General features: G+C 41.5%; 1 protein-coding gene and 1 long non-coding RNA gene across 2 annotated transcripts; one reads left to right on the top strand and one right to left on the bottom strand.

Moving 5' to 3' along the window:
- Positions 1–11566: 11566 nt before the first annotated feature.
- LOC128635646 (uncharacterized) lies at positions 11567–41358 on the bottom strand. Its single transcript, XR_008398556.1, has 3 exons — positions 41276–41358; positions 12659–12786; positions 11567–11663 (listed from the first exon to the last, which is right to left on the bottom strand). It is a non-coding gene; the product is annotated as an uncharacterized LOC128635646 (long non-coding RNA).
- A 349-nt stretch (positions 41359–41707) lies between these two features.
- On the top strand, positions 41708–65591 carry LOC128635643 (zinc finger protein OZF-like). Its single transcript, XM_053688728.1, has 2 exons — positions 41708–41776; positions 64205–65591. Exon 2 carries the CDS (start codon positions 64237–64239, stop codon positions 65539–65541), a length of 1305 nt encoding a protein of 434 aa, XP_053544703.1. The 5' UTR covers positions 41708–41776; positions 64205–64236; the 3' UTR covers positions 65542–65591.
- The last annotated feature ends 6498 nt before the right edge of the window (positions 65592–72089 follow it).

Raw genomic sequence — 72089 nt, 5'->3', positions numbered from 1 at the left:
AACTCAAAAATGTTTATTATGTATAAAGAAGAAATGAGTACTTTCAAAATATTTTTGTAAAAACATAAATTATGCTTACCTGATAATTTCATTTCCTTCTGTATAAGGAGAGTCCACTGCATCATTCCTTACTGTTGGGAAATACTGAACATGGCCACCAGGAGGCAAAGACACCCTAGCCAAAGGCTTAAATACTCCCCCCCTACTTTCCTCATATCCCAGTCATTCTGCCAAGGGAACAAGGAACAGTAGGAGAAACATCAGGGTATAAATGGTGCCAGAAGAAAAAACTAAATTTTGGTCCGCCCATCGGACTCTACGGGCGAGGGCCGTGGACTCTCCTCATACAGAAGGAAATTAAATTATCAGGTAAGCATAATTTATGTTTTTCTTCTTAATATGAGGAGAGACCACGGCATCATTCCTTACTGTTGGGAAAACTATATCCAAGCTCTAGAGGACACTGAATGATAACGGGAGGGGTAAAAGAAAAGGCGGACCCTAATATGAGGGCACTACAGCCTGCAAAACCTTTCTCCCAAAAGCTGATTCAGCCGAAGCAAAAACATCAAATTTGTAGAATTTTGAAAAAGTATGTAAGGAGGACCAGGTAGCCGCCTTACAAATCTGATCCATAGATGCCTCGTTGTTAAAGGCCCAAGAGGAAGCCACCGCTCTAGTGGAATGAGTCGTAATCCTTTGAGGAGGTCTAAGTCCCGCTGACTCGTAAGCTAAGCGTATAACACTCCTCAACCAAAAAGATTAGGAAGTTGAAGAGGCCTTCAGACCCTTACGCCTCCCAGAGTAGATAACAAACAAGGAAGAAGATTGTCCAAAATCCTTAGTAGCTTGAAGATAAAACTTCAAAGCTCGAACAACATCCAGATTATGAAGTAAACGTTCCTTCGAAGGATTAGGACACAAGGAAGGAACCACAATCTCCTGATTGATGTAACGATCAGACACCACCTTAGGAAGAAAGCCCAAGCAGGTACGTAGGACAGCCTTATCAGTGTGGAACACTATATAGGGAGGCTCACATTGCAAGGCAGCCATTACAGAAACTCGGCGTGCCGACTCAATAGCCAATAGAAAAAGAACCTTCCAGGACAACACTTTAATGTCAATCGAATGCATAGGCTCACACGGAGCCCGTTGCAAAAACTTAAAAACAAGATTCAAACTCCAAGGTGGAGCATTAGATCTAAACACAGGTCTGATCCTGATTAGAGCCTTAATGAAGGATTGCACGTCAGGAAGCTCTGCAAGCCGCTTGTGCAGTAAAACAGAAAGGGACGAAATCTGTCCCCTCAGGGAACTGGCAGAAAGGCCCTTCTCCAGACCCTCCTGGAGAAAGCAAAGAATCCTGGCAGCCTTGACCTTATGCCAGGCGAAACTACGCTCTTCACACCAGTACAAGTAGGCTTTCCACACCTTATGATGGATGCGACGAGTAACAGGCTTATGAGCCTGAATGAGAGTGTCAATAACCCTCTTAGAGAAACCTCTCTTGGCTAAGAATAAGCGTTCTATCTCCACACAGTCAGCCTCAGAGAATCTAGATTTTGATAAACAAAGGGACCCTGTTCCAGCAGATCCCTGTGACAAGGTAACCTCCATGGAGGAGATCAGTACATCCCCACCAGGTCCGTGAACCACATCCTTCACAGCCAAGATGGATCAATCAGTATCACTGATGCTAGCTCCTGCTTGATGTGGGCCACTACACGAGGGAGAAGCGGTAACGGTGGAAAAATGTAAATTAGATTGAACCTCCAAGGCACTGCTAATGCATCTATTAGCTCCGTCTGAGGATCCCTGGACCGTGACCCATATCTGGGCAGCTTGGAATTGAGCCGGGATGCCATGAGATCTATTCCAGTGTCCCCCATTTGTTGCAAAGCTCTGCAAACACCTCGGGATGGAGAGACCATTCCCCCGGATGAAAGGATTATCTGCTGAGGAAATCCGCTTCCCAGTTGTCAACACCCGGAATGTTGTCCACACTCCGCCCATTCCAGAATCCAAGATACTTCCCTCATTGCTAGGGAGCTCCTTATTCCCCCCCATGATGGTTGATGTAAGCCACCGAGGTTATGTTGTCCAATTGGAATCTGATAAACTGGGACGAACCCAAAAGAGGCCAAGCCTTCAGAGCATTGAAGATCACTTGAAGTTCCAAAATGTTGATCGGGAGGAGAGATTCCTCTCGAGTCCACAGGCCCTGTGCCTTCCTGGCACCCCAAACAGCTCCCCATTCTGATAGACTTGCGTCTGTAGTCTCAATCTCCCAGGATGGTCTCAAGAAGGATGTTCCTTGGGACAGGTTATCTGGACAGAGCCACCAAGAGAGCGAGTTTTTGTCGACCGGTTGTCCAGAGAAATCTATTGAGACAGATCCGAATGATCGCCGTTCCACTGTCTCAGCATGCATAGCTGAAGTGGTCTGATATGAAATCTGGCAAAAGGAATAAATGTCTATGCTGGACACCATGAGACCAATCACCTCTATACACTGAGCTACAGAGGGCCTTATGGAGGTTAGGAGGGCAAGACAAGCGGAAGTTAGCTTGTAATGTCTCTAGTCTGTAAGGAATATTATAATATAATATTATTATATATAATATTATAGTACCCAGGAATTCCACCCTGGTACTGGGAATAAGAACTCTTTTCAAAGTTTATCTTCCATCCATGAGATCGAAGAAATAGATCTTTTGAATGGTCTTCTGCCAGACGACAGGATGGTGCATGAACCAGAATACTGTCCAAGTATGGCGCTACTGCTATACCTCTGGTTCTGGCCACTGCAAGCAGAGCCCATATAACCTTCATAAAAACTCTTGGAGCAGTAGCTAGACCAAACGGAAGTGCAATAAACTTGAAGTGCAATAAACTGGAAGTGCTGGTCCAGAAACGCAAACCTTAGGAGCTTGAAGTGTTCCTTGTGTATAGGAATGTGAAGATAAGCATCCTTCAGATCTATCATGGTCATGAACTGTCCTTCCATAACTAAGGGAAGGATGGACCTTATTCTCTCCATCTTGAACGAGGGGACAGATAGGAATTTGTTTAAGCACTTTTGGTCCAGAATCAGGCGGAAAGTTCCTTCCTTCTATACTTAGGACCACAAAAAGGTTTGAGTAGTATCCCAGACCTCTTTCTGCAAGAGGTACCGGTACAATGACTCCCAGGGAGGAGAGATCCCTCACGCACCCTAGAAAGGCTTCCCTCTTTTCTGGCCTTGAAGACAGGTTTGACAAGAGGAATCTGTCCCTGGGTGGATTATACTTTAAACCTATCCTGTATCCTTGAGCGTTGACCTCCAGGACCCACGGGTCTTGCACATCCCCAAACCAAGCGTCCGAAAAGAGCGACAGTCTGCCCCTACAAAATCCAAAGTCGGTTCGGGGGGCCGCCCCTTCATGCCGACTTTGTCTCGGTGGGCTTCTTGTTTTGCTTGGTTTTATTTCAGGACTGAGCCAGCTTCCAAGTCCCCTTGGATTGCTCGAGCTTTGCGGAGGGCTGCCGACATTGGGATTTATCCGAACGAAAATTAGGACCTTGTCCTTTAGGTTTGTTGTTCTTATCCTGCGGTAAAAAGGCACCTTTGCTCCAGTAACCGTGAAGATAATTGAGTCTAGGCCTGGACCAAATAGAATATTTCCCTTAAATGGGACTTTGACTTCAAAGTCATGTCTGCAGACAAGAACTTCAGCTATAGAGTGCCCTACGGGCTTGAACAGAAAAACCTGAAGCCTCAGCATTCAGGCAAATAATTTGCATATTTGCATCACAAATAAAAGAATTAGCCACCCTTAAGGCCTTAATTCTTTCCTAGATCACATTGAGGGGACCCTCCACCTCGATCAACTCAGATAAGGAGTAGCACCAGTAGGTAGCTGCTCCAGCAACTGCAGCAACAGCCGCTGCCGGTTGAAACAAATATCCCGTATGTTGAAACATCTTTCTTAACAGAGTTTCTATCTTCTTATCCACAGGCTCTTTAAACGACGAACTATCCTCAAGCGGGATAGTAGTGCGCTTAGCAAGCGTGGAGATAGTGCCATCCACCTTGGGGATGGAACCCCACAACTCCAATTGAGAGTCCGGAACCGGGAATAATTTTTTAAAAGGAAGAAGGGGAAAATGAAGAACCAATTCTTTCCCATTCATTCATAATAATGTTAGCCATCTTTACGGGAACCGGGAAAGTCTGGCACAACCCTGTCCTTGTAGACCTTATCTAATTTAGGAATCAAATGTTCCTCAGGCAATTTAGGCTCTGGAACCTCTAAAGTAGCCAAAACTTCTATTAGCAGAAAGCGTAAATGTTCAATCCTAAATCTAAAGTCTGGTTCCTCTGCACCTGGAGGCTTAGAGGCAGCAGATTCCGACCGAGAAAGAGCATCCTCTGAAGTATCAGAGGCGTCTTCATCAACAGATAATCTTGTATCAGATAAATCCAATAAGCTAGTAGATAACCCCTGGGAAGGATAGCATTGACCTTAAGCTTGCTCTTAGCAGGGCGAGGTAAAGCACGAAAGGCTGCAGACACTGCCATTTGTAACTGCTCAGTAAAGTCTGGTGGTAAAAGGGCCCCCTCCAGATGGAGGATTAGGAGTGCTACGGGAAGCTGCATGTGTATCGGGAGATGACTGTAGAGTGCACACCTCATGGGACATAATTGAGCAGACGGGTATACCACGGCCTCCTCACAATATAGACAGGTATTAGACTTAGGTAAAGAGGAAGTACCCTCTAACGCATCAGAATCCTCCATAGCTTGCGCTTATAAAGCAGACTATTGAATAATAAGAAAAAACAGCACCTTTGGTACTCACCACCTCTTATGATCCAGGCCAAACAGAGAAACCACTTCTTCTCCGGTAAACTACACGGTCAGGAAAGAGGAAATCAATGTGACCACACCCGGTCATGTGGTGCAGGATCACCCCTGCTATAGGAAAAAGTGCGCCAAGCCTTTCAGGCTGCGCAGCTTACAAAAACGAAAGTAAAACCTGTACGTTCCAACATCTGCCTGAGCCTCATCTCACACATGTCTCAGCATAATCATAAAAAAATAAAATTATGTGATTAATCCCCCCCTGTTTAATAATCCCCCTCCGGAGATATTAACTCTTGATTCCATATAGATAAAAGGAGCCACACTGTGACCCTGTCTTCTTGCGTTATCATATGTGTATAAAAAAAATAAAACGATCTTACCGGAATCTATGCCGTGGAACAGAAACACAGCCTCTCAAGTATGACAGTCTTGTAGCATCGCTCCTGACATGGACTTGAGTGAAGGAAGCAGGCAGTGAAACTCGTCAACACTGATTGCTTAGGAGCTATAATAAGAGTCTGGATGTACTCGCAGAAAGACTCTCCCTGCATCTCCAGACTCTAACATTCGTCAATGCTCTCACTGAGAGGCTGACAAGACTACTTAAAACTCCAGTCCCATTTCGAAAGGTAGATACCCTTCCTAAGAAACTACTCTGTATCTTCTGACGCTTCTTTGCCAACCTCCTGTGACGAAAGGCAAAGAATGACTGGGATATGAGGGAAAAAGGGGGAGTATTTAAGCCTTTGGCTGGGGTGTCTTTGCCTCCTCCTGGTGGCCAGGTTCAGTATTTCCCAACAGTAAGGAATGATGCCGTGGACTCTCCTCATATTAAGGAAAGGAGAGAATAATGCAATATTGTTGAAAACAGTGTATTTCAATGTTCTCCCAAGACCTTATTTCATGGGCAAACAACTCAACTGATTTTACTGACAACCCAGCTAAAATGTAAAGCTTTAAAACATGTTGAGATCTGTGCATATCCTAAAAGGGCTAATTAAGTAAAAAAATAGTTTGCATAAAAAAAATGTTTAAAAATTGCTGGCAAGTATTTTAAAATAATTTCAAAAATAAGCAAAATCGGTTACATAGCCATGCTGTCTGGAGCAGTCTGATCCACCTCCTTTTATCAGTGTTCAGCATCAGAAATAAAGGCATTGTATTTCAACTGAGTTCACAGTAGCTTATTTGCTTCTAGGCTCCAGCAGATGAGTGTTAAAGTATTAAATTCAACCAAAACAAAGGTGGATATAGGTACAGCCATAAAAGGAAATGTGTAGGGGGAGTTAGAGCTCTACAATTTGGAAACTTAAAAGAAAGGGTTAATGGCGAGGCACTGCAGTATAAATTTGCAGGTAAAGTAATTAAAGTCCATCTTATTATATTTTGTCTCTATCCCAACTTGTTTTATGAACCTAACTTAGCTACTATTAATGTTTTTTCAACGACTGTCAAACAAATTATCGTTAAATCAATTAATGTTAAATTATGCAATTAATTTGTGTTTTGGATAGCTTAATTAACATTGTAATATTATAACATTTTCTTTTATTTATCAAAGTGTTACACAGCCTCAACTGGCTACTTTATAATCCCAACTGCTGGCAAACGTTTCAGTGGAAAACAGTTACGTATTCATAAATCCCATGTGACTCGCTCATTTCATCTATTTTATTCATTTGGTATCTTCCTCAATAAAACAAAATGCGAGTAGCCCGGTTAAAAAAAAAAAATCTCCAGATTATTATTATCCAGATTATTTACAGATACATGAAAACCAAAATTAAACTTTAACAATTCAGATATAGCAGAGTTCCGTTATAAAATGTACCTCTTTCTCTATGTATCCTTTGTTGAAAAGAATACACCTATCTAGGAGCTGACTTTCACTATGTAGTTAACCCTTGCACTGCTAAGCCTTTTTCACACCCTTGTGCTAATTTTAAGCTTTTATTTTTTTGCTACTTACATTTAAACCCTATTGTAAGTGAAATATCAGTAAAGTGACCCCTAAACATTATATACTGTTATTTTCAGCAGGACGAGCAGATTCACAATATACCATTATTATATTTATATTTCATGGCATGTAAGATAGCTGGTACAAAAGATAAACATTTTTATAATGTATATGTTTGTTAAGATTTTAGTAAATAATATTAAAAACAACCAGGTGATGACTAAATTGTCACCATAGGGCCACATGTGATATAGGGGGTCCATATGAACCTCTGGTGGTTATAATATAAACTGTAGTACAAAATAAATGCAGGTGATCACCTGGCTATATAGACATAATTCATGTTGTTTTTGTTTAAGAGAGGGACTAGTCTACTATCAAATAAACTTTATTAGGGGTCTCTAGACATAACATATTTTTTTTACAATGCCTATAATGTCCCTTTCAAAACAAAAACTACATTCAACTTTTTTTTTTTTTTTTTTTAAAGATCTGTTTTTTTTCTGGCTTTCCAAAACCACCACTGTGACGGATACCCCGGCTACCCCGACTGGGTAGCTCCGCCAAAAGGGTCCTGCTTCCAGTGTTTGAAAGCTCTCAATCCCCAGATGCCACAGTCCAAAAAGCGCCGTGATCCGTTACTGGGTACCGGAGTTACAGCCGGTAAAGATAGGAGGGTAGGGGTGTCCAAAACCCCCGGTTCCCAAAGGAGCTCCCCTCCGGTAATTTCCCCACCTCTTGTACTCCCTAGGGGTTACTGATCCCCAAAAGAGCGGAGCTCTGGAGCAAAGGGCCGCTGGAGCGACCAGGGTTAAAGCTAGCGGGTGTTTGGCCTTGATACGGCATTTCTAGGAGCTCGGCCAGCCTAGGAGGGTTTTCCCGGTGAGAGATCAGCTCTTCTGAAAAGATACAACACAGCTAGAGTCAGTGAGATCTTGTAAGCCATGAAATGGCCAAATAAGGTGTAAAAGGGAGTTAGCCAGGTAGGGGGGTGGGGGAAAGCCTGGGTGGTCTGGTATCCGTGATATCTTCCCCCTTCCAGTTTGGCAGACCTGGCTAGACCCTTAATTGGTCGGCCTGGGGCCGTCTGACGGAGGCCCTCCACTTGTAGGTTGCGGGGAGAGGTCATCCCATCCCTCTTGGACTTGGGGCATCAATGGTGTTTCCCGCTGGCCTTCATCCCCTGCGGCCGGGGTGCAGGGATAGTCACCCAATGCAAAGTCCCAAACAGGTTTTCCAAGGCAGGCTCCAAAACAGCAGCTCTCCCACAAGTCCCAGTGTCTTTAAGTCCCATGGCCACACTGCCTCCCTCTGTGACACCTGGCCGAGTACCTGCCAACCCACCCACAAACAAAGCCATTGCCAGTTTCCCGGCTGTAGGTTGAAGTTGCTCCTTGGTGGGGCAGGCAAAGCTTGGGTGCCCAAACTTGTGGCACCAACTGCATGAGCGGGTATCCCCCCTGCCCAAAGCGACGCCTGTCCCCTGTGAGAAATCCTCCAGGGCGGGTATATGGTAGGGATCCTGCCAAGCTGCTGGGGAGAGAGATCTGTTGTCTTTTCTCCCGGGAAGGGTATCTGCCACTGGGGAGGGAGGTTGGCTACCTCCGCTCCCTGGGAAACTGTTCTGCTGCTGGGTAGGGAGACCGAGTGTCTCCTCTCCCAGGTAGGGGTTCTGTGGAAGGGGAGGGAGGCCAACTACCTCCGCTCCTGGGGGACGGTTCTGCTGCTGGGGAGTGAAGCCAAGTGCCGTCTCACCCTGCACCTGGTTCTGCCACTGGGGAGAGAGACCGACTGTCTCTTCTCCCAGGAAGGGGTTCTGTTGATGAGGAGGGAGGACGACTACCTCTGCTTCCATTGGATGGCTCTGCTGCTGGGGAGAGAAACTGACTGCCGTCTCTGCCGCTGGGAGAGACACCTACTGTCTCCTCTCCCAGGAAGGGGTTCTGTTGAAGGGGAGGGAGGACGACTACCTCCGCTCCCGGGGGATAGCTCTGCTGCTGGGGAGAGAAACTGATTGCCGTCTCTTCCGGTACCTGGCTCTGCCGCTGGTGAGAGAGACCGACTGTCTCCTCTCCCAGGAAGGGGTTCTGTGAAAGGGGAGGAAGGACGACTACCTCCGCTCCTGGGGGATGGCTCTGCCGCTGGAGAGAGAAACCGACTGCCACCTTTCCCTGTGCTTGGCCCTGCCGCAGGGGAAAGAGACCGCCTGTCTCCTCTCCCGGGAAGGGGTTCTGATCATGGGGAGAGATGTCGGCGACCTACGCTCCCTGGTTTCCCAGAGCTGCTGCAGGTGCTGGGCAGAGGCCAGTGGCTCTCTGCCCTCTTGCCAGCGCTTCTGCTGGGGTGGCTCCCTGGTCCAAGACCATAAGCTCGGGCCAGGCTGCTGATCTGTATCTAGCAGCTCTTCATCCCTTTTTCCTTGTTGCCACTCCTCAGAGGCCAACCTCCATGAATTCCAGACTGCTGCACCACAGCTCCGTGCAGAATCCGTGGCATGCTGCTGAACGAGGTCTAGCAGCCTCTTGTATTCTTTTTCCAGTGCCCATTCCTGGTCACATATATAATCCATATCGGCTTGCAGCCAGGGTACCCCCGAGAGATCCAGCTGTCTCGCTCTGTACTCGCAAATTTCTGCCAGTCTTTGGTCCGCCTCACTCCCAAAGTCTGGGTCTTTTAGCATCTTTTCATATAGTAATCCAGGGCCGCTGAAGCTAAAGCCCTCAATCGGGGTGCCATCCTCCAGCCATAGCCGTGCTTGCATAGCGTGCCAATGGAGGGCTCGGTAGCCGTCTTCCAGCACCCACTCATCCTGGAATATTCTATCCAATTCGGACAGCCATTCTTCCCTGGGCTGCTCTCCAATGAAAGGCACTTGTAAGTCCCACTGGAGGTCATACTCTTCCTCCCAAATGGGGAGGGTCGATATCCGATAGCCCTGCTTGTTGGAGAACCTCCCTCTAGAGTTGCCGGCGGAAAAAATCCCTTTCTGCCAGCAGGTCCCAATACGAACTAGGACCGTCCTGCTGGGCCAGCACCTCCCGTACTCTCCTTAGGAGCTCGGCTTCCATAGTTCCCGGCTACTGTGGCACTTCTCCTCAGTCAGCAGGAACTGTGTGAAGGAAGCAGATCCCACCGCTGCCAACCAATGTGACGGATAGCCCGGCTACCCCGACTGGGTAGCTCTGCCGAAGGGATCCTACTTCCTTCCTGCCGACTGCAGCGGTGAAGCCGCCAAGTGAGTACAGCCAGTAGCCCACCCTGATACCAGACAGCACCAGTATTCAGGATCCCACCCTGTGACAGACTCCGGCTACCCCGACTGGGTAGCTCTGCCAGAGGGTCCTTCCTATCCTTGACAACAGGCTGCTATGTAGCAGAGAAAGTGATTATAGCAGGAGCCCAACCAAAGAACTAGACAGACTAGCATTCAGGTGAAACAAGAACTGATTTTATTGTGAAACACACTCGCATTTTACACACACACACAAAAAGGGTCTTATCCGACTCCCAAATCTCCTGGCATTCCCGCCCCTCCAGACAGGCTGGCGCCTGCCATAGCAGTTACAGTCCCACAGAGTCCCAGGACGCAAAGGTAGTGGTTTCCGGGGGAGCGGTGGCACTTCCAGGGTGTCGTTTGAAAGCTCTCGGTCCCCAGATGCCAGAGTCCAAAAAGCGGCGTGATCCGTTAGTGGGAAACGCTGTTAAAGCCCAGTAAAGATAGGGGGGGGTAGGGGTGTCCAAAACCCCCAGTTCCCAAAGGAGCTCCCCTCCGGTAATTTCCCTACTTCTTGTACTCCCTAGGGGCTACTGATCCCCAAAAGAGTGGAGCTCTGGGGCAAAGGGCCGCTGGAGCGACCAGGGTTAAAGCTAGCGGGTGTTTGGCCTTGATGCGTCCGACCGGCAGTTCCAAGAGCCCGGCCAGTCTAGGAGGGTTTTCCTGGTCAGAGATCAGCTCTTCTCTGACAAGATACAACACAGCAAAACAACACACAGCAAGAGTCAGTGAGATCTTATAAGCCATGAAATAGCCAAATCCGGTGTAAAAGGGAGTTAGCCAGGTAGTAGGGTGTGGGGGAAAGCCTGGGTGGTCTGGTAGCTGTGACAGCCACTATTTGAAAGAGCAGCAAATTCTCCTCCAAATGAGGGGTCTTGGCCCATCTAGGTTGTAAGTTCCCAAGGGAATAAGGCCCTTAATTCCCCCTGTATTTGTTTGTTAAAATTTGTCCGGTGTATTGTATTACCGCTGTACTTTTATCTTTGTATCCATGGACAGCACTGCTGAATCTGTTGGTGCTTTATAAAGTATAATAATAATCTGTGGGTAGTAAGAGAGCGGAGATTGAGGGGTTTGAACAGTCCCCCCCCCCCATCTAGCTCCCTAACATTACTGTTATATTGTGGTCCTGCAGCCGTGTAATAATATAATGTGATAACACAGCATATTCTTTTACACTTTTATATTTCTTTAAGACTTGACCCCCACATTGTGACATGGTGTCCCCTCAGGAATATATCTACGGAAATGGGTAAACGTTAGACAAAATGGTCTATAGAGAAAAACAACTTCACTCTTCCAGCTACTTGTCAGTTTGATGGAACGCTCTGCCATGTTTTTTTATTAAAACTTTATTTAAATTACAGGGGTGTAGCTCTATAAAGTCTATATACTGAAACTGCTTATGTAGCATTTTATTGTATACATCAATGTGGTTGTAAAAAGGTTCTTACCTAGACATCTGATATCCTGGTCATTTTCTTTTTCTTTTTTACATCTTCAGAACATGCTCTCTTTTTTTTTTCTTTAATACAATGTCCCTCAAATTTATAGTTCACGCCAGCAATATCAGATCTCTCCTAAAAAAAAACAACAAACTCAGATCTCTGGCAATCTGGGTGACCTCACAAATAAAGGACATTTGATAGAAACCAGCAACATGAATATACATCAGAAAGAAGAAGGTTTTAGTCTTCTCATTATATTACCAAATAGGTTCTGTGATATAATGCTATTCGTCTAAGCTCCTTTAGTTAAAAAATATGTTGTTATCTCAAAGCAAAAAAAGAAGCAGATTATTAAAAAAAAAAAAAAAAAAATTACACTACTTATTACTTTCCTTGAGAATTTCTCAGTGGTAAAGAAAATATTAACTGGCACTGTGTGGGTTAATTTGGAAAAAAGGATTGGGATTAATCTGAGAATAACCTGTAGCTGTATTTATAAAGTTTAATTAGCTGTTTAAATAGTCACAAAATAAGTGTAAACTTTGTGTCTATAAAACAATGGGAGCTGCCATGTTATAACTTAGGTTACCTTCTCTGCTGTGGCCAATTAGGGACAGTTATAAATAGGTCACTAGAGTGTGTAGCCAATGGCTGTGTGGAATATAACAGTGTTCTGCACTTCCGTTTCTAACATGAACTGAAAAGCTCACAATGTCAGAACGGAATTACAGGAAAAGGGGACAAAATAAATAATGAAGGTTTATTGCAGACTAAATATATATAAACAATCTATCATTTTATAGTACGATCTCAAAGTGTTTAATGTCCCTTCAAGGGTAACTATTGAAAAATAATTCTGATAAATTCAACCAAAAACAGTGCCTTATCTAATATGGGTCAACAACCTAGTCTCAGAAGACTTTGCTTTCACAGCCACAGCACAGGATTAACACATAAAATTCCTTGTTCTGTCACAGAGACGCCCCAAGTATTCACAGGAAATTTGCTGGAACCTCGGTATCTGTTAGAGGGGGGGGGGGGTGAATGAGGCTAATCAACACTTGTGCTTCTATAAAAAGGTACCAGTGTAAGAGATAGAACATAATATTAAAATGAACGAGTCTCACCTGCTAGTAAGATACATTAATGCTTTCTTTGGCGTAAGATAAAGTCACTTGGGTCTTCTCTTTATCCATCGCCTGTGATACAGTCAGATTCTGCTACAAAGGATCACACAACTTTCAGAAGCTTTTTTCTGTCAACAAAATGGTCATATATGGCAGACAGTGGGTACAGACAGATAAGCCAATAACCTCTAGGAGGTATTAAGGGGACGCTTTACAAATACATTTTAAAATGTCACAATAAAAATGAAGAGTTTGCCTTTGTGCCCAAACATGAGACATGTGACCAGATACTCGCTCTAACAACACATCATGCCAAATATGTGCCCCATCAGACATTAGATAACCTAGCATTACATAACAGCAGTTATATGCCCAAAGTATAGATCAGGCCTGATATATGCCTCATTATATCATCTGTATACTCACATCAGACTAGATACATTACCCAACAGCCCACCCACTTCAGACCAGGTATGTGCCCCAGCAACCCACTGTACCAGCTGAATACCCACTTCAGACCATATATGTGCCTCAGCAACCCACTGTACCAGCTGAATACCCACATCAGACCAAATATGTGCCCCAGCAACCCACTGTACCAGCTGAATACCCACTTCAGACCATATATGTGCCCCAGCAACCCACTGTACCAGCTGAATACCCACATCAGACCAAATATGTGCCCCAGCAACCCACTGTACCAGCTGAATACCCACATCAGACCAGATATGTGCCCCAGCAACCCACTTTACCAGCTGAATACCCACATCAGACCACATATGTGCCCAGTAACCCACTGTACCAGCTGAATAACCACATCAGACCAGATATGTGCCCAGCAACCCACTGTACTAGCTCAATACCCATGTCACCGATACCGGGCTGCAAGGGTTAAACTCCCACCCCCCTACAACCTCACCCCTGCTGTCTCTTGGCGGTTTTGGGCTCCTCAGAGCAACCGCGATTTCCCAGCCCTTCTGCTCCCCTTGTTTTGTGTGTTGAATGTCGTCTTGGAAGAACTGATCGCTGACCGCCACTTTCCCCTTCGGCCGGCCGGACCCCTGGAACTACCGGTTGGCTGCATCTCCAGGATTGCCTGTACCCTTTAACCCAGGTCGCTCCAGTGGCCCTTTGTCCCAGAGCTCTGCTCTTCTGGGGTTTGCTGCCTCTTAGGGTGGCCCAGAGGTGGGGTGATTGCCAGAAGGGAGCTCCCTTGGGAACCAGGGGTTCCGGTTCCCTCTATAACCCCTATTCTCCCTGGACTTCCAGGTGGACATTTAAACCAGCATAACTCCGGTCCCCAGCCACGGATCACGTCGCTTTTTGGACTGTAGATTCTGGGGATCACCCCGAAAACCGCCACCCTTGGGTACTGGGAATCTGTAGGACCATGGTTACTATGGCCGGCGCCAGCCTGTCTGGCGGGGCGGGAATGGCAGGAAAACTGTGGCATTGTCTCCTGTTTTATAAAGATGAGTTGTATGTATAAAAGATGTGTGTTTGTCCCAATAAAGTCAGTCTTATTTCACCTGAATGCTAGTCTGTCTAGTCATTTAGGTGGGCCCCTGCTAGAATCATTTTCTTGGGCTACATAGCTGGAGTCACCAGGGAGGAAGAAGGACCCATTTGGCGGAGCTACCCAGTCGGGGTAGCCGGGGTATCTGTCACATTGGCTGGCAGCAGTGGGATGCTTCCAACTTCCTGGGACATTCAAACCAACAGCTAGAAGTATTATTGAATGCGGGTACCAGGAGCAGAACTACCCCCACCAGAGAAATGCTGGGGGAGGATCAGGCGGCCGGTGGGTCGGATGATGACCAGGGCAATGAGCCATCCGTTACAGCGCCAAGTTCAGCACCAAGTACAGTATCCACCCCGGGGACATCCACGTCTGATATACAGTGGGAAGTGCAGTGGCAGTTGGCGTTGTATGACACCCGGCCACCAGAGGAGGTCATCACCAAGATAGTCTCGGATGTTACCCAGCTCAAGTTAGCAGAAATCCACCAGTCCATAGGAGGGGCTCCATCCACCCATGGAATCCAGGCTCCCGACCGCCCAAGCTACCCCATGGGGCCTTCCGAGCCTACAAGGAAGAGAAGGGTGATATTGAATGTTATCTTTAGGTCTTTGAGACCCAATGTCAACTGTCAGGGCGGGCTTTGACAGCTTTACACACTACCCCTTCTGAGGACCAAAAGGATTATAACAAAGTGAAAGACCGTATCCTTGCCCGATATGGGCTCACGCCGGAGGCCCACCAGCAGAAATTCCGGGCACTAAGGAAGCAGGACGGACAGCCTTTCACAGAATGGACCCACCAATTCACCCGGTTGATGACTTCCTGGCTAGTCGGCTGCAAGGCCACTACCGGGGCTGAAGTGGCAAAGCTTTTCCTACTAGAGCATTTCTATAACCATGTTCCAGTCGAAATTAAAGAATGGGTCCATGACCGTCGGCCCACCACAGCAGACCAGGCGGCCGTCCTGGCAGATCAATATGCAGACGCCCGCCGCCATGTTCGCTCTGCCCCGCAATCGACTCCCTGCCCAGCTTCAGTTGTAGTCTGACCCCCAGCAGATACCACTAAGCCCCCGGGACGCCCAGCCATTGTCCCTCCGGCCGGAGTCAGGGACTCACGGGGATGTTTCTCCTGCGGGCCCCCCCGGCCACTTCAGGCGGGAATGCCCACATCAGGCCTGACAGCAGCCGGCAGCCCAGCCAAGACACCCCCAGCCAACAGCTTGGATAAGCCCCGACCTACTCAGCCGCTGCCCACTACGCTTATGCACCGGCATCGGCTGACTACCCTGAATGGGCTGAAGAGGAGGTTGGCACTCTACAAGAAGCCCACCTTGTGTCCACAGACAACCGTCAGCACCACTGCCAGACCGTTTGGGTCAATGGAAAGGCGGCCCAGGGATTACAGGACACCGGATCCACCATCACCCTGATCCAGCCTCATCAGGCCTCTGCTTCTACGGCTACTGGAAGAACTCTTGCTGTTCAAGTGGCCGGAGGTGCCACTGTACGAATCCATATTGCCTGTGTCCATAAGGTTTGGGGCGCTGGAGCCCATACTGTGGACTTGGGCATTATGCAAGATCTTCCCGCAGAGGTTCTACTAGGAAACTACCTCGGCCTACTTGTCTCCACCTTTTTGGGGGATACTTCCCTGGACACCTGCCCAGTGACCACCCACAGTCTAGCTCAGCGTCAAGCCAACACACCGCAGCTGGGGACCCAGGTAAGACCCCCCACCCCGACTCCTTCCCCAACAACCTACCCTCACCCCCCCAACGCCCAACCCCGGGTCCCTGCCCTCCTTCCCGACCAACTATCCTGGGACTCCCCCTCTGAATTTGCCCAAGAGACCCTGAGCGACCCGACCCTTGCCCCCTTCCGAGACCGAGTAGTGACGGATCCCCAGGGCCCCTGGAGGAACAGTTCCAATGGAAAAAACGGACTGTTGTATCGGGTCTCCCGGAGAAAGGGCCAGTGCCCAAACGCCAGCTGGTGGTACCGAAACAATATCGGTCCGACCTGCTGCGAATAGGGCACAATATCCCCTTGGCCGGGCATTTAGGCAACTCCCGAACACACCACCGCCTTACTCAGGTCTTTTTCTGGCCCAGAATCACAAGAGAAATTAGGGAGTATTGTAGGACCTGCGTGGTGTTTCAGAAGGTAGGGAAGACTGGGGACCATACGAAAGCGCCCCTTAACCCTCTCCCGGTTATTGACAAACCCTTTAGCAGAATCGCTGTGGATATAGTAGGGCCTTTACCTCAACCCAGTCCCTCCGGAAAAAAAAATGGTAGTAGACTATGCCACTAGGTATCCCGAGGCAATACCTCTGGCGAATATCCAGGTGGAGACGGTGGCAAGTGCTTTGCTCCGGGTATTCTCCAGGGTAGGCTTCCCCCAAGAAATGGTCTCTGACCAGGGGACACAGTTTACAGCGGAGGTCACCCAGAAGTTATGGGAACTGTATGGGATAAAACCTCTGAACAGTGCCCCATATCACCCCCAGGCCAATGGGCGTTGTGAGCGGTTTAACGGGACACTGAAGCAACTGCTTCGGACGTTCTCGGCCACTCACAAAGACTGGGAAAAATTCCTGCCGCACCGCCTATTTGCCTACCGAGAGGTGCCCCAGGAATCCACCGGGTTTTCACCCTTTGAGCTGCTATATGGCAGGAAAATAAGGGGACCCCTAGACTTGTTGCGAGCCCACTGGGAGGGATCAGCCGGGGAGGAAGGACCCTCCATTGTAGAGTACGTCCTGAAGTTCAGGGATCGGCTGAAGGACCTCACTGCCATGGTGCGGGAGAACCTTCAGGGCGCTCAAAGGAAACAGAAACGGTGGTACGACCGTAACGCTCGTAGCCAAATTCTCACAGTAGGGCAGAGGGTTCTAGCCTTGAAGCCTGTCAAAATGGACAAGTTACAGGCTTCCTGGCAAGGGCCCTACCGGGTGGTAGAACAATTAAATAACACCACCTACCTTGTAGCAAAATGCTCCGATGACCGGGTCCAACGGACCTTTCATGTGAACATGCTCAAGGAGTACGTAGAAAGACCCTAAGATGTAGCCACTATCTGTGCTCCGGCTGTGGAAGACTCGGAGAGCCTTCCCATGCAAGAGCTCCCCGGGCCGGATGAGACCCCTCAAGGAGTAGCCAACATAATCCTGGATGAGAGGTTAGCGGCTGGACAGAGACAGCAGGTCCGGCATTTACTAGAAGACCGCCAGGAGATGTTCTCCAATGTCCCTGGGTACACCACAGTGGCTGTGCACCAAGTGGAAACCCCGGGACAAGCTCTCCTGAGGCAGGCAGCTAACAGAGTACCTGAAGCTGTCAGAGACAGTATACACCGGGAGCTCCGAGGAATGTTGGACCTCAGTGTTGTTAAGCCGTCCAACAGTCCCTGGGCCCCCATCCTGGCCGCGCCTAACCCCACCAAACGTTTTTGTGTCCACACAGATGCCTCCATGTTTGGGTTGGGAGCAGTGTTAAGCCAGATGGACGAGGAAGGGCAAGACAACCCCATAGCCTACATCAGTAGGAAGCTGCTGCCCAGGGAGGTAGGCTACGCTGCGGTGGAGAAGGAATGCCTGGCACTGGTATGGGCCCTCAAGAAATTACAACTGTACCTATATGGAAGACCTTTCACTGTCCTCACCGATCACAACCCCCTGGTGTGGTTTAACCGAGTGTCGGGAGATAATAGACATCTACTAAGATGGAGTTTAGCCCTGCAGACCTTTAACTTTGACGTTCAGTATAGGCGGGGAAAGGGCAATGGGAATGCCGATGGACTTTCCCGGCAGACTGAAATAGAATGCACGTCGGACAGCCCCAAGTAGACCAGTGTGGATCTAGCCGGGTCTGCCGAACTGGAAGGGGGGGAGTTGCCACCGATACCGGGCTGCAAGGGTTAAACTCCCACCCCCCCTTCAACCTCACCCCTGCTGTCTCTCTGCGGTTTTGGGCTCCTCAGAGCAACCGCGATTCCCCAGCCCTTCTGCTCCCCTTGTTTTGTGTGTTGAATGTCGTCTTGGAAGAACTGATCGCTGACCGCCACTTTCCCCTTCGGCCGGCCGGACCCTTGGAACTACTGGTTGGCCGCATCTCCAGGATTGCCGGTACCCTTTGACCCAGGTCGCTCCAGTGGCCCATTGTCCCAGAGCTCCGCTCTTCTGGGGTTTGCTGCCTCTTAGGGTGGCCCAGAGGTGGGGTGATTGCCGGAAGGGAGCTCCCTTGGGAACCAGGGGTTCCAGTTCCCCCTATAACCCCTATTCTCCCTGGACTTCCAGGTGGATGTTTAAACCAGCATAACTCCGGTTCCCAGCCATGGATCACGTCGCTTTTTGGACTGTAGATTCTGGGGACCGTGCTTTAAAATGACATCCTGGAAGTGCCGCCACTCCCCCGGGATCACCCTGAAAACCGCTACCCCTGGGTACTGGGAATCTGTAGGACCATGGTTGCTATGGCCGGTGCCAGCCTGTGTGGAGGGGCGGGAATGGCGGGAAAACTGTGGCATTGTCTCCTGTTTTAGCAAGATGAGTTGTATGTATAAAAGATGTGTGTTTGTCCCAATAAAGTCAGTCTTATTTCACCTGAATGCTAGTCTGTCTAGTCATTTAGGTGGGCCCCTGCTAGATTCATTTTCTTGGGCTACATAGCTGGAGTCACCAGGGAGGAAGAAGGACCCGTTTGGCGGAGCTACCCAGTCGGGGTAGCTGGGGTATCCGTCACAACCCACATCAAACTAGATATGTGCCCAGCAACCCACTGTACCAGCTGAGTACCCACATCAATCAGACCAGATGTGCCCCACTGTACCAGCTGAATACCCACATCAGACCAGATATGTGCCCCAGCAACCCACTGTACCAGCTGAATATCCACATCAGACCAGATATGTGCCCAGCAACCCACTGTACCAGCTGAATACTCACATTAGACCAGATATATGCCCAGCAACCCACTGTACCAGCTGAATACCCACATCAGACCAGATATGTGCCCAGAAACCCACTGTACCAGCTGAAAACTCACATCAGACCAGATATGTGCCCAGTAACCCACTGTACCAGCTGAATACCCACATTAGACCAGATATGTGCCCAGTAACCCACTGTACCAGCTGAATATTCACATCAAATTTAAAAAATGTATTGAATTATATTTATAGAAACCAGATTATGAATCAAATGATACACACTTATGCTGTTATAATATTCTTACAAAGATCATAAAAAAATAAACCTTTAAAATTAAACTTACTCACAATGAATCTCATTAAAATACCATAATAAAATACCAGAGTATGGATCGTTAACTTAACAATGTTTAGTTAGACAATGTAACAAAATACTTTAACAGTGTCTAGTTCTATGCCAATTTATCTGAGCTGAAATAAATCTTATTTAGCTACAATAAGGCAAATTCTAATATATATATATATATATATATATATATATATATATATATATATATATATCTGCAAATACTAATTACTTAGCACTAAATATGACTAGTTAAACTACACAGGACTATGAACATGAGCTTAAAATACAAATTGTGCCCTTTTAAAATTACTAACTGCAATCTAGTTATAGTTACCAAATACCTTTGTTTTAAATATTATATATATATATATATATATATATTTTTTTTATTTTTTTTATTTATCAATCGCGTATACTTTACCCTAATAACCAAATTAGTCTTTCAGTTTTCTCTGATAAGTCCAATTTCACCTCATAAATTAAAAAGAGGTAATTTTTGCAAGATGGATGAAAGTTAGGCCCAGATTTGCTTTATAGAGACTGGATTCCAAGGCAACAGTTTGTCAGTCAAAATTCAGCAGCCAAAAAGGACCTTTTTTTCTCTTGCATGAGGCTATATCACATGATATAACCCCACCCCTTTTTATTCTAATCATTGGTAAAATTGGAAACGCCCCACTGAAGCTTGTCTGTGATAGGCCCCTTGAGCTAAACATCTCTTGGTTATTTGGAAGACGCCTCCCTGAGTAGCCATTTATCTTTTGGCTGCGATACCATCTCTGATCTATAGGTGGCAGCACACACCCAGAAATGCAGTTTTACCATCAAATATTGCTGCAGTTTAACTATCTAAAAAAAATTTTTTTATCAAATACACTATTTCTTTATATTAATAAACCTGTCTGGTCATATATCTGTCCCATCTAAGATAATCCAATATGCATTCATAGACACCAGACATGAGTGTATTTCTAGTATCATACTAGTATTATTTTAAAATGCATTTAAAGTTGTATTTGATTATTTTCCAAGATTAATACAAACACAGCATATTTCATATTGAGTACACCTCTTGCTGAGTGCACAAAAACATATGACACAATTTATGGGGCAACCACACATGTACTTGTCAGATGCCTGGAAAAAAAAAAATAGGTTATTCATTTTGAAATAGATTTTACATTTTAAATTGACTGTATAGCTACTTATTAAATTCAGCAAATATTTATCCAACATGCTACTGCTATGCACTGCTTCTTAGGTCAACAAATACACATTTTTATACAATATTAAAACTTATACACAATGTAATTTAAACATAGTTGTACTTTAAAAAATGAATTTCCAAGTTACAATGCAACGTGTTTCTGCTAGTCAGTACAGATGTTTATCTGAGGTTTAGGGGCAATTAACAGGTCTGTGCTAATTACTGTATTCTCAGAATTTCTGTTTGCTTATCTGACTTTATGTACAGAATGCCGTTTCCAAACATCCCATGATGTATGCTGGCTTTGTTGATTATCAGGTCCCTATTTGCTATCCCCTGCAGAGCTGTGAGCTTCAAAGCTAAATCTTTTGTTCTTTCCTGTGTAACCAAGAAGAAGGGGGGTTTGGTCTGTTGTGCTACAGCCCACACAATTCATGTCAGAGGAGACATTAGCTGATCTGAAGTACCAAAATTTATTTGATTCATATGTAGTTTATTCAATGCTATTTACAGATACCCTAACAGCCCAGCAACCCACTGTACCAGCTGAATACCCACATTAGACCAGATATGTGCCCCAGTAACCCACTGTACTAGCTGAACACCCACATCAGCAAACAGTAAAAGATAGTATATGAGCGCTAACAGCTAAAGGGTGTGGTTAATATGTCAACCTATTGATAATTATAATCCAAAAAAAGAGAAGAAGAAAAAGAACAATATAGAAAGTCTATGGATTTAATTTTTTTTATTATAAACAGATAATCACAGCATAAATGACCGGTCATGTAAAAATGTCTATCTAGACAGATATCGATAAAATATTCTTACTAGACAAACAATATAAAAGCATATTATGCAAACATATGCAATACTTAAAAGTTCATAGTATGGTTAAAAAATGACAAAAAAAACACTTATAGATCAATTGTAAGGATTACTTAGTATCAACGTGGTGTAAAGTGATAAGATGACTGAGCATCTGTGTAAGTCAGATATTGCCGTATATATCAGCTGCTATGTTCTTAAGTACTTTGAACCCACTATGGCCGTTTATGGTCAATAATTCAGCCTCAAGAATAATATATTCCGATCCTTATATTCACTGAAAGTGGTATGACCAGAGCTAAACATCCAGACTTCACACCTCTGTAGTGCCTACCTTAATTCGAAGCGGTTTCTTCTTTATAATTGACAACTTACTGTTATAACCGCACTAAAGCCGGGGCACAGGTGACTGCAAAGCTCTGTTGTTGTTTCCTGGTTCGTCTCCATCAACGCGTTTCGCTGTTAACACGGCTTTATCAATATGGCATTTGAGAGTTTCAAGTGTCCTTATATGCACACCTCCTTACAAGTGATTGAGTGTTAGAATTGTGCACATCTTAAGGTGGAATCCACTTATTGTAATTCTCATAGTGTTTATAGTATATTTTAATCTTTACTCAGCACATAGATTCTTTAATTAATTTAATAAAGAAATATATATTTACATTACAAAAAGATATAAGGGTCAATAATAAATAAAGAACAAATGTGCATAAGTATAATAGTGTCACAGTACGTATATACATTGTTTCCATTTATTAAATACTAGTCTTAAAGCCCGTTCACACGGGCCATTTTTTGCAGTACAGCGATCCCACACACTTGCTCTCTCCCCCTCTCTTTTGTGCTCTCTCCCCCCTCTCGTTTGCGCTCTTTCCCCCCTCTCTTTTGCTCTCTCTCGCTCCCCCTCTCATTTTTTTTTTAATTCAATGCCTGTATTTATTTACTTTTTACAAAAGTGTAATTTTTTTTTTTTATAATTATTTTTATTGAGAATTTCAAAACATACAATGTGAAATAAAAGACTGTAACGTCTATTACAGATGTTATCTAAAGGCAGATAACAGTTAACATAGTAGTACTTCAGAAAAATAAAATTGACTTGCGAGTGTCTACAACATAAGATACACTGTGAATTTTAACACTTCAGTTGGATTATTACAATGATGCATAGTCTCTTTTTGTCATTGTCTCTTCCCATTTTAATTTTCCTTCTTTTCCCAAAGTAACTATTTGAGTTTTTATCCCAAGATCCCAAAGAGAGGGACTAAAGGGCCAGGACGTGCGAATAAAGAAGGCTAGGGGGGATAAGACCTAAAGAGAACCCTGTCGGGTCTTGGGTACTGACTAGAGATGTGTGATGGGAGTTAAATAAATGAGGCAAGTTAAACAAGCCCGGGGTCTTCTGGTACGTCCCTTCTATCTTTAAGTGATTTTAGGAAAATAGTTATTTGGCAGGAGTCTAAGGAACTGAAACTAAGTCTAGATACGTTGTGTAGGGCACTCTGAAGCAGAGATATGAACATCCATTGTACAGGTTGGGGATATTAAGGGAGAGTAGAACAGGAGGAAGTAGCGGAGGGGGGGGGGGGAAGAGAAAAAAAAAAGGGGATTCATCAATTTTGATTTCAGAGGGGAGGAGGGGGGGTTTTTACATTCCCCTCCTATAGATTACGCCTTGAAGTTAATGTCTACCATTTTATCTTACATGGAAAGAATCTTGTCCTCTCCCAGTGAGTACCAGGTGCTCCAAGTTAGGGCATACAGATCACTCTGTTGGCGGGCGTTGTACACAGTTTTCCATTGACTTAAAGTAAGAGATGAGCTGAACTAAGGCCTGCCAGTTCGGGCAGTAGGGTTTCTTCCAGTTTCTGGCAATAAGTAGCTTTGCGGCCATCATAATAGTAATCAGTAGGATACGGCTCGGTACGGGAAGGGGCCGAAGGCCTGCATGAATCATGGCCATCTCCGGAGGTAGGGACACAGAAAGGCCCAAGAGCCGAAACAGGGATTCTAACTTGCGCCACAAGGGGGCGATTATGGGGCAGGCCCACCATATATGTTGGGGGTCTCCTATTTGTTGGCAGCCTCTCCAGCAAAGGGGAGAGCTGTCTGGGAACATTTTATGCAACTTTGTGGGAACATAATGCCATCTGGTCATCAGCTTGTAAAACAATTCAAAGAGAGTTACACAGTGAATGGAAGACTTAGTGTGTTGAATTGCTTCTGACCACATGTCTATAGACATTTCTACACCCCAGTCCCTCTCCCAATCCTCCATTTGTCTGGTCTTAGTGAGCTTGGTAGCATTAAGGAGGATTAGATAGTGGGAGGACAGAGGAGAGATGTGTTGTGAGTCTGTGGAAAGCCTAGTTTCCCATGGAGTCAGCGGTCTGGGGGGGGGGGGGGGTATTCAAAAAACCCCATGACTTTAAAATGGAAAAGAGCCTAAGAAGGTCGAATCTGAATTTGGGCGGAATATTATGGCTTTGTGCCAAGGCACCGGGAGACACAAGTCCACCCTCTGCAAAAAAGTCGGTAATTTGGAGTCCTGACAATGAGTGAAAAGGAGAGGGATGTGGGGAAACTAATTGATGCTGACGAAGCTGTGTCCAGGAATTTCTGCAGTGCTGGACAATTTTGTTGTGGATCGGAAAATCCGAGGCACAGTGGGGTGGGATCCATAAAAGATCCATCATCGTTAAGTTGGCCGGGATGGAGGCTTGTTCTAGGTTCTAGCCAGTGGGGGACGGCTGATTTTGTATTCCACTCGGAAATATGGGATAGGAGGGCAGCTTCGAAATAATACCTAATGCTCAGGAGACCAAGGCCGCCTGCTAAGACCGGACGCTGCAGCAAGGAGGCTGCAATTCGATGCCTCTTCCCGTTCCAAATATATCGGTTAACTACCGCCTGAAATTTGTTGAGAAGTGGGATCTTCACCGGCAGACACCTGAAGAGGTAGGTTAACTTGGGGAGCTGCATCATCTTGACTGCCGCTATTCTCCCAAACCAGGAGATTTCATCGTATCTCCTGGAGCACAGATCTGTTTGGAGTTGAGAAAGAAGGGCGTGGAAATTCTTAGTCAGAATTGTACTGATATCATGGGAGAGAGACACTCCTAAGTGCTTTAGTCCTAATGTTGACCATTGAAAGTGGAATTTTTCCTTAAGTGAATACAATTAAGAGTCGGGTAAGTTTAAGGGGTAGGCCTCTGTTTTACTAAAATTTAATTTATAATAATAAATGCTACCGAACCTGTCTAATAATTCGAACAGTACGGGGAGGGACTCCTCTGGATCTGTGATAAAAAGTGTTAAGTCGTCCGCATATAGAGCCAGTTTTTGGGGGGTATCATGCAATACCAAGCCCTGATCTCCCCCTCTCTTTTGCGCTCTCTCTCCTCACCTCTCTTCTGCTCTCTCTCCTCCCTCTTTTGCTCTCTGTCTCCCCCTCTCTTTTACGCTCTCTCTCTTTTGCACTCTCTCTCTCCTCCCTCTTTTGCGCGCTCTCTCCCCCTCTTTTGCGCTCTCTCTCTCTCCCCCTCTCTTTTGCGCTCTCTCTCTCCTCCCTCTTTTGCGCTCTCTCTCTCTCCCCCTCTCTTTTGCGCTCTCTCTCTCCCCCTCTTTTGCGCTCTCTCTCCCCCTCTCATTTGCGCTCTCTCTCCCCCTCTCATTTGCGCTCTCTCTCCCCCTCTCATTTGCGCTCTCTCTCCCCCTCTCATTTGCGCTCTCTCTCCCCCTCTCATTTGCCCTCTCTCTTTCCCCCTCTCTTTTGCTCTCTCTCTTTCCCCCTCTCTTTTGCGCTCTCTCTCCCCCTCTCATTTGCGCTCTCTCTCCCCCTCTCATTTGCGCTCTCTCTTTCCCCCTCTCTTTTGCTCTCTCTCTCTTCCCCCTCTCTTTTGCTCTGTCTCTCTCTCCTTTTTTTTTGGCTCTCTCTCCATCCCTCTCTTTTGCTCTCTCTCTCCCCCCTCTCTCCCGCTCCGTCTCTCTCCCCTCTCCTTTGCTCTCTCTTCTGCACTTTCCCCTCTCTCTCCCCCTCTCTTTCTATTTCTCTCCCCTCTCTGTCGCGCCGACCGCGCCCGTCCACGCCCCCGACCATGCCCGGTCCCGTCCACGCCCCCCACTTGGCCACGCCCACTTTCGCTGCAAAGTCACAAACAGCATGCATTGTCAGGTAAAGCCAGGTGTGTTTGTCCTCGTGCTGTCTCTACTGCGCATGACTGCGCATGACAGTTTCAGACAAACACACTTGGCCTTTTATATAATAGGATTAACAGTCCATAAACGGCCATAGTAGGTTCAAAGAACATTGCAGCTGGTAAATACGCAATATCTGACTTACAACACAGATGCTCAGTTATATTATCACTATACACCACATTGATACTAAGTAATCCTTACAAGAGATCTATAAGTGTTTTTGTCATTTTAACCATACTATGAACTTTTAAAGGGACAGTGAACCAAAAATTTTTCTTTCATGATTCAGATAGAGCGTGACATTTTAAGCAACTTTCTAATTTACTCCTATTATCAAATTTTCTTTATGCTCTTGGTATCTTTATTTGAAAAGGAATAGATAGATCTTACAGCGCTTAATATGTATAAAATATAGTGACCTATAGCTCCTATCTTAAGTGGGTCCCCAACTACCCACAGAAATGGAAAACTAATGTGTGAAAAGGCTAGAGAGGAGCGCCAAAAGAGGCAAGGTCTAATATGAGTAGCAGTGGTGGTTAACTATAAGTGTGGTACTGAACTGGAGTCTAATACGACCCTGTGAGGTTACAGTTATCAAAAACCAAAAATATGCCTAGGATGCTTAAAACACTAATATCAATTATAGTGGTTGAGTATCACAATAAGATTTAATACATATTACATAAATAAACATGGATCCATGGTACATAAAAACATAAATAAAATGGTATAAAAACAAATGATGAGTAATCTACACTTGTCAGATACAGCAGAACAGACAAATAAAATATGTATGTTAGCCTTCCAAGGAAGCAACCCAAAAATAAAAGCTTATGGATGCTGATAGATAATAACCATAAGAAAAAACATTAAAATCACATTAATGTGGATCTTAAATAAAATTGATATACTAGACGTTAATCCAGTTTACATCAGTGATCTGGTGTAGTGACAGTTCTCCTAGTCTGTTAACCCTGGTGTTGGTGTAAACCAAAAGTGGAGCAATAAACCAATCCAAATGTGAAAAATGAAAAAAATATAAAAAACAACTAGTGTGTACACAAGCTAGTGCAGCTAGTCTTGAAAAAGACCCCAGTTGTGGGCCGAAACACGTTGGCAATTATATGGTGAGCTATTTTCCTTGATTGTATAATATCTTAACAGTATTATGCTATGTTTTTATTTTCTGTTTACAGGTTTTGAGGATTTCCCAGCTACATTTTTATTTTTATTTTCATTTTCATCTTTTCCACGGACATTATTGTTTTTATGAATGGATACAAACTAAGTATATATTGATTGGATTATACTAAGGATTACTGTTTTATTGGACTATTTTTTCTTCACTCATTGTTCACTTTTGTGCCACATTGTATCATTATTTTGTGACGTGATCACAAACACTGTTTTTTGATCTGCACTAGCTTGTGTACACACTAGTTGTTTTTTATATTTTTTCATATATTTTTTTCATTTTTCACATTTGGATTGGTTTATTGCTCAACTTTTGGTTTACACCAACACCAGGGTTAACAGACTAGGAGAACTGTCACTACACCAGATCACTGATGTAAACTGGATTAACGTCTAGTATATCAATTTTATTTAAGATCCACATTAATGTGATTTTAATGTTTTTTCTTATGGTTATTATCTAACAGCATCCATAAATTTTTATTTTTGGGTTGCTTCCTTGGAAGGCTAACATACATATTTTATTTGTCTGTTCTACTTATAAGGGGATTGGAGAAATTAACCTATGAGGAGAGGCTAGCCAAACTGGGTCTGTTCTCTTTAGAAAAAAGGCGCTTGAGAGGTGACATGATTACTTTATATAAATATATTCAAGGCCCATATACAGAGATGGCAGAAGCTCTTTTTATTCCAAGAAAATTGTTTCTGACAAGAGGTCATAATTTAAGGTTGGAGGAAAGGAGATTTAATCTCCTGCAACGGAAACGTTTTTTCACTGTAAGAGCAATAAAATTGTGGAACTCATTACCAAAGGAGGTAGTGAATGCCAATACCATAGATACATTTAAAAATAGTCTGGATAAATTTCTGTATATAAACAAAATTCATGGATATGATTGCTAGTATTAAATGGGTCACATTTTAATGGGGTTATTTAAGCTTAACTGGAGCTTTTTGTAAGTATTTTAGATTTGTATAGGTTGAACTCGATGGACTTCAGTCTTTTTTCAACCTTATCTACTATGTTACTATGTTACTATGTTACTGTATCTGACAAGTGTAGATTACTCATTTGTTTTTATACCATTTTATTTATGTTTTTATGTACCATGGATCCATGTTTATTTATGTAATATGTATTAAATCTTATTGTGATACTCAACCACTATAATTGATATTAGTGTTTTAAGCATCCTAGGCATATTTTTGGTTTTTGATAACTGTAACCTCACAGGGTCGTATTAGACTCCAGGTCAGTACCACACACTTCTACTCATATTAGACCTTGCCTCTTTTGGCGCTCCTCTCTAGCCTTTTCACACATTATCTTTATTTGAAATGCCAGAATGTAAGTTTAGATGCCGGACCATTTTTGGTGAACAACCTGGGTTGTCCTTGCTGATTGGTGGATAAATTCATCCACCTATAAAAAAGTGCTGCCCAGAGTCTAAACCAAGAAAAAAGTTTAGATGCCTTCTTTTTCAAATAAAGATAGCAAGAGAACGAAGAAAAATTGATAATAGGAGTAAATTAGAAAGTTGCTTAAAACTGCATGCTCTGAGTCACGAAAGAAAATTTTTGGGTTCAGTGTCCCTTTAAGTATTGCATATGTTTGCATCATATGCTTTTATATTGTTTGTCTAGTAAAGGTTATGTTTTTATATTGTTTGTCTAGTAAAGATTATGTTTTTATATTGTTTGTCTAGTAAAGGTTATATTTTTATATTGTTTGTCTAGTAAAGATTATGTTTTTATATTGTTTGTCTAGTAAAGGTTATGGTTTTTATATTGTTTGTCTAGTAAAGGTTATGTTTTTATATTGTTTGTCTAGTAAAGGTTATGTTTTTATATTGTTTGTCTAGTAAAGGTTATATTTTTATATTGTTTGTCTAGTAAAGGTTATATTTTTATATTGTTTGTCTAGTAAAGATTATGTTTTTATATTGTTTGTCTAGTAAAGGTTATGGTTTTTATATTGTTTGTCTAGTAAAGGTTATGTTTTTATATTGTTTGTCTAGTAAAGGTTATGTTTTTATATTGTTTGTCTAGTAAAGATTATGTTTTTATATTGTTTGTCTAGTAAAGGTTATATTTTTATATTGTTTGTCTAGTAAAGGTTATGTTTTTATATTGTTTGTCTAGTAAAGGTTATGTTTTTATATTGTTTGTCTAGTAAAGGTTATATTTTTATATTGTTTGTCTAGTAAAGGTTATGTTTTTATATTGTTTGTCTAGTAAAGGTTATATTTTTATATTGTTTGTCTAGTAAAGGCTATGTTTTTATATGGTTTGTCTAGTAAAGATTATCGGCCAGATTACGAGTTTTGCGTTATGAGGGGTGCGGTACTAACTTGCACGTTATTGTCACCGCTCACTTACCTACAGCGCTGGTATTACAGGTTTTTCTAAACCCGGCGTTAAAAGGCAAGAAGTGAGCGTAGAGCAAAATTGTGCTCCATACCGCACTCCAATACCAGCGCTGCTTAAGTCAGCGGTGAGCTGGTTTTACGTGCTCGTGCACGATTTCCCCATAGACATCAATGGGGAGAGCCGGCTGAAAAAAAGCCTAACACCTGCAAAAAAGCAGCATAAAGCTCCTTAACGCAGCCCCATTGATTCCTATGGGGAAACACATTTTATGTTTACACCTTACACCCTAACATGAACCCCGAGTCTACACACCCCTAATCTTACACTTATTAACCCCTAATCTGCCGCCCCAACATTATACTTATTAACCCCTAATCTGCCGCTCCGGACATCGCCGACACCTACATTATATTTATTAACCCCTAATCTCCCTCCCCCAATGTCGCCGCCACCTACCTACATATATTAACCCCTAATCTGCCGCCCCCATGTCGCCGCCACTATAATAAACATATTAACCCCTAAACCGCCGCACTCCTGCATCGCAAATATTATTTAAATATTATTAACCCCTAATCTGCCGCCCCCTACCTACAATTATTAACCCCTAATCTGCCGTCCCCAATGTCGCCGCCACTATTTTATATTTATTAACCCCTAAACCTAAGTCTAACCCTAACACCCCCTAACTTAAATATAATTCAAATAAATCTTCAAGACATCCGGCGTGGAGCATCCTCTTCAATTGACTGCTTCTTCTACAATGAAGGTTTCTTTAAATGACGTCATCCAAGATGGCGTCCCTTAGATTCCGATTGGCTGATAGAAGAGGATGCTCCGCACTGGATGTCTTGACGATGGAGCCGCTCCGCGTCAGAAGGATGAAGATAGAAGATGCCGTCTGGGTAAAGACTTCTGCCTGTCTGGAGGCCCACATCAGACCAGATATGTGCCCAGTAACCCACTGTACCAGCTGAATACCCACATCAGACCAGATATGTGCCCAGTAACCCACTGTACCAGCTGAATACCCACATCAGACCAGATATGTGCCCCAGTAACCCACTGTACCAGCTGAATACCAACATCAGACCAGATATGTGCCCCAGCAACCCACTATACCAGCTGAATACCCACATCAGACCAGATATGTGCCCCAGCAACCCACTGTACCAGCTGAATACCCACATCAGACCCGATATGTGCCCAGTAACCCACTGTACCAGCTGAATACCCACATCAGACCAGATATGTGCCCAGTAACCCACTGTACCAGCTGAATACCCACATCAGACCAGATAGGGCCCCAGCAACCCACTGTACCAGCTGAATACCCACATCAGACCAGATATGTGCCCCAGTAACCCACTGTACCAGCTGAATACCCACATCAGACCAGATATGTGCCCCAGCAACCCACTGTACCAGCTGAATACCCACATCAGACCAGATATGTGCCCCAGCAACCCACTGTACCAGCTGAATACCCACATCAGACCAGATATGTGCCCAGTAACCCACTGTACCAGCTGAATACCCACATCAGACCAGATATGTGCCTAGTAACCCACTGTACCAGCTGAATACCCACATCAGACCAGATATGTGCCCAGTAACCCACTGTACCAGCTGAATATCCACATCAGACCAGATATGTGCCCAGTAACCCACTGTACCAGCTGAATATCCACATCAGACCAGATATGTGCCCAGTAACCCACTGCACCAGCTGAATACCCACATCAGACAAGATATGTGCCCCAGCAACCCACTGTACCAGCTGAATACCCACATCAGACCAGATATGTGCCCAGTAACCCACTGTACCAGCTGAATACCCACATCAGAGCAGATATGTGCCCAGTAACCCACTGTACCAGCTGAATACCCACATCAGACCAGATATGTGCCCCAGTAACCCACTGTACCAGCTGAATACACACATCAGACCAGATATGTGCCCCAGTAACCCACTGTACCAGCTGAATACCCACATCAGACCAGATATGTGCCCAGTAACCCACTGTACCAGCTGAATACCAACATCAGACCAGATATGTGCCCAGTAACCCACTGTACCAGCTGAATACCCACATCAGACCAGATATGTGCCCAGTAACCCACTGTACCAGCTGAATACCCACATCAGACCAGATATGTGCCCAGTAACCCACTGTACCAGCTGAATACCCACATCAGACCAGATATGTGCCCAGTAACCCACTGTACCAGCTGAATACCCACATCAGACCAGATATGTGCCCCAGTAACCCACTGTACCAGCTGAATACCCACATCAGACCAGATATGTGCCCCAGCAACCCACTGTACCAGCTGAATACCAACATCAGACCAGATATGTGCCCCAGTAACACACTGTACCAGCTGAATACCCACATCAGAGCAGATATGTGCCCCAGTAACCCACTGTACCAGCTGAATACCGACATCAGAGCAGATATGTGCCCCAGCAACCCACTGTACCAGCTGAATACCCACATCAGAGCAGATATGTGCCCAGTAACCCACTGTACCAGCTGAATACCCACATCAGACCAGATATTTGCCCCAGTAACCCACTGTACCAGCTGAGGTCACACTATATACAGATACAGAGTATCAGGTCACACTATATACAGATACAGAGTATCAGGTCACACTATATACAGATACAGAGTATCAGGTCACACTATATACAGATACAGAGTATCAGGTCACACTATATACAGATACAGAGTATCAGGTCACACTATATACAGATACAGAGTATCAGGTCACACTATATACAGATACAGAGTATCAGGTCACACTATATACAGATACACATATACACTATCAGGTCACACTATATACAGATACAGAGTATCAGGTCACACTATATACAGATACACATATACACTATCAGGTCACACTATATACAGGTACACATATACACTATCAGGTCACACTATATACAGATACACATATACACTATCAGGTCACACTATATACAGATACACATATACACTATCAGGTCACACTATATACAGATACAGAGTATCAGGTCACACTATATACAGATACAGAGTATCAGGTCACACTATATACAGATACAGAGTATCAGGTCACACTATATACAGATACAGAGTATCAGGTCACACTATATACAGATACACATATACACTATCAGGTCACACTATATACAGATACACATGTACACTATCAGGTCACACTATATACAGATACACATGTACACTATCAGGTCACACTATATACAGATACACATGTACACTATCAGGTCACACTATATACAGATACACATATACACTATCAGGTCACACTATATACAGATACACATATACACTATCAGGTCACACTATATACAGATACACATATACACTATCAGGTCACACTATATACAGATACACATGTACACTATCAGGTCACACTATATACAGATACACATGTACACTATCAGGTCACACTATATACAGATACACATATACACTATCAGGTCACACTATATACAGATACACATATACACTATCAGGTCACACTATATACAGATACACATATACACTATCAGGTCACACTATATACAGATACACATATACAGTATCAGGTCACACTATATACAGATACACATACACACTATCAGGTCACACTATATACAGATACAGAGTATCAGGTCACACTATATACAGATACAGAGTATCAGGTCACACTATATACAGATACAGAGTATCAGGTCACACTATATACAGATACACATGTACACTATCAGGTCACACTATATACAGATACACATATACACTATCAGGTCACACTATATACAGATACACTATATACAGGTACACACTATCAGGTCACACTATATACAGATACACATATACACTATCAGGTCACACTATATACAGATACACATATACACTATCAGGTCACACTATATACAGATACACATGTACACTATCAGGTCACACTATATACAGATACACATATACACTATCAGGTCACACTATATACAGATACAGAGTATCAGGTCACACTATATACAGATACACATATACACTATCAGGTCACACTATATACAGATACACATGTACACTATCAGGTCACACTATATACAGATACACATATACACTATCAGGTCACACTATATACAGATACACATATACACTATCAGGTCACACTATATACAGATACACATATACACTATCAGGTCACACTATATACAGATACACATATACAGTATCAGGTCACACTATATACAGATACACATATACAGTATCAGGTCACACTATATACAGATACACATATACACTATCAGGTCACACTATATACAGATACACATATACACTATCAGGTCACACTATATACAGATACACATATACACTATCAGGTCACACTATATACAGGTACACATATACACTATCAGGTCACACTATATACAGATACACATATACACTATCAGGTCACACTATATACAGATACAGAGTATCAGGTCACACTATATACAGATACACATATACACTATCAGGTCACACTATATACAGATACAGAGTATCAGGTCACACTATATACAGATACACATATACACTATCAGGTCACACTATATACAGATACAGAGTATCAGGTCACACTATATACAGATACACATATACACTATCAGGTCACACTATATACAGATACACATACACACTATCAGGTCACACTATATACAGATACACATATACACTATCAGGTCACACTATATACAGATACAGAGTATCAGGTCACACTATATACAGATACACATATACACTATCAGGTCACACTATATACAGATACACATACACACTATCAGGTCACACTATATACAGATACAGAGTATCAGGTCACACTATATACAGATACACATATACACTATCAGTTCACACTATATACAGATACACATACACACTATTAGGTCACACTATATACAGATACAGAGTATCAGGTCACACTATATACAGATACACATACACACTATCAGGTCACACTATATACAGATACACATGTACACTATCAGGTCACACTATATACAGATACACATATACACTATCAGGTCACACTATATACAGATACACATATACACTATCAGGTCACACTATATACAGATACACATATACACTATCAGGTCACACTATATACAGATACACATATACACTATCAGGTCACACTATATACAGATACACAGATACACTATCAGGTCACACTATATACAGATACACATATACACTATCAGGTCACACTATATACAGATACACTATCGGGTCACACTATATACAGATACACAGATACACTATCAGGTCACACTATATACAGATACAGAGTATCAGGTCACACTATATACAGTTACACATATACACTATCATGTCACACTATATACAGGTACACACTATCAGGTCACACTATATACAGGTACACACTATCAGGTCACACTATATACAGATACACATGTACACTATCAGGTCACACTATATACAGATACACATATACACTATCAGGTCACACTATATACAGATACACATATACACTATCAGGTCACACTATATACAGGTACACATGTACACTATCAGGTCACACTATATACAGATACACATATACACTATCGGGTCACACTATATACAGATACAGAGTATCAGGTCACACTATATACAGATACACATGTACACTATCAGGTCACACTATATACAGATACACATATACACTATCAGGTCACACTATATACAGATACACATATACACTATCATGTCACACTATATACAGGTACACACTATCAGGTCACACTATATACAGGTACAAACTATCAGGTCACACTATATACAGATACACATGTACACTATCAGGTCACACTATATACAGATACACATATACACTATCAGGTCACACTATATACAGATACACATATACACTATCAGGTCACACTATATACAGGTACACATGTACACTATCAGGTCACACTATATACAGATACACATATACACTATCGGGTCACACTATATACAGATACACATATACACTATCGGGTCACACTATATACAGATACACATATACACTATCAGGTCACACTATATACAGATACACATATACACTATCGGGTCACACTATATACAGATACACCTGTACACTATCAGGTCACACTATATACAGATACACCTGTACACTATCAGGTCACACTATATACAGATACACATATACACTATCAGGTCACACTATATACAGATACACATATACACCATCAGGTCACACTATATACAGGTACACATGTACACTATCAGGTCACACTATATACAGATACACATATACACTATCAGGTCACACTATATACAGATACACACTATATACAGATACACATATACACTATCAGGTCACACTATATACAGATACACACTATATACAGATACACATATACACTATCAGGTCACACTATATACAGATACACATATACACTATCAGGTCACACTATATACAGATACACATATACACTATCAGGTCACACTATATACAGGTACACAGTATCAGGTCACAATATATACAGATACACATGTACACTATCAGGTCACACTATATACAGATACACATATACACTATCAGGTCACACTATATACAGATACACATATACACTATCAGGTCACACTATATACAGATACACCTGTACACTATCAGGTCACACTATATACAGGTACACAGTATCAGGTCACAATATATACAGATACACATGTACACTATCAGGTCACACTATATACAGATACACATATACACTATCAGGTCACACTATATACAGGTACACACTATCAGGTCACACTATATACAGATACACATATACACTATCAGGTCACACTATATACAGATACACATATACACTATCGGGTCACACTATATACAGATACACATGTACACTATCAGGTCACACTATATACAGATACACATGTACACTATCAGGTCACACTATATACAGGTACACATGTACACTATCAGGTCACACTATATACAGATACACATATACACTATCAGGTCACACTATATACAGATACACATATACACTATCAGGTCACACTATATACAGATACACATATACACTATCAGGTCACACTATATACAGGTACACATATACACTATCAGGTCACACTATATACAGATACACATATACACTATCAGGTCACACTATATACAGATACACAGATACACTATCAGGTCACACTATATACGGATACACTACCAGGTCACACTATCAAGTACACACTAAAAGGTCACAATATATACAGATACACTATCAGGTCACACTATATACAGGTACAGAGTATCAGGTCACACTATATACAGATACACATATACACTATCAGGTCACACTATATACAGGTACACATATACACTATCAGGTCACACTATATACAGATACACAGATACACTATCAGGTCACACTATATACAGATACACATATACACTATCAGGTCACACTATATACAGATACACATATACACTATCAGGTCACACTATATACAGGTACACATATACACTATCAGGTCACACTATATACAGATACACATATACACTATCAGGTCACACTATATACAGATACACATATACACTATCAGGTCACACTATATACAGATACACATATACACCATCAGGTCACACTATATACAGGTACACATGTACACTATCAGGTCACACTATATACAGATACACATATACACTATCAGGTCACACTATATACAGATACACACTATATACAGATACACATATACACTATCAGGTCACACTATATACAGATACACACTATATACAGATACACATATACACTATCAGGTCACACTATATACAGATACACACTATATACACTATCAGGTCACACTATATACAGATACACATATACACTATCAGGTCACACTATATACAGATACACACTATATACAGATACACATATACACTATCAGGTCACACTATATACAGGTACACAGTATCAGGTCACAATATATACAGATACACATGTACACTATCAGGTCACACTATATACAGATACACATATACACTATCAGGTCACACTATATACAGATACACATATACACTATCAGGTCACACTATATACAGATACACCTGTACACTATCAGGTCACACTATATACAGGTACACAGTATCAGGTCACAATATATACAGATACACATGTACACTATCAGGTCACACTATATACAGATACACATATACACTATCAGGTCACACTATATACAGGTACACACTATCAGGTCACACTATATACAGATACACATATACACTATCAGGTCACACTATATACAGATACACATGTACACTATCAGGTCACACTATATACAGATACACATATACACTATCGGGTCACACTATATACAGATACACATGTACACTATCAGGTCACACTATATACAGATACACATGTACACATGTACACTATCAGGTCACACTATATACAGATACACATATACACTATCAGGTCACACTATATACAGATACACATATACACTATCAGGTCACACTATATACAGGTACACATATACACTATCAGGTCACACTATATACAGATACACATATACACTACCAGGTCACACTATATACAGATACACAGATACACTATCAGGTCACACTATATACAGATACACTACCAGGTCACACTATCAAGTACACACTAAAAGGTCACAATATATACAGATACACTATCAGGTCACACTATATACAGGTACAGAGTATCAGGTCACACTATATACAGATACACATATACACTATCAGGTCACACTATATACAGGTACACATATACACTATCAGGTCACACTATATACAGATACACAGATACACTATCAGGTCACACTATATACAGATACACATATACACTATCAGGTCACACTATATACAGATACACATATACACTATCAGGTCACACTATATACAGGTACACATATACACTATCAGGTCACACTATATACAGATACACATATACACTATCAGGTCACACTATATACAGATACACATATACACTATCAGGTCACACTATATACAGATACACATATACACTATCAGGTCACACTATATACAGGTACACATATACACTATCAGGTCACACTATATACAGATACACATATACACTATCAGGTCACACTATATACAGATACACCTGTACACTATCAGGTCACACTATATACAGATACACCTGTACACTATCAGGTCACACTATATACAGATACACATATACACTATCAGGTCACACTATATACAGATACACATATACACTATCAGGTCACACTATATACAGATACACATATACACTATCAGGTCACACTATATACAGATACACATATACACTATCAGGTCACACTATATACAGATACACATATACACTATCAGGTCACACTATATACAGATACACAGATACACTATCAGGTCACACTATATACAGATACACATGTACACTATCAGGTCACACTATATACAGGTACACTATCAGGTTACACTATATACAGGTACAGAGTATCAGGTCACACTATATACAGATACACATATACACTATCAGGTCACACTATATACAGATACACTATCAGGTCACACTATATACAGATACACATATACACTATCAGGTCACACTATATACAGATACACATATACACTATCAGGTCACACTATATACAGATACACATGTACACTATCAGGTCACACTATATACAGATACACTACCAGGTCACACTATCAAGTACACACTATCAGGTCACACTATATACAGATACACACTATATACAGGTACACACTATCAGGTCACAATATATACAGATACACATATACACTATATACAGGTACACACTATATACAGATACACATATACACTATCAGGTCACACTATATACAGGTACACACTATCAGGTCACACTACATACAGGTACACATATACACTATATACAGGTACAGACTATCAGGTCACACTATATACAGGTACACACTATCAGGTCACAATATATACAGATACACTATATACAGGTACACACTATCAGGTCACAATATATACAGATACACTATATACAGGTACACACTATCAGGTCATAATATATACAGATACACTATATACAGGTACACACTATCAGGTCATGATATATACAGATACACTATATACAGGTACACACTATCAGGTCATGATATATACAGATACACTATATACAGGTACACTATATACAGGTACACACTATCAGGTCATAATATATACAGATACACTATATTCAGGTATACACTATCAGGTCATAATATATACAGATACACTATATACAGATACACTATATACAGGTACACACTATCAGGTCATAATATATACAGATACACTATATACAGGTACACACTATCAGGTCATAATATATACAGATACACTATATACAGGTACACACTATCAGGTCATAATATATACAGATACACTATATACAGATACACACTATCAGGTCATAATATATACAGATACACTATATACAGATACACACTATCAGGTCATGATATATACAGATACACTATATACAGATACACACTATCAGGTCATAATATATACAGATACACTATATACAGATACACACTATCAGGTCATAATATATACAGATACACTATATACAGATACACACTATCAGGTCATAATATATACAGATACACTATATACAGGTACACACTATCAGGTCATAATATATACAGATACACACTATCAGGTCATAATATATACAGATACACTATATACAGGTACACACTATCAGGTCATAATATATACAGATACACTATATACAGGTACACACTATCAGGTCATAATATATACACAGATACACTATATACAGGTACACACTATCAGGTCATGATATATACAGATACACTATATACAGGTACACACTATCAGGTCATGATATATACAGATACACTATATACAGATACACACTATCAGGTCATGATATATACAGATACACTATATACAGGTACACACTATCAGGTCATAATATATACAGATACACTATATACAGGTACACACTATCAGGTCATGATATATACAGATACACTATATACAGGTACACACTATCAGGTCATGATATATACAGATACACTATATACAGATACACACTATCAGGTCATAATATATACAGATACACTATATACAGGTACACACTATCAGGTCATAATATATACAGATACACTATATACAGGTACACACTATCAGGTCATAATATATACAGATACACTATATACAGGTACACACTATCAGGTCATAATATATACAGATACACTATATACAGATACACTATATACAGGTACACACTATCAGGTCATAATATATACAGATACACTATATACAGGTACACACTATCAGGTCATAATATATACAGATACACTATATACAGGTACACACTATCAGGTCATGATATATACAGATACACTATATACAGGTACACACTATCAGGTCATAATATATACAGATACACACTATCAGGTCACAATATATACAGATACACTATATACAGGTACACACTATCAGGTCATGATATATACAGATACACTATATACAGGTACACACTATCAGGTCATGATATATACAGATACACTATATACAGGTACACACTATCAGGTCATAATATATACAGATACACTATATACAGGTACACACTATCAGGTCATGATATATACAGATACACTATATACAGGTACACACTATCAGGTCATAATATATACAGATACACTATATACAGATACACACTATCAGGTCATAATATATACAGATACACTATATACAGGTACACACTATCAGGTCATAATATATACAGATACACTATATACAGGTACACACTATCAGGTCATAATATATACAGATACACTATATACAGGTACACACTATCAGGTCACAATATATACAGATACACATATACACTATATACAGGTACACACTATCAGGTCACACTATATACAGGTACACTGTATCAGGTCACACAGATACTAACTCATTATGATGTTATCAGTTTAGCACCTGAGCCCTACAGACCTTCCCTACATATTTCCGGTTACGTAGGACAGTGGTGAAACTGATTCCACCATTTTACTTTTGGGTAATCTGCCGCATCCTTCATGTTTGTTACGTGCAAGATGTCACGTGGGCTTTGTACGTTCAGCAAATGAAGGCGCGACGGACATCTTTATTTTGGGCAAGAATTAAGCAGTAAAAGTATTCTACCCTTTTTGTTACGGTAAACAAAAACACCATATTGGTTATGGGCAGGCAGATAAGTAATGTGTGTGTAAAGTTCTATCAGAATAGCAAACATACCTGATAGAACAGTAAACTAAAGGAAATACTATTGTCCATAACAAAGATGGTGGCTACACTTGATTGATAATGCCTGTCCTGTACTAACATTGCGTCCCGTTAGAATCGTTACGGGTTGCCAATAACAAATAGGGCGGAACAGTATTCAGACCACCTTCTGCGCATGTCTGACCGGAATATAGTGAGGCCTGTCCCGAATCTAACGCTGATACCGGAGCAGTGAGTATGGGGAGAGCCGTATGTCTATACAAAGGGGGAGGGGCTTCACATGGTAGTGACCCACCAGGAGCAGCGCTGGCTTTGTCACATTATTACCCAGCATTTCCCTTGTAGGTCACAGTTATTACCAGCAGCAGAGCATAACATGTATAAAAAAATCCCCTTTAGGTTTTTTTTTGTACATTAAATAGCTGTTTTGTTGACACCACAACACATTAAAGTGGGCTGAGCTTACAGAGAAATCAGATATCCATATATTATCACTTTCTACACACACAATTGTTTTGTCAGTCAATATGTAAAAGCCTAATACGTTAATTGAAAATGAACAGTATATTATTTACCCACACACACACTTACTTTGAGTGTCATTTCTTTTCCTGGATGTCTTTACGTAGCTTTCTATACCCAAAATGTTCAGAATTGTTGGGGATAACACAGCCAAAAGCAGTTATTTCAAATGCTGAAATAAAGGTAAAGGACCAATTTGTAACCAATTTAATACACTCTATTAGGTAAATAAAGAATTTGAAACAAATTAACCCCTTAACGACACGCGTCGTACAGGGTACGTCTTGCACAAACTGGTCTTTAAAGACCAGCGACGTACCCTGTACGACGTTGGGGTTGAAAGCGGCTGGAAGCGATCCTGATCGCTTCCAGCCGCTTTCCGGTTATTGCAGTGATGCCTCGATATCGAGGCATCACTGCAATAACATTTTCCCCCATCCGATGCAGAGAGAGCCACTCTGTGGCCCTCTCTGCACCGGACATCGATGGCCGCAATCGTTGGTGGGTGGAAGCCGACAATGTATTGCTGAGTGCAGAGGTGGGCGGGATCGCTGGGGGACGTGCGTGCGTGCACGGGGGAGGCAGGCAGGCGCGTGCACGGGGAGGGAGCGGGTGGGAACCATTACACTATGGAACAGAGTTTGTTTGGGGAATAAAAACTTTAACCGATATAATCTAAGTGATCTGGGAGGGGGTGGGGGTTTAGTCTTGGGGGGGGAGCTACGCTACAGAAAAGTGGGGGAAAAAATAAAAAAATATTTTTTTTTTTGTAAACTGGGTACTGGCAGACAGCTGCCAGTACTGGCTCCCAATAATGTAGAGGGGAGGGTTAGAGAGCTGTTTGGGGGAGGGGGATCAGGGAGGTTTGGGGCTAAGGGGGATCCTACACAGCAGCATATGTAAATATGCTTAAAAAAAATATAAAAAAAATGAAAGATACCTTTTATTTTAGTACTGGCAGACTTTCTGCCAGTACTTAAGATGGCGGGGACAATTGTGAGGTGGGGGAGCGAAGAGAGCTGTTTGGGAGGGATCAGGGGGTCTGATGTGTTAGGTGGGAGGCTGATCTCTACACTAAAGCAAAAATTAACCCTGCAAGCTCCCTACAAGATCCCTAATTAACCCCTTCACTGCTAGACATAATACACGTGTGATGTGCAGCGGCATTTAGCAGCCTTCTAATTACCAAAAAGCATCGCCAAAGTCATATATGTCTGCTATTTCTGAACAAAGGGGATCCCAGAGAAGCATTTACAACCATTTGTGCCATAATTGCACAAGTTGTTTCTAAATAATTTCTGTGAGAAACCTAAAGTTTGTGAAAAAGTGAACAATTTTTTTTATTTGATCACATTTGGCGGTGAAATGGTGGCATGAAATATACCAAAATGGGCCTAGATCAATACTTTGGGATGTCTTCTAAAAAAAAAATATATACATGTCAAGGGATATTCAGGTATTCCTGACAGATATCAGGGTTCCAATGTAACTATTGCTAATTTTGAAAAAAAGTGGTTTTAAAATAGCAAAGTGCTTCTTGTATTTATTTCCCTATAACTTGCAAAAAAAGCAAAGAACATGTAAACATTGGGTATTTCTAAACTCAGGACAAAATTTAGAAACTATTTAGCATGGGTGTTTTTTGGTGGTTGTAGATGTGTAACAGATTTTGGGGGTCAAAGTTAGAAAAAGTGTGTTTTTTTCCATTTTTTCCTCATATTTTATAATTTTTTTATAGTAAATTATAAGATATGATGAAAATAATGGTATCTTTAGAAAGCCCATTTAATGGCGAGAAAAATGGTATATAATATGTGTGGGTACAGTAAATGAGTAAGAGGAAAATTACAGCTAAACACAAACACAGCAGAAATGTAAAAATAGCCTTGGTCCTTAAGGGAAAGAAATTGAAAAATGGCCTTGGTCCTTAAAGGGACATTATACACTCAGTTTTTCTTTGCATAAATGTTTTGTAGATGATCTATTTATTTAGCCCATAAAGTTTTTTTTTTTAGATAAATGTATAGTTTTGCTTATTTTTAAATAACATTGCTCTGATTTTCAGACTCCTAACCAAGCCCCAAAGTGTTATGTGAATACCGTCAGCTACCTTCTCCAGCTTGCTCCTGTTTGTGTAAAGGGTCTTTTCATATGCAAAAGAAGGGGGAGTCTCTTATTTCCCACTTGCAGTGGGCTTTCTAACTACCTTTTCAACAGAGCCAAACTGACAGCTTCTAAGTAAGTTTTTAAACAGTTTTATACTGGATTTTTATATCAGTATCTGTGCATCTTATTCTTTATAGTAGTGTCTATTACATGCAGTTATATGAAAATGAGTGTATACTGTCCCTTTAAGGGGTTAAAGTGGATACATAATTACAGTGCACTGCCCTTTTAAAGGGATAGTCTACTTGATTGTTTTATTGTTTAAAAAGATAGATAACGCATTTACTACCCATCCCCCAGCTTTGCACAATCAACATTGTTATAGTAATACACTTTATAACCTCTAAATCTCTGCCTGTTTCTAAGCCCCTGCAGGTCGCCTCTTACCATCCTATTAGATTTTCATAGCTAGACAGTGCTAGTTTATGTGTGCCATATAGATATCATTGTGCTCACTCCTGTAGAATTACGCAGGAACCAGCACTAACTGGCTAAAATACAAGTCTGTAAATAGTCATGAAATAAGGGAGCAGTCTGCAGAGGCTTAGATACAAGGTAATCTCAGAGGTTAATTGTATTAATATAATGGTGTTGGTTATGCAAAACTGGGGAATGGGTAATAAAGGGATTATCTATCTTGTTAAACAACAATTTCAAGTAGACTGTCCCTTTCCAATTTTCATTTTACTCCTATTATATTTGCTTCATTCTTTTGGTATCCTTTGTTGAAGCAGCAGCAGTCAGGGACATAACTACAAGGGTGCCAGTTTAGACCTGGCCACACCTTTAAGGGGTCCATCTGGCTGTGTAATCAGTACTGTAATAGCTATAGGTCTGGCCCTTCTGTGTGCTCCCTGTAAAAAAAGTCAGATGTATGAGTTTACTTTTACAATAGTGTTGCAAAGTTTCCAAGATGGTTGTCACAGTGTTATTGTACAGAAACAACTACTGCCACCATATTTGAGAGAGGCTGCACAAGTTCATATTATCTGGTGCAGACTAACCAATGGGAAAGGGTTATAACCACAGAGAAGCAGCTCCTCTTTCTCCTATACCAAATATTATTCCTAACCCCCACTCCCGGAGGACCCTTTTATTTATATATATATATATATATATATATATATATATATATATATATATATATATATATATATATATATATATATATAATCAAAAATCAGACATCCAAAAAATAATCTCAATTTATTTCCCCCCCCCCTTCTCATATCATCCTGTCACAGCTAATGGGTTCCTCATGTTTCTTACTGTTATTTACCAGTTTGTGACATAAAGTATTACACGGACAGTATACACTAATTTTCATATAACTACATGTAATAGACATTACTATAAAGAAGAATATCTACACATATTGATATAAAAATCCAGTATAAAACCTTTTAAAAACTTACTTAGAAGCTTCCAGTTTAGCTCTGTTGATGAGGTTAGGCTGGGACACCTAGTGAATGGGGTTGAGAAGACAGGAAGAGCAGACTCCCCCCACCCCAAATGAAAAGGCAGATTACACAAACAGGATCAGTAGGAATCTGTAGACTTCAATCTACAACTGAAATTGTTGGGCTTGTTTAGGAGTCTAAATATCAACACAATGTTATTAAAAAATAAACAAAACTAAACATTGTTACAAAAACACTCCCAGATGGGCTATAGAAATGGGTCATCTATAAAACATTTATTCAAAGAAAAATCTATCGTACAACGTCCCTTTAACTAAACGTTTCCACTTTTGATCAGATTGCCACAGTCAGGTCACCCAGGCAAGTCTGTGCTAGACCAGGAAAATGCCCCAAACTCCCATTTAATGCCCCCACACTAAACCATCTCTGCATCCACCACCTTATTATCATATGGGAAATCCAAACGGCTAGATTTAGAGTTCTGCGTTAGGGTTAAAAAGCAGCGTTAAGGGGTCCTAACGCTGCTTTTTAACGCCCAGTGGTATTTAGAGTCAGGCAGGAAAGGGTCTACCGCTCACTTTCTTTCCGCGACTCGAGGCTACCTCAAATCCCCTTACGTCAATTGCGTATCCTATCTTTTCTATGGGATTTGCCTAACGCTGGTATTACGAGTCTTGGAAGAAGTGAGCGGTAGAGCCTCTACCGACAAGATTCCAACCGCAAAAAAAAGTCAGTAGTTAAGAGCTTTATGGGCTAACGCGGGAACCTAAAGCTCTTAAGTACTGTGCTATAAAGTACACTAACACCCATAAACTACCTATGAACCCCTAAACCGAGGCCCCCCCACATCGCAAACCCTATAATTAAATTTTTTAACCCCTAATCTTCCGACCGGACATCGCCGCCACCTACATTATACCTATGAACCCCTAATCTGCTGTCCCTAACATCGCCGACACCTATATTATATTTATTACCCCCTAATCTGCCCTCCCTCAACGTCGCTGCCACCTACCTACACTTATTAACCCCTAATCTGCCGACCGGACATCGCCGCCACTATAATAAATGTATTAACCCCTAAACCTAAGTCTAACCCTAACACCCCCCTAACTTCAATATAATTTAAATTAAACAAACTAAAATTACTATAATTACTATAATTAAATAAATTAATCCTATTTAAAACTAAACTAAACTCGCAAACACTATAATAAATTTTATTAACCCCTAATCTGCCCTCCCTAACATCGCCGCCACCTATAATTATTAACCCCTAATCTGCCGCCCCCGTCGCCGCTACTATAATAAAGTTATTAACCCCTAAACCTAAGTCTAACCCTAACCCCCCCTAACTTAAATATAATTTAAATAAAACGAACTAAAATTACTATACTTAAATAAATTAATCCTATTTAAAACGAAATACTTACCTATAAAATAAACGCTAATATAGCTACAATATAACTAATAGTTACATTGTAGCTATTTTAGGATTTATATTTATTTTACAGGCAACTTTGTATTTATTTTAACTAGGTACAATAGCTATTAAATAGTTATTAACTATTTAATAGCTACCTAGTTAAAATAATTACAAAATTACCTGTAAAAAAAATCCTAACCTAAGTTACAAATACACCTAACACTACACTATCATTAAACTAATTAAATAAATTACCTACAATTATGTAAACTAAAATACAATTAAATAAACTAAACTATAATACAAAAACAAACAAACACTAAATTACAGAAAATAAAAAAAATTACAATAAGTTTAAACTAATTACACCTAATCTAAGCCCCCTAATAAAATAAAAAAGCCCCCCAAAATAATAAAATGTCCTACCCTATCCTAAATTACAAAGTAATCAGCTCTTTTACAAGCCCTTAAAAGGGCTTTTTTGGGGGGCATTGCCCCAAAGTAATCAGCTCTTTTACCTGTAAATAAAAATACCCCCCCCCAACATTACAACCCACCACCCACATACCCCTACTCTAAAACCCACCCGATCCCCCCTTAAAAAAACCTAACACTTCCCCATTGAAGATCACCCTACCTGGAGCCGTGTTCACCCAGCCGGGCACCGATGGGCCAGAAGTGGACATCCGGAGCGGCAGAAGTCTTCATCCGATCGGGGCAGAAGAGGTCCTCGAAGCGGCAGATGTCTTCATCCAAGCAGCATCTTCAATCTTCAATCAACCGGAGCGGAGCCGAGCCATCTTGAATCCAGCCGACGCGGAGCCATCCTCTTCTTCCGATGTCCTAACAGCGAATGAAGGTTCCTTTAAATGACGTTATCCAAGATGGCGTCCCTCGAATTCCGATTGGCTTATAGGATTCTATCAGCCAATCAGAATTAAGGTAGGAAAAATCTGATTGGCTGATGCAATCAGCCAATCAGATTGAAGTTCAATCCGATTGGCTGATCCAATCAGCCAATCGGATTGACCTCGCATTCTATTGGCTGATCGGAACAGCCAATAGAATGCAAGGTCAATCCGATTGGCTGATTGGATCAGCCAATCGGATTGAACTTCAATCTGATTGGCTGATTGCATCAGCTAATCAGATTTTTCCTACCTTAATTCCGATTGGCTGATAGAATCCTATCAGCCAATCGGAATTCGAGGGACGCCATCTTGGATGACGTAATTTAAAGGAACCTTTATTCGCTGTTAGGACATCGGAAGAAGAGGATGGCTCAGCGTCAGCTGGATTCAAGATGGCTCGGCTCCGCTCCGCTCCAGGTGATTGAAGATGCCACTTGGATGAAGACATCTGCCGCTTGGAGGACCTCTTCTGCCCCGATCGGATGAAGACTTCTGCCGCTCCGGATGTCCACTTCTGGCCCATCGGTGCCCGGCTGGGTGAACACGGCTCCAGGTAGGGTGATCTTCAATGGGGTAGTGTTAGGTTTTTTTAAGGGGGGATCGGGTGGGTTTTAGGGTAGGGGTATGTGGGTGGTGGGTTGTAATGTTGGGGGGGGGGGTATTTTTATTTACAGGTAAAAGAGCTGATTACTTTGGGGCAATGCCCCGCAAAAAGCCCTTTTAAGGGCTGGTAAAAGAGCTGATTACTCTGTAATTTAGGATAGGGCAGGGCATTTTATTATTTTGGGGGGCTTTTTTATTTTATTAGGGGGCTTAGATTAGGTGTAATTAGTTTAAACTTTGTGACGGATACCTCCGGCTACCCCGACTGGGTAGCTCCGCCAAACGGGTCCTGCTTCCTTCCTGCCGACTGCAGCTATGTAGCTGGCAAGTGACCACAGCCTGTAGCCACCCCTGATGCCCGACAGCACCACTACTCGGGGTCCCACCCTGTGACAGACTCCAGCTACCCAGGCTGGATAGCTCTGCCTGAGGATCCTTTCTCTGCCTGGAACAGGCTGCTATGTAGCCCAGGAAAGTGATTTTAGCAGGAACCAACCCAAATAACTAGACACACTAGCATTCAGGTTAGACAGGAACTGATTTTATTGAAAACACACACTCCTTTTATACAGTCAGCTCATCTTGATAAGACCCTGGACAATCCCACTATTTTCCCGCCATTCCCGCCCCTCCAGACAGCCCGGCACCTCCATAGGAGCCACAGTCCCACATAATCCCAATACATATGGGTGGCGGTTTCGGGGTGATCCCGGTGGAGCGGCGGCACTTCCAGGGTGTCATTTTAAAGCTCTCGGTCCCCAGATGATTCGTTACTGGGGACCGGAGTTACAGTCCATTGAATTTATGGGGTTAGGGGTGTCCAAAACCCCCGGTTCCCAAAGGAGCTCCCCTCCGGCAATTCCACCACCCCTTGTACTCCCCAGGGGCTACTAATCCCAAAAAGAGCGGAGCTCTGGGGCACATGGTTGATGGAGCGACCTGGGTTAAAGTTACCGGGTGTTCTGCTGTCCTGGGGCCGACCGGGAGTTCCAGGAGCCTGGCCAGCCTGAGAGGGGTTGGGCGGGTGTCAGTTGTGAGGTGGCCGAACGGGAGTTCCAGGAGCCCGGCCAGCCTAGGAGGGTTTTCCTGGTCATAAACCAACTCTTCTCTGAACACAAAAGGAAGCCAAAACAAAGCAAACAAACAGCTTCCAGAGATGGTGGTTGCTCTGAGGAGCCCAAAACCACTGAGTAACAACAGGGGTGAGGTTGTAGGGGGTGGGGATTTAACCCTTGCAGCCCAGTATCCGTGACAACTCCCCCCTTCCAGTTCGGCAGACCCAGCTAGATCCCCACGGGTCTACTGGGGGATGTCCGAGGAGCATTCTATTTCAGTCTGCCGGGAAAGTCCATCAGCATTCCCATTGCTCTTTCCCGGCCTATACTGAACGTTAAAGTTAAAGGGCTGCAGGGCTAAACTCCATCTTAGTAGACGTCCATTATCTCTCGACACTCGATTAAGCCACACCAGGGGGTTGTGATCGGTGAGGACAGTGAAGGGTCTTCCATAGAGGTATGGTTGTAATTTCTTGAGGGCCCATACCAGTGCCAGGCATTCCTTCTCCACCGCCGCATAGCCTACCTCCCTGGGCAGCAGTTTCCTACTGATGTAGGCTATGGGGTGGTCTTGCCCTTCTTTGTCTAGCTGGCTTAGTACTGCTCCCAATCCAAACATGGAGGCATCTGTGTGGACACAAAAAAGTTTGGTGGGGTTAGGCGCGGCCAGGACTGGGGCAGAGATCAAGGCAGACTTGAGGCTCTGAAAGGCGTTTTCACATTCTGAGGACCACAGTACCTGTCTGGGCAGTCTTTTACGAGTCAGGTCGGTCAGGGGTTTGGCTAGGGTGCTATAATTGGGGACGGACCTTCGGTAATAGCCGGCGGTTCCTAGGAAGGCTAAGACCTGGGTTTTAGTTTGAGGAGTGGGTCAGTTTGCCACTGCCTCAACCTTGGCGGGCTCCGGCCGCTGCTGCCCACAGCCTACTCGGTGGCCCAGGTACTGGACTTCCGAGCGGCCTATGGTGCATTTGTCGGGTTTCAGGGTCAGCCCGGCGGTTCTGAGGCAATCTAGAACGATGCCCAGGTGGATCAAATGATCCTCCCAGGTGTCGCTAAAGATGGCGATGTCGTCCAAGTAGGCACAGGCATAGTCTTGGAGGCCATCCAGCAGGCGATCCACCATCCTCTGAAAGGTGGCTGGAGCGTTCTTCATCCCAAACGGCATGACCTTAAACTGGTAGAGGCCGAAAGGGGTGATGAAGGCGGACTTGGGAACGGAGTCAGGGTCTAGTGGGATCTGCCAATACCCCTTGCAGAGGTCAAGGGTAGTTAGGAAGTGACCCCTGGCGATTCTATATAAGAGGTCATCGACGCGGGGCATGGGATAGGCGTCGGTTGTGGTTCTGTCATTGAGCTTACGGTAGTCAATGCAGAACCGGGTAGTACCATCTTTCTTGGGGACCAGCACCACCGGGGAGGCCCAGGGACTGTTGGACGGTTCAACAACACCGAGGTCCAACATTCCTCGGAGCTCCCGGTGCATACTGTCTCTGACAGCTTCAGGTACTCTGTAAGCTGCCTGTCTCAGGGGAGCTTGTCCCGGGGTTTCCACTCGGTGCACAGCCACTGTGGTGTATCCAGGGATATTGGAGAACATCTCCTGGCGGTCCTCTAGTAAATGCCGGATCTGCTGTCTCTGTCCAGCTGCTAACCTCTCATCCAAGATTATGTTGGCTACTCCTTGAGGGGTCTCATCCGGCCCAGGGAGCTATGGCATGGGAAGGCTCTCCGAGTCTTCTATAGCCGGGGCACAGATAGTGGCTACATCTTGGGGTCTTTCTACATACTCCTTGAGCATGTTCACATGAAAGGTCCGTTGGACCCGATCATCAGAGCATTTTGCTACAAGGTAGGTGGTGTTATTCAATTGTTCCACCACCCGGTAGGGCCCTTGCCAGGAAGCCTGTAACTTGTTTGTTTTGACAGGTTTCAAGGCAAGAACCCTCTGCCCTACTGTGAGAATTCGGCTACGAGCATTACGGTCGTACCACCGTTTCTGTCTCCTTTGGGCGCTCTGCAGGTTCTCCCGCACCATGGCAGTGAGGTCCTTCAGCCGATCCCTGAACTTCAGGACGTACTCCACAACGGAGGGTCCTTCCTCCCCTGCTGATCCCTCCCAGTGGGCTCGCAACAAGTCTAGGGGCCCCCTTATTTTCCGGCCATACAGCAGTTCAAAGGGTGAAAACCCGGTAGATTCCTAGGGCACCTCTCTGTAGGCAAATAGGAGGTGCGGCAGGAATTTTTCCCAGTCTTTGTGAGTAGCCGAGAACGTCTGAAGCAATTGTTTCAGTGTCCCGTTAAACCGTTCACAAAGCCCATTGGTCTGGGGGTGATAGGGGGCACTGTACAGTTTTATCCCACACAGTTCCCATAACTTTTGGGTGACCTCCGCTGTAAACTGGGTCCCCTGGTCAGAGACCATTTCTCGGGGGAAGCCTACCCTGGTGAATACCCGGAGCAACGCACTGGCCACCGTCTCCGCCTGGATATTCGCCAGAGGTATGGCCTCTGGATACCTAGTGGCATAGTCTACTACTGTGAGTATGTATTTTTTCCCGGAGGGACTAGGTCTAGGTAGGGGCCCTACTATATCCACAGCGATTCTGCTAAAGGGTTCGTCAATAACGGGGAGAGGGTTAAGGGGGGCTTTTGTATGGTCCCCGGTCTTCCCTACCTTTTGACACACTATGCAGGTCCTACAATATTCCTTAATTTCTCGCGTGATTCTGGGCCAGAAAAAGATCTGAGTAAGGCAATGGTGTGTTCGGGAGTTGCCTAAATGACCGGCCAAGGGGATATCGTGCCCTATTCGCAGCAGGTTGGACCGATATTTTTTCGGTACCACCAGCTGACGTTTGGGCACTGGCCCTTTCTTCCGCCGGGAGACCCGATACAACAGGCCGTTTTCCCATTGGAACCGTTCTTCCCCGGGCCCTGGGGATCAGTCCCTACTCGGTCTCGGAAGGGGGTAAGGGTCGGGTCGCTCAGAGTCTCTTGGGCAAATTCAGAAGAGGAGGCCCAGGATAGTTGGTCGGGAAGGAGGGCAGGGAGCGGGGTTGGGCGTTGGGGTAGGCCGTCGGGGAAGGAGAGGAGTCGGGGTGGGGGGTCTTACCTGGGTCCCCAGCTGTGGTGTGTTGGCTTGCCGCTGAGCTTGCCTGCGGGTGGTTACTGGGCAGGTGTCCAGGGGAGTATCCCCCAAAAAGGTGGAAACAAGTAGGCCAAGGTCATTTCCTAGTACAACATCTGCAGGAAGATCTGGCATAATGACCACGGCCACAGTGCGGGCTCCAGCGCCCCAAGCCAGATGGACACAGGCCATAGGGACTCGTATCGTGGCACCTCCGGCCACTCGAACAGCAAGAATTCTCCCAGTAGCGGTAGAAGCAGAGGCCAGATGAGGCTGGATCAGGGTAATGGTAACCCCTGAGCCGCCTTTCCATTGACCCAAACGGACTGGCAGTGATGCGGACGGTTGTCTGTGGACGCCAGGTAGGCTTCTTGTAGGGTGCCAACCTCCTCTTCAGCCCATTCAGGATAGTCAGCCGGTGCATAAGCATAGTGGGCAGCGGCTGGGTAGGTTGGGACGGGAGCTCTCACCCAAGCTGTGGGCTGGAGGTGTCTTGGCTGAGTGGCTGGCTGTTGTCGGACCCGACTTGGGCATTCCCGCCTGAGGTGGCCGGGGTGTCCGCAGGAAAAACATCCCCGTGAGTCCCTGACTCCGGCCGGAGGGACAAAGGCCGGACGGCCCGGAGGCTTATTGGTAGCCGCTGGGGGTTGGACTACCACCGAAGCTGTGCGGGGAGTCGATTGTGGGTTAGAGCGAACTTGGCGGCGGGCATCTGTGTACTGATCTGCTAGGACAGCCGCCTGGTCTGCTGTGGTGGGCCGCCGGTCCTGGACCCATTCTTTAATCTCGACTGGAATATGATTATAAAAATGTTCCAGTAGAAAAAGCTGTGCCACTTCTGCCCCAGTAGTGGCCTTGCAGCCGGCTAGCCAGGACGTCAGCGACCTGGTGAATTGGTGGGTCCATTCTGTGAAAGGCTGTTCATCCTGCTTCATTAGTGCCCTGAACTTCTGCCGGTGGGCCTCCGGTGTGAGCCCATATCGGGCAAGGATACGGTCTTTCACCTTGTTATAATCCTTTTGGTTCTCAGAAGGGGTAGCGTGGAAAGCTGCCAAAGCCCGCCCTGACAATTTACCGATCAGGACAGACAGTCTATCGGCATAGGCTACCCCCTGCAGTTCGCATTGGGTCTCAAAGACCTGAAGGTAACAGTCAATATCCTCCTCCTCTTCCTTGTAGGCTCGAAAGGCCCCATGGGGTAGCTTGTGCGGTCGAAGAGCCGGCACTCCATGGGCTGATGGAGCCCCTCCTATGGACTGGTGGATTTCTGCTAACTTGAGCTGGGTAACATCCGAAATGATCTTGGTGATGACCTCCTCTGGTGGCCGGGTGTCAAATAACGCCAACCTCCACTGCACTTCACGCTGTACATCAGACATGGATGTCCCCGGAGTAGATACTGTACTTGCGGCTGAACTTGGCGTTGTAACGGATAGCTCATTGCCCCGGTCGTCATCCGAACCGCCGGCCGCCTGGTCCTCTCCCAGCATTTCTCTGGTGGGGGTAGTTCTGTTCCTGGTACCCGCAGTCTTTCCTCAAGTCTCCATTCAATATTACTTCTAGCTGGTGGTTTGAATGTCCCAGGAAGTTGGAAGCATCCCACCGCTGCCAGCCAATGTGACGGACACCCCCGGCTACCCCGACTGGGTAGCTCCGCCAAACGGGTCCTGCTTCCTTCCTGCCAACTGCAGCTATGTAGCTGGCAAGTGACCACAGCCTGTAGCCACCCCTGATGCCCGACAGCACCAGTACTCAGGGTCCCACCCTGTGGCAGACTCCAGCTACCCAGGCTGGATAGCTCTGCCTGAGGATCCTTCCTCTGCCTGGAACAGGCTGCTATGTAGCCCAGGAAAGTGATTTTAGCTGGAACCACACTAGCATTCAGGTTAGACAGGAACTGATTTTATTGAAAACACACGCTCCTTTTATACAGTCAGCTCATCTTGATAAGACCCTGGACAATCCCACTATTTTCCCGCCATTCCCGCCCCTCCAGACAGCCCGGCACCTCCATAGGAGCCACAGTCCCACATAATCCCAGTACATATGGGTGGCGGTTTCGGGGTGATCCCGGTGGAGCGGCGGCACTTCCAGGGTGTCATTTTAAAGCTCTCGGTCCCCAGATTTCACAGTCCAAAAACCAGCATGATTAGTTACTGGGGACCGGAGTTACAGTCCGTTGAATTTATGGGGTATGGGGTGTCCAAAACCCCCGGTTCCCAAAGGAGCTCCCCTCCGGCAATTCCACCACCCCTTGTACTCCCCAGGGGCTACTAATCCCAAAAAGAGCGGAGCTCTGGGGCACATGGTTGATGGAGCGACCTGGGTTAAAGTTACCGGGTGTTCTGCTGTCCTGGGGCCGACCGGGAGTTCCACTAGCCTGGCCAGCCTGAGAGGGGTTGGGCGGGTGTCCGTTGTGAGGTGGCCGAACGGGAGTTCCAGGAGCCCGGCCAGCCTAGGAGGGTTTTCCTGGTCATAAACCAACTCTTCTCTGAACACAAAAGGAAGCCAAAACAAAGCAAACAAACAGCTTCCAGAGATGGTGGTTGCTCTGAGGAGCCCAAAACCACTGAGAAACAACAGGGGTGAGGTTGTAGGGGGGTGGGGATTTAACCCTTGCAGCCCAGTATCCGTGACAAACTTATTGTAATTTTTTTTTATTTTCTGTAATTTAGTGTTTGTTTTTATTTGTATTATAGTTTAGTTTATTTAATTGTATTTTAGTTAGGTAATTTATTTAATTAGTTTAATGATAGTGTAGTGTTAGGTGTATTTGTAACTTAGGTTAGGATTTATTTTACAGGTAATTTTGTAATTATTTTAACTAGGTAGCTTTTAAATAGTTATTAACTATTTAATAGCTATTGTACCTAGTTAAAATAAATATAAAGTTGCCTGTAAAATAAATATAAATCCTAAAATAGCTACAATGTAACTATTAGTTATATTGTAGCTATATTAGGGTTTATTTTATAGGTAAGTATTTAGTTTTAAATAGGATTAATTTATTTAATTACAGTAATTTTAGTTTGTTTTATTTAAATTATATTTAACTTAGGGGGGTGTTAGGGTTAGACTTAGGTTTAGGGGTTAATAACTTTATTATAGTAGCGGCGACGTTGGGGGCGGGAGAATAGGGGTTAATAATAGGTAGGTGGCGGCGATGTTAGGGAGGGCAGATTAGGGGTTAATAAAATTTATTATAGTGTTTGCGAGGCGGGAGTGCGGCGGTTTAGGGGTTAATACATTTATTATAATGGCGGCGATGTCCGGTCGGCAGATTAGGGGTTAATAAGTGTAGGTAGGTGGCGGCAACGTTGGTGGGGGGGGCAGATTAGGCGGTAATAAATATAATATAGGTTTTGGCGATGTTAGGTGCAGCAGATTAGGGGTTCATAGGTATAATGTAGGTTGCGGCGGTGTCCGGAGCGGCAGATTAGGGGTTAATAATAAAATGCAGGTGTCAGCGATAGCGGGGGCGGCAGATTAGGGGTTAATAAGTGTAAGGTTAGGGGTGTTTAGACTCGGGGTTCATGTTAGGGTGTTAGGTGTAGACTTAGAAAGTGTTTCCCCATAGGAAACAATGGGGCTGCGTTATGAGCTGAACGCTGCTTTTTTGCAGGTTTTTTGCAGCCAGCTCAGCCCCATTGTTTCCTATGGGAAAATCGTGCACAAGCACGTTTTTCCAGCTTACCGCTACCGTAAGCAACGCTGGTATTGAGGGTTGAAGTGGAGCTAAATTATGCTCAACGCTCCCTTTTCTGAGGCTAACGCAGCCATTCAGACAACTCGTAATACCAGCGTTGTCTTAAGGGTGCGCTGGAAAAAAAAGGCTTGTTAGCACCGTGGGTCTTTACCAACAAAACTCTAAATCTAGGCGAAAGGAAAGCCCAGATCCAAATTAAAAACCCAATGATGTAAAAATAAATCAAAGAACACAATACTGTTATCATCAGGGTCTTCTGTGATGTGGTTCAAGTATTAGACACAGACAACAACTTAATAAAGTGATATTTATTCTGTACAACAAATAGTGACAGTGCGTGTATATAACAAAGGGATATTTATTCTGTATAACAAATAGTGACAGTGCGTGTATACAACAAAGGGATATTTATTCTGTACAACAAATAATGACAGTGCATGTATATAACAAAGGGATATTTATTCTGTATAACAAATAGTGACAGTGCGTGTATATAACAAAGGGATATTTATAGTGAGTAACAAATAGTGACAGTGCGTGTATATAACAAAGAGATATTTATTCTGTACAACAAATAGTGACAGTGCGTGTATATAACAAAGGGATATTTATTCTGTATAACAAATAGTGACAGTGCGTGTATATAACAAAGGGATATTTATTCTGTACAACAAATAGTGACAGTGCGTGTATATAACAAAGGGATATTTATTCTGTATAACAAATAGTGAAAGTGCGTGTATATAACAAAGGGATATTTATTGTGAGTAACAAATAGTGACAGTGCGTGTATATAACAAAGGGATATTTATTGTGAGTAACAAATAGTTACAGTGCGTGTATATAACAAAGGGATATTTATTCTGTACAACAAATAGTGACAGTGCGTGTATATAACAAAGGGATATTTATTCTGTATAACAAATAGTGACAGTGCGTGTGTGACGAGACCAATCTCGCCACTGTGCATTGGAGGAGCCTGGTTGCCCGCCTGCTGCCTTTAGACTATGGCCCCATGTTGAAATGCTTACTTTTCCCCTGCAAATACACGAAAGCCGGGTCATTCAGTACTTGCCCTATTTAAACAGTGATACCCCAGATAGCTATGCCTTGTAGCCCATTTGTATAACGAAAGACTATGTAAAAAGACTTTGGCTCCATGGCAATTGAACTGTATTTCTCTGTCTGTGATAATTACATCAACCATTGTGTAAGGTAATTGTATCAACCATTGTGTAAGGTAATTGTATCAACCATTGTGTAAGGTAATTGCATCAACCATTGTGTAAGGTAATTGTATCACAGGCAGAGGGGAGGATTTTGTGTGGGAGTGTCTGAGAGTATTGTATGTGTTTATTGGTTGTTTTACAAAACCCTGTGGGTGGTAAGAATGTGTATATAAGAACAATAAACCCACAGCTCTGGCTGATTCCTGTTGTACCCTCAAGACGGAGCTTGGTCTCGTGTTTGGGGAGAAGTGCTACTTTGAATTATTCTTTTGCCTGTTCCAGGAGAGAAGGATTTCGTGTATTTTCCCCGTTCGGTGTATTAACTGGGTTCATGTGTTGCTATTCCCGTATTAAGGGCATCTTTCATCTAGTATTAACCCTCGATATCCGGGCTATACCATAACAGCGTGTATATAAAAAAGGGATATTTATTCTGTACAACAAATAGTGACAGTGTGTGTATATAACAAAGGGATATTTATTGTGAGTAACAAATAGTGACAGTGCGTGTATATAACAGAGGGATATTTATTCTGTACAACAAATAGTGACAGTGCGTGTATATAACAAAGGGATATTTATTCTGTACAACAAATAGTGACAGTGCGTGTATACAACAAAGGGATATTTATTCTGTACAACAAATAGTGACAGTGTGTGTATATAACAAAGGGATATTTATAGTGAGTAACAAATAGTGACAGTGCGTGTATATAACAAAGGGATATTTATTCTGTACAACAAATAGTGACAGTGCGTGTATATAACAAAGGGATATTTATAGTGAGTAACAAATAGTGACAGTGCATGTATATAACAAAGGGATATTTATTCTGTACAACAAATAGTGACAGTGTGTGTATATAACAAAGGGATATTTATTCTGTACAACAAATAGTGACAGTGTGTGTATATAACAAAGGGATATTTATTCTGTACAACAAATAGTGACAGTGTGTGTATATAACAAAGGGATATTTATTCTGAGTAACAAATAGTGACAGTGCGTGTATATAACAAAGGGATATTTATTCTGAGTAACAAATAGTGACAGTGCATGTATATAACAAAGGGATATTTATTCTGAGTAACAAATAGTGACAGTGCGTGTATATAACAAAGGGATATTTATTCTGAGTAACAAATAGTGACAGTGCGTGTATATAACAAAGGGATATTTATTCTGTACAACAAATAGTGACAGTGCGTGTATATAACAAAGGGATATTTATTCTGAGTAACAAATAGTGACAGTGCATGTATATAACACAGGGATATTTATTCTGTACAACAAATAGTGACAGTGCGTGTATATAACAAAGGGATATTTATTGTGAGTAACAAACAGTGACATTGTGTGTATATAACAAAGGGATATTTATTCTGTACAACAAATAGTGACAGTGCATGTATATAACAAAGGGATATTTATTGTGAGTAACAAATAGTGACAGTGTCTGTATATAACAAAGGGATATTTATTCTGTATACCAAATAGTGACAGTGCGTGTATATAACAAAGGGATATTTATTCTTAGTAACAAATAGTGACAGTGCATGTATATAACAAAGGGATATTTATTCTGAGTAACAAATTGTGACAGTGCGTGTATATAATAAAGGGATATTTATTCTGAGTAACAAATCGTGACAGTGCGTGTATATAACAAAGGGAAATTTATTGTGAGTAACAAATAGTGACAGTGTGTGTATATAACAAAGTGATATTTATTGTGAGTAACAAATAATGACAGTGCGTGTATATAACAAAGTGATATTTATTGTGAGTAACAAATAATGACAGTGCGTGTATATAACAAAGTGATATTTATTGTGAGTAACAAATAGTGACAGTGCGTGTATATAACAAAGGGATATTTATTCTGAGTAACAAATAGTGACAGTGCGTGTATATAACAAAGGGATATTTATTCTGTACAACAAATAGTGACAGTTCGTGTATATAACAAAGGGATATTTATTCTGTACAACAAATAGTGACAGTGCGTGTATATAACAAAGGGATATTTATTCTGTACAACAAATAATGACAGTGCGTGTATATAACAAAGGGATATTTATTCTGAGTAACAAATAGTGACAGTGCGTGTATATAACAAAGGGATATTTATTCTGTACAACAAAGTGACAGTGCGTGTATATAACAAAGGGATATTTATTCTGAGTAACAAATAGTGACAGTGCGTGTATATAACAAAGGGATATTTATTCTGTACAACAAATAATGACAGTGCGTGTATATAACAAAGGGATATTTATTCTGAGTAACAAATAGTGACAGTGCGTGTATATAACAAAGGGATATTTATAGTGAGTAACAAATAGTGACAGTGCGTGTATATAACAAAGGGATATTTATAGTGAGTAACAAATAGTGACAGTGCGTGTATATAACAAAGGGATATTTATAGTGAGTAACAAATAGTGACAGTGCGTGTATATAACAAAGGGATATTTATTCTGAGTAACAAATAGTGACAGTGCGTGTATATAACAAAGGGATATTTATTCTGTACAACAAAGTGACAGTGCGTGTATATAACAAAGGGATATTTATTCTGAGTAACAAATAGTGACAGTGCGTGTATATAACAAAGGGATATTTATTCTGTACAACAAATAATGACAGTGCGTGTATATAACAAAGGGATATTTATTCTGAGTAACAAATAGTGACAGTGCGTGTATATAACAAAGGGATATTTTTAGTGAGTAACAAATAGTGACAGTGCGTGTATATAACAAAGGGATATTTATAGTGAGTAACAAATAGTGACAGTGCGTGTATATAACAAAGGGATATTTATTCTGAGTAACAAATAGTGACAGTGCGTGTATATAACAAAGGGATATTTATTCTGAGTAACAAATAGTGACAGTGCGTGTATATAACAAAGGGATATTTATAGTGAGTAACAAATAGTGACAGTGCGTGTATATAACAAAGGGATATTTATTCTGTACAACAAATAGTGACAGTGTGTGTATATAACAAAGGGATATTTATTCTGAGTAACAAATAGTGACAGTGTGTGTATATAACAAAGGGATATTTATTCTGAGTAACAAATAGTGACAGTGCGTGTATATAACAAAGGGATATTTATTCTGAGTAACAAATAGTGACAGTGCGTGTATATAACAAAGTGATATTTATTCTGAGTAACAAATAGTGACAGTGTGTGTATATAGGAAAGGCACAATTACACAAAGCAAACAGTTTAAAATAAAAAGAAGATAACAGAACCACAAACTGTAACAGTGCGTGTATATAACAAAGGGATATTTATTCTGAGTAACAAATAGTGACAGTGCGTGTATATAACAAAGGGATATTTATTCTGAGTAACAAATAGTGACAGTGCGTGTATATAACAAAGGGATATTTATTCTGTACAACAAATAGTGACAGTGCGTGTATATAACAAAGGGATATTTATTCTGTACAACAAAGTGACAGTGCGTGTATATAACAAAGGGATATTTATTCTGAGTAACAAATAGTGACAGTGCGTGTATATAACAAAGGGATATTTATTCTGTACAACAAATAATGACAGTGCGTGTATATAACAAAGGGATATTTATTCTGAGTAACAAATAGTGACAGTGCGTGTATATAACAAAGGGATATTTTTAGTGAGTAACAAATAGTGACAGTGCGTGTATATAACAAAGGGATATTTATAGTGAGTAACAAATAGTGACAGTGCGTGTATATAACAAAGGGATATTTATTCTGAGTAACAAATAGTGACAGTGCGTGTATATAACAAAGGGATATTTATTCTGAGTAACAAATAGTGACAGTGCGTGTATATAACAAAGGGATATTTATTCTGAGTAACAAATAGTGAATGTGCGTGTATATAACAAAGGGATATTTATAGTGAGTAACAAATAGTGACAGCGCGTGTATATAACAAAGGGATATTTATTCTGAGTAACAAATAGTGACAGTGCGTGTATATAACAAAGGGATATTTATTCTGTACAACAAATAGTGACAGTGTGTGTATATAACAAAGGGATATTTATTCTGAGTAACAAATAGTGACAGTGTGTGTATATAACAAAGGGATATTTATTCTGAGTAACAAATAGTGACAGTGCGTGTATATAACAAAGGGATATTTATTCTGAGTAACAAATAGTGACAGTGCGTGTATATAACAAAGGGATATTTATTCTGAGTAACAAATAGTGACAGTGTGTGTATATAGGAAAGACACAATTACACAAAGCAAACAGTTTAAAATAAAAAGAAGATAACAGAACCACAAACTGTACTAGCATAGATCTCTGTCCCAAGGGAGATTGTCATGATATATGGTCACTTTCACTGTAACAGCCTCTCATATAGAATGGCTATTATTGTGCTGAATTCAACATTAAATACATTTTGATTGAGGTCAGACCCCTTCCAGATAGTGGGGAAGGTTTGTAGCCACCATTTTTTATGTCAGACCATAAACCGGATCTCAAGCCTGGCAGAAATGATTTGATACTGTTCTACCTAGGGACATTAACCACTTTGAGTTATTTATATAACGTGTTTAAATGTATGTAGTGAAACAACATTGCAATATACTTTCTTTCTTTATTTTGTTCTTTTTTCCTGTAATATTAATTCTGAATATTAGGGGCTTCTGATATTCTTGTAAAAAGTGTAAGTGCAGATACAGCAGTAATCTACACAGTCATTGGTTGCACACTCTAAGCCATTTATAACTGTCCCTATTTGGCCTTAACAGAAAAAGAAACCTTTATTACACTGCTTTATGGATATTAATTTTTTCAATATTTAAAAAAAACTTATGTCATTTCAAAAAATACTTGTATATATTATTCTCAGGCAAATATACGATCAATAATTTAATTAGTGTTTATGTCCCTTTAAGTAACAATATTCTGTTGGTAACTCACATTGTGTAACAATGTGGATTATTTTGAGAATAAACATGACATTTTTCTCATATTTGGTCATCACCCAGTAACGTACAAATGATTAAAATATTTCCTGAGATATTCTAGAGTACTTGTTTTCAAACCTGCCCTCAGGCCTCCCCAACAGGCCAGGTTTTCAGGATTACCTTGGATGAGAGCAGGTAAAATAACCATGTTTACTATTCAGCTGATTACTTCACCTGTGCTAAAGTTCAGATATCCTCAAAATGTGTTCTGTTAGGGAGAACTGAGGACAGGTTTCAAAACCAGTGGTCTAGAGTGTATGACATCTTGTAATCATGTTTTTTGTGATACCTGCAATAAGTGGCAGTAAACTTAGTCTCGCATAGGAAAATAAATTGCCTCTGATTTAATAAAAATGACTGAAGCTTGACTTCATATTCACCAGACTTTACTGAAAGAATGTATGTCCACTTCAGTGACTCAAAGAAATTTACTTTTTTTACCAAACCAACAAAATATCTTACCCCACAACATCCCAGATATTATCATGACGTGTTATGGATTTATAAAAATAAAATAAAACTTTAATATTTTTTTTAGGTCCTTTTCAATTAGCAGAGACACTGTGAGCACTCAAGATTTTTTAGAACATTGTAGCCAATATGGTCACACACACTCAAAAAGGTTTGCCAAGCCTTGGCAAGGATAATGTTTACAGTATATCGTTTCTATAAATGGATGGGCGGCTGTTATTGCCTGTTTCTTATTTGTTCCTAATTGTCCTTAGCAGAAGTGAATAAGGGAAAACCTAGGTTCCAATATGGTGGCACCTTGCATTATAGAAACTCAATGGAAGTAAATTACAATGACATAATTACACATTTCTCTTGCAAGGTTTATCCAGTCCACAGATTCATCCTTTACTTGTGGGATATTCTCATTCCCTACAGGAAGTAGCAAAGAGAGCACACAGCAAAGCTGTCCATATAGCCCCCCCTCTAGCTCCACCCCCCAGTCATTCTCTTTGCTGGCTCTAAGCACTAGGGTCTCTCTCGGGAGTGTAAAGTGAATGTGGTGTTAGAATTGTAGTTTTATTCATATGATAAGGAAACAGTGCTCCCTTACCATATAAAGGTAGGTGCCTTCTGCCGCTAGTTACAGCTCCTGCTGACAAAAGCTGACATCTGGGTCTCAACCTGCGTCTCTTTACTGGACATAGGTACAACACAGTACACGGGGGAAAGTACTGTGACGTAAGACCTATGTTAAAATACGCAAGGGTTAAAGCTGAGAATGAGAACATTTGTCACAAAAAGAGCAACACCAGAACAATGGGTCATGGTCTCAGTAGGTGGTTGATTCATGGAATCGACTTCCAGTTGAGGTTGTAAGGACAAATTCTGTAATGGAACACACAAATGCCTGGGATATGCATAAGGCTATACTAAAAAAAATAACTGATCAATTAGATTAATTATTCTTAGGCCTTATAAGGAAATATGGGCAGATGCTATGTGATTCTGTTTCTAAAACTTGTTTATTTTTATTTTTTTTCCAGGTTTTCCTAGTTCCAGTAGTCCATCGTATTGTATGATGGAAGGCAATATTCAGACCAATCATGGTGCAAACCAGATTCGTGGTTATATGTCAAGCAAAAGTGGGACACCGCACAAGAGAACTATGTCTAAGGAGTCAAACTCAGATGATGAAGAGAGTTCTGCAGAACTTGAACTTAAGGATGCTGTTGTTGAGACATGTAGCCAAGGAGGATGTGAAATAGATGGAAATAAGAACGTGTATTGTAGTGACGATGATGATGAAAATATAGAGTCTGGCAACCAATACTGGGCAACAAAAAAATCGTACTGCTGTGTAGTATGCAATAAATGCTTTAAATCTAATTCAGAGCTTCTTAGACATGAGTTGATACATACAGGGGAAAATTTGTTGGAATGTTTTGACTGTGGGAAATGTTTTTCAAGTGAAGATGATCTAGTTAAACACCAGAAGTGTCATGCTGGTGATAAGCCATATATGTGTTATGAATGTGGAGAATTTTTTAGTCAAAAAGGAAATCTTATACGACATCAGAAAAGCCACACAGGAGAGAAACCATATTCATGCTCTGATTGTGGTAAATGTTTTGGTCGGGAAGAAATTCTTGTGAGGCATCAGAAAATTCATACAGGAGAAAATTATTTTATTTGTTCGGACTGCGGGAAAGGTTTCATTAGTAACTTCCATCTTGTTCGGCATCAGAAATGTCACACCGGGGAAAAACCTTTTGAATGTTACGAGTGTGGGAAATTTTTCGGAAGAGAAGAAACACTTGCTGCACATCAGAAAATTCACACAGGGGAAAAAAGGTTTATGTGTACAGAATGTGAAAAATGTTTTGTTACTAAATCAGATCTTATTAGACATCAGACTGCTCACACGGGCGAAAAACCTTTTGAATGTTCGGAATGTGGGAAATCTTTTACTCAAAAGGCTAATCTCGTTAAACATAAGCGGAGTCACACTGGGGAAACCCCGTATGTTTGTCCTGACTGTGGTAAACGTTTTGTCAGTAAAAGGAATTTGGTTTCACATCAGGTTGTTCATACTGGAGATAAACCGTACGAGTGCTTGGAATGTGGAAAACGATTTAACCAGAGATCAAACCTTTATGCGCATCAGAGGGTTCACACAGGCAAGAAACCGTACGCATGTTCAGAATGTGGAAAATGTTTTAGTCGTAGCTCCACGCTCATTAAACATCAGATAGTTCATACAAAAGATAAACCATACTCATGTCCTGTATGTAAAAAGAGTTTCAAAAGTAGCTCATATGTTGCTATACATCAAAAGATTCACACGGATACTGACCAATTGCAAACAGTGAATGTAAAATAATCATTTACCGTTTATTAATTTGTATCAATTCACACAAAGTAAATATATCTTTTTTTACAATAATTTTATGTATCTTTAAAGGAACAGAAATAAAATCTGTCACGAATATGAAAGAGCACTTTTTAAATTTGCTAAAAATATTAATTTGTTTTTGCATAAAAAATGCTGATTTAAAGCTGTTATCATTTTAAAATAAACAGCAAATTCAATTGGCCCTAATGTGTGGTTACTCATTGGCTGATAAGCTGATCTCCCGTAGCTTTATTGGTGGGTCTTGACAAACATAAAAAACAAAAACAGATTTTCTTCAGTACAGGAATATCCATTTTACAAACAATAATAATAATTGTATTTTAAATACAATAAAGAAAAAAGACTTTAGTATGTAGAATGGTACAATTACCTAATATTTGAGTGATTATTGGTAAAATTAAAATGGAAAAAAAAAAATTACTCCAGAACTGTCTAAAAACTGTAAATCATTTAAAGAATATTTGTTAAAAAAACAAACAAACAATTTAAAAACATAAAAGCAACCAGATGATTTTCCTTTATGTACGCAAGATTTCTGCACTATCGTAAAACTTGATTACTAAATATTCTGACTTTTGTAAAATCAGATTAAAGGATAAATACTTTGATTAAAGGCAAATGGAATTATTAAACCTATACCATAGAGATGAGGGTGAGGGAAAATCTGAACTAAAGATGCATATATATATATTTTTTTTCTTCTCATAATGCGGATACTCTATAGACATTATTTTTGTAAATGAGAGAATTATAATATATGAAGAAATTCTGATAATTGATTTATGCAATAAAGATATTTTTTTGCTGGTTACGTGTTGATATTGTAAAAATGTTTAAAATAAAATAAAATGTGTATGTTTATTGTGCAGGAGTGGCCTTGACCAAGTGAGGATGCAAATCATGGTGTTTTTAAAGGGACTCTGTACCTTTTTTTTTGGCATCCATTTAAATGAGTAATTGTAAACATGTTGACATATTTTTTTTCCACATATGTGTGTATCATACTAATGGTGTCCTTGTCTTCCTACTAATAAGCACTAGCAAGAAGTACGTCAACCAATGAACGTTAACAGGAAGTACCTATTGGCCAGTGAGCGTTAGTAGAAGCTGCCAATCAGCCAGTAAGCATTAACAGGAAGTGCATATCAACCAATAAGCTTTAGCAAGAAGTAAAGGCCAGTAGTGTCTAACGGCTAATACATTTTAACAGGAATTTCTTATCAAGCAATTTACTTATTAAGAGAAATTACTTATCAGCGTTTCTCTTTTATAACTGGTAATGTTAGTGAATGATACATTATTCATTTAAAGGGACATTCTACTGTCATGTGTGCCATATAGATAACATTGTGCTCACTCTTGTGGAGTTATGCAGGAACCAGCATCGATTGGCTAAAATGCAAGTTTTTTTTTTTATAATAACTGAGATAAGGGGCAGTCTGCAGAGGGTTAGATACAGGGTAATCACAGAGGTAAAAAGTATATTAATATAACTGAGATAAGGAGCAGTCTGCAGAGGCTTAGATACAAGGTAATCGCAGAGGTAAAAAGTATATTAATATAACAGATAAGGAGCAGTCTGCAGAGGGTTAGATACAAGGTAATCACAGAGGTAAAAAGTATATTAATATAACTGAGATAAGGGGCAGTCTGCAGAGGCTTAGATACAAGGTAATCACAGAGTTAAAAAGTATATTAATATAACTGAGATAAGGGGCAGTCTGCAGAGGCTTAGATACAGGGTAATCACAGAGATAAACAGTATATTAATATAACTGAGATAAGGAGCTGTCTGCAGAGGCTTAGATACAAGGTAATCACAGAGGTAAAAAGTATATTAATATAACTGAGATAAGGGGCAGTCTGCAGAGGCTTAGATACAGGGTAATCACAGAGGTAAAAAGTATATTAATATAACTGAGATAAGGGGCAGTCTGCAGAGGGTTAGATACAAGATAATCACAGAGGTAAAAAGTGTATTAATATAACAGTGCTAGTTATGCAAAACTGAAGAATGGGTAATAAAGGGATTATCTATCTTTTTATACAATAACAATTTGTAAGTAGACTGTCCCTTTCATTTTTGGAGTCATTCAAAACTAAACTTAGGCAATTGTCTAAGTTCAGTCAATTTTTTTAACAAGGCCGCACATGTTAGGGAGTGCCAACATCCTTAAAGCCCGGTGTTTTCAGGATGGCATAGAACGTCCTAACATCCTGAAGAGGTTAATGACACATCTACAGGGTCATTTTAAAAGGACACTAAACCCACTATTTTTTCTTTCATGAAGCAATTTTAAGCAATTTTCACATTTAATCCTATTATCTATTTTCTTTGTTTTCTTGATATCTTTATTTGAAGAAGCAGTATATTTATATTAGTATCTGTACATATTCTGTATAGTAGTGTCTATTACATGCAGTTATATGACACTTACTGTATACTGTATATTTATATCAGTATCTGTACATATTCTGTATAGTAGTGTCTATTACATGCAGTTATATGACAATTAGTGCATACTGTATATTTATATCAGTATCTGTACATATTCTGTATAGTAGTGTCTATTACATGCAGTTATATGAAGATTAGTGTATACTGTATATTTATATCAGCATCTGTACATATTCTGTATAGTAGTGTCTATTACATGCAGTTATATGACAATTAGTGTATACTGTATATTTATATCAGTATCTGTACATATTCTGTATAGTAGTGTCTATTACATGCAGTTATATGACAATTAGTGTATACTGTATATTTATATCAGTATCTGTACATATTCTGTATAGTAATGTCTATTACATGCAGTTATATGACAATTAGTGTATACTGTATATTTATATCGGTATCTGTACATATTCTGTATAGTAGTCTCTATTACATGCAGTTACATGACAGTGTATACTGTATATTTATATCAGTATCTGTACATATTCTGTATAGTAGTGTATTACATGCAGTTATATGACAATTAGTGTATACTGTCAGGTTATATGAATATTATAAATGAAAATTATATATAATTTTCATATACTGTATATAGTTGGTGAGACCACAGGATTAATTAAATAATGCTTTTTACAACAGTTCTATTCCACTGTAAATCACAACCCCCCTGCCAAATGGTTTTGGCTGGGTTAAGACACGTTTATCCTAATTAAAAGATAACATAGCTTTTGAAGCTCACAGCCTTGCAGGGGGTAGCAAACAGGGAATGTATGGAGCCTCAAAAATACATGCCCATATATGGGTTTCCTGCCAAGGTGAGGAGCCGATCCGTCTGGGAGAAGGTTTGGAAACACAAACATTTTCAAGAACTGTAATTTTTAACAAACACAAGTTAAATGATCCCCTGTGGAGCTCCATACACATCTGGCCCGGATTTAAGATTTCAAAATACCTTAGCCTGTGTTCTGTTGACAACAGAATATTTAACATATATACCTTAGACTGTATTACATGTCTATAATGCAATTCAGATTGAAATGAATTAAATGAATAACTGCATTAGTGGATATAAAATGTTTAAATTATTCCAAAATAAAAACATTTTTCTTTCATGTAATTGGCAAGAGTCCATGAGCTAGTGACGTATGGGATATACAATCCTACCAGGAAGGGCATAGTTTCCCAAACCTCAAAATGCCTATAAATACACCCCCCACCACACCCACAATTCAGTTTTACAAACTTTGCCTCCTATGGAGGTGGTGAAGTAAGTTTGTGCTAGATTTCTACGTTGATATGCGCTTCTCAGCATGCTGAAGCCCGGTTCCTCTCAGAGTGCAGTGAATGACAGAGGGATGTGAAGGGAGTATTACTTATTGAATGCAATGGTCATCCTAACGGGGATCTATTTCATAGGTTCTCTGTTATCGGTTGTAGAGATGCATCTCCTACCTCCCTTTTCAGATCGACGATATACTCTTCTATACCATTACCTCTACTGATTCTCGTTTCAGTACTGGTTTGGCTATCTACTTTATGTAGATGAGTGTCTTTTGGTAAGTATGTTTTCTTTTTTATGACGCTCTCAGCTATGGTTTGGCACTTTTTATGTAAAGTTCTAAATATATGTTTTATACTTATATTTGCCATGATTCAGGTTAATCAGTATATTTCCTTCTTACAGACTGTCAGTTTTATTTTGGGAAATGCATATGAATAAAAACTTTTCTTACCTGAAAATTTTTCAAATTGACTTTCTTTCTAAATTGCGGGCTGTTAGGCTTGCGGGAGCGCAAAATGCTATAATTTATTGCGTCATTCTTGGCGCGAGACTTTTTTGGCACGAGATTTACATTTGTTGACGTAATTACTTTATTTCCGGCGTCTTAGTTGGTGCCGAGAGTTTACACGTAGTTGCGTCATCTATAACGTTCGTGTTTGTTGCAGACGTTCTTGGCGCCAAAAAATATTTTGTCAATTGTGGGCGTCATACTTGGCGCCAGGTTTTTGACATTATTTAAGTCATTATTTCTTTTTGCTTCTGGTTTCCAGAGGCTTATTCTGTTTGCATTTTTTCCCATTCCTGAAACTGTCATATAAGGAAATTGATAATTTTGCTTTATATGTTGTTTTTTCTATTACATATTGCAAGATGTCTCAATCTGACCCTGTCTCAGAATCTACTTCTGGAATGCTTCTGCCTGATGTCGGTTCTACCAAAGCTAAGTGCATTTGTTGTAAACTTGTGGTAACTGTTCCTCCGGCTGTAGTTTGTGTTAGTTGTCATGATAAACTTTCAAAAGCAGACAATATTTCCATTAGTAGTAGTCCATTACCTGTTGTTGTTCCTTCAACATCTAATGTTCAGGATATTCCTGTTAATGTGAGAGAATTTGTTTCTAATTCTATTCAGAAGGCCCTGTCTGTTATACCACCTACTAATAAACGTAAAAGGTCTTTTAAAACTTCTCATAAATTCGATGAATTTTTAAATGATTGACCGCATTCTGATTTATCTATCTCTGATGAGGATCTATCTGGTTCAGAAGATTCTACCTCAGATATTGACACTGACAAAACTTCATATTTATTTAAAATGGAGTATATTCGTTCTTTATTAAAAGAGGTGTTGATTGCATTAGATATGGAGGAGACTAGTCCTCTCGATATTAAAACCAGTAAACGTTTAAATTCGGTTTTTAAACCTCATGTAGTTATTCCAGAGGTTTTTCCAGTTCCTGATGCTATTTCAGATGTAATTTCTAGGGAATGGAATAGTCTGGGTACTTCATTTACTCCTTCTTCAAGGTTTAAGAGACTGTACCCTTTGTCGACTGATAGATTGGAGTTTTGGGAAAAGATCCCCAAAGTTGATGGGGCTATCTCTACTCTTGCTAAGCGTACTACTATTTCTACGGCAGATAGTACTTCTTTTAAAGATCCTTTAGATAGGAAGCTTGAATCTTATCTAAGGAAGGCTTATTTATGTTCAGGTCATCTTCTTAGGCCTGCTATTTCTTTGGCTGATGTTGCTGCGGCTTCAACTTTTTGGTTGGAAACTTTAGCGCAACAAGTACCAGATCCTAATGTGTATAGCATTGTTAAGCTAATTCAACATGCTAATAATTTCATTTGTGATGCCATTTTTTATATCATTAGAATTGATGTCAGGTATATGTCTTTAGCTATTTTAGCCAGAAGAGCTTTATGGCTTAAATCTTGGAATGCGGATATGACTTCTAAGTCAACGTTGCTATCTCTATCTTTCCAAGGTAATAAATGATTTGGTTCTCAGTTGGATTCTATAATTTCAACTGTCACTGGGGGGGAAGGGAGCCTTTTTGCCTCAGGATAAAAAATCTAAGGGTAAATTTAGGGCTGCTAACCGTTTTCGTTCCTTTCGTCAGAATAAGGAACAGAAACCTGACCCTTGCCCTAAAGGAACGGTTTCCAATCGGAAGCCTTCTCCAGTCTGGAATAAATCCAAGCCTTTTAGAAAATCAAAACCAGCCCCCAAGTCCGCATGAAGGTGCGGCCCTCATTCCAGAGCAGCTGGTAGGGGGCAGATTACGATTTTTCAAAGATGTTTGGATCAATTCAATCCAAAATCATTGGATTCAGAACATTGTTTCTCAAGGGTACAGAATAGGTTTCAAGGTAAGACCGCCTGTGAGAAGTTTCTTTCTCTCACGCATTCCAGTGAACCCAATAAAGGCTCAGGCTTTCCTGAAGTGTGTTTCAGACCTGGAGTTATCCGGGGTAATTGTGCCAGTTCCATATCTGGAACGGGGTCTGGGGTTTTATTCAAATCTGTTCATTGTTCCAAAGAAAGAGAATTCTTTCAGACCAGTTCTGGATCTAAAAATTTTGAATCGTTATGTAAGAATACCAACATTCAAAATGGTGACTATAAGGACTATTCTGCCTTTTGTTCAGCAAGGGCATTATATGTCCACAATAGACTTACAGGATGCTTATCTTCATATTCCGATTCATCCAGATCATTATCAGTTCCTGAGATTCTCTTTTCTAGACAAGCATTACCAATTTGTTGCTC

The sequence above is a fragment of the Bombina bombina genome, chromosome 7 (genome assembly GCF_027579735.1).
Source record: "Bombina bombina isolate aBomBom1 chromosome 7, aBomBom1.pri, whole genome shotgun sequence".
NCBI lineage: Eukaryota > Metazoa > Chordata > Amphibia > Anura > Bombinatoridae > Bombina > Bombina bombina.
Note: the sequence above shows the minus strand (reverse complement) of the source record. Positions and strands in the feature narration are given on the sequence as shown.

Bases quoted from the DNA above. Each gene is read 5' to 3' on its own strand.
- LOC128635643 (XM_053688728.1), top strand. From the start codon at position 64,237: ATGATGGAAGGCAATATTCAGACCAATCATGGTGCAAACCAGATTCGT.